The sequence below is a fragment of the Helianthus annuus genome, chromosome 8 (genome assembly GCF_002127325.2).
Source record: "Helianthus annuus cultivar XRQ/B chromosome 8, HanXRQr2.0-SUNRISE, whole genome shotgun sequence".
Taxonomy (NCBI): Eukaryota; Viridiplantae; Streptophyta; class Magnoliopsida; order Asterales; family Asteraceae; genus Helianthus; species Helianthus annuus.
Window position 1 is genome coordinate 63,877,000 of NC_035440.2, and position 72,089 is coordinate 63,949,088.

Consider the following 72,089-nt stretch of genomic DNA (forward strand, 5'->3'; position numbering starts at 1 on the left):
TATAAAGACCTTGGATTCCCGACACTCTAGGACAAGCTAAAAACTTCTCTTCTACCTATTCCATTTGAGGACAAGCAAAAGTTCAAGTGTGGGGGTATTTGAAGTGTGTAAAATGCAACATATAAATCACACCAATTAAGGCATAAAACTAACCCTTTTTAAGTACTAATGTTGGAAAAAGAGTGTTTTTGTCTTCCTTTTGTATTTTCAGGATGAAATGAGCTCAAAATCACAAAAGAAACAAAAAGACAACTAATTCTAGCATAAATACAAGAAAAGGAACAATAGTGGACTGCCCGGACCCTCAACGGCACCTCCCAAGGCGAAGGAGAAGAAACAGAGTCTGAACACGCCCCGTGTCCAGCGAACACGGGGGCGTGCCCAGGAAGCAGCAGAAAAGACAAACCAGTAGAAGCTTCCATTGCCCACCACGGGGCCGTGTCCAGCGGGCACGGGGGCGTGGTGAAAGTACAGCAGGCGCATTAATTGTAATTCGCAATTACAATTAATGAAGAGAGAGAATGTCAGACAGGCACGGGGCCGTGTCCAGCGGACACGGGGCCGTGTCCAGCCTTCTGTTCAGCCTATAAATAGAGGAGCTTGGTTTCATTCTCTCTCATCCCTTGGCACACCACCTCTCTCACACTTCATCCACCACCCACCACCACCATAACACCATCATCCACCACCATCATCCATTATCCATCGTAGAGTGTGTGAGTCGTCTCGGGATCCAAGATTGATCGTAAGAGTTCTTGACAATCAATGCCATGTTTGCCTAAGTCTCTTACATCACTTGGTGAAGACAAGTGTTTAGTATAATACTTTTTATTTTTAATCTTTTGCACTTTTTATTTGGTTTTGTATTAATGACTTTAATAACTAGTTACTTATGTTGAAGGTGATCTTTCCTTATCGTTTGTCCGTGGTGTCTTGGCATTATTTTACTGTCTATATAAAATAAAAGATTTTCACCATTCATATCTCCACGGTCTATATGGAGGTATGTTGGCTACCTGGTCGGGGGTTAAGGGAACGGTTTGGTAAGGGTCTTGCCCTTGTTCAGCGTTTAGAGGTCTTGCTTGGGACCTGGGTCAAATTTAGTAGGATCTCCTTCAATGCCCATAGGTATTGGATGGCGAGGATCCAAACTCTTTGACCCCCTCATAAGTTAACTACTATTAATACTATAACCCGGCTATTTAGGACTGTATCCCTGCTGACTCAGACTACTTAGCCGAGGGTAACGTCACCGCCAAAAGCGGGGCCTACCACAATTTGCATTAATAACTTAATTCATTATCTGTCAATAATCCGACCCTTTCGGATTGTATCCTTGCTGACTCAAACTACTGGGTTGAGGGTAACGTCGCCTTCAAAAGAGGGGCCTACTACAATAACTAAGATAATCTCTTAAACAAGTACAAAAGTGCGAAAATAATCAAAGGTTATACTAATACACGTGTCGGATCCAAGTGATTCATCTTGTCTATCTGTTTTTACTTTTATTTTATTTTTCAGCATTTAGTTAGTTTTTATCTTTCTTAGTTTAAAACATTTTTCTAACTTTTTGATTTGGTTAGACGTTGAGGATAAACCGGTATTAAAAGCTCTTGTGTCCTTGGACGACCTCGGTATCTTACCAACACTATACTACGTCCACGATGGGTGCACTTGCCCATATGTGTGTTTAGTGTTAGTGAATATCGTGTTTTATAAATTTAAAACTTGGCTAAAAGTGTAAAAAGGGGCCTAATTATATATTAAAAACATATTACACTACACACGCATCAGCAGACTCTTATGATTTGTGAAGATTGTACATTTCGTACCATATAGATAATGTCTCCAGATCTTCAATGCAAATATCACTGCGCCTAGTTCCAAATCATGTGTGGTATAATTCTTTTCATGTACTTTCAATTGGCGTGACGCGTAAGCTATAACTTTTTGGCGTTACATCAACACGCAACCCAAACCTTGACGCGAGGCATCACAATATACCACAAAATCATCTGTACCTCTGGTAGTGCTAAGATTGGCGCATTGCAGAGCTTGTCTTTTAATAGCTGAAATGTTTCTTCCTGTTTGATTCCCCAATCAAACTTCTTATCTTTCTGCATGAGGAGTGTCAGTGGTTGAGCGATCTTCGAAAAATCCTCAAAGAACCTTCGACAGTAGCCAGCCAAACCTAAGAATTGCCGAATCTCGGTCGGCTTCTTGGGAGTCTCCCAATTCTTTATCGCCTCAATCTTGGTGGGGTCCACATGAATCCCATCCCCATTTACCACATGTCCAAGGAATTGGACTTCTCGTAGCCAAAACGTGGCATACAACTTTTCCATTTTCAGCAACTCCAAAATTGCTCTTAGATGTTGTTCGTGTTCATTCTTTGTCTTTGAATAAATCAAGATATCGTCTATGAACACAATCACGAATGTGTCGAGATACGGCTTGCAGACTCGGTTCATTAGATCCACGAAAACTGCCGGTGCGTTTGTCAACCCAAACGGCATAACCAAGAACTCGTAGTGTCCATATCGACTTCTAAAGGCTGTTTTCGGAATACTTTCCTCTTGTATCCTTAGCTGATGGTATCCTGATCACAGATCGATCTTAGAGTAAAAGCTTGAACCTTGGAGCTGGTCTAATAAGTCATCGATCCTTGGTAGAGGATATCTATTCTTGATAGTTAACTTGTTCAACTCCCGGTAGTCAATGCACATACAAAAACTACCGTATTTCTTCTTGATAAATAGAACGGGAGCTTCCCAAGGTGAGAAGCTTGGTCTGATGAATCCTTTGTCTAACAACTCTTGAAGTTGTGTCGACAATTCCTGCATCTCAGATGGGGCAAGCCGATAAGGTGCCTTAGCCATAGGCGCAGCGCCTAGAACTAAGTCAATACGGAACTCCACTTGCCTCTGGGGTGGCAATCCTGGCAAGTCCTCTGGGAAGACTTCAGGATACTCCCTTACGACAGGGATGTCTTCGATCTTTGGCTCAGCAGCTTTCTTATCCACGATGTGTGCCAAGAAGGCAGCACATCCCTTCTGTAAACACTTACGCGCTTTAAGGCAACTGATAATTCTCAAAGGCGTATCACGCTTTTCTCCATGAACTACAATCGTTTCTCCATCTTCTGTTGGGATGCGAATGATCTTTTCGCGACAAATAATCTCAGCCTTGTTGCTCGATAACTTCTAGTCCAAGGATTACGAAAATATTTCTTTGTTAAATCTTTTGTTACATAAGTGTTTACACACTTGCTTTTTCACTAAAAAGCTTGTAGTCTTTGTAAGATCTGGGTTTGAACATGATTTGCATCTTACACTTGGTCCTTTGAAAATACCACTTGTAGATCTTTAGATCTACTAGTTTAAAACTACATTTTACATGAAAAACTATTTTTACAAAAGTTCATGTTTATGTATGAAAGGGTTCGTCATCTTGTAACTTTCCTACTTAACATAATGCTAGTTCGTGTTCCATGAACATGATCTAGTGTGGTTAGATGACGATCCGTTCCACTACTAGCAATCAACAACTTGAAATAGCCATAACTAAACAAGATTCATGTCACCCCCCGACCACGATAAAACAACAAATCGTGGCGAAAACATCGGGGAGTGTTGTAACAGAATCATTGTTTCAAAACACACGGAAATTTGAAGTTTCGTTTTATTAAACATTAAACATTTACATCGTCTTGAAATCTAACAAACAAGTTAAACATAGTCTATCATTGTTATTAAGTCACTAAGGCCTCGTTTAGTCCTATATGAGTGTGCATCCTAGCAATCGACATTGTTCAACAATACCTGAAACATATGTGAAAACAAAGTCAGCAAAGAAATGCTGGCGAGTATATAGGTTTTATGAGAGTGTCGGATTCATGGCTAGTTTATATGTTGAAGTACCTCGTTAGACTACAAGAGCAAAATACAAACCTTATTTTGAAAAGTGTATTGCAACATAAATAACCAACTCAAATCAAATTGGTTATAGATTGTTATAAAATTTCGTAGCCATGATTCTTAACCGAAAACATTTGTTTTATCAAATCAAATTGTAAAACATCTCGTAAAAACTCGTTAATAAAACTCATATGGTTTATATCATTTCAAAAACCTCGTTGTATGACATCGTTTTAAAATCGTTTCCCCAGTGAACTAAATAATGACACAAAATGTAATATGATAAGAGCATTTATATATAAGATGTACCAGCGGCGTATCTACCATGCTTTTATCATGCTACACCTGTCCCATGATTTAATCACATCCCAAAACCAATCGTTTAACCAAATCCTTTATCACGTTTAATTCGTTTCAAATCATGTAACTCATCCCAAAATCGTTTAACTCGTTTTAATAGTGAAACTACTTTTGGTCATCTCGTTAATAACATTCAAACCTTCGTGACTCGCCTATCGCCAATCCGCATTAACTAACCACCAAAGGGTAAGTTAACAATCTCGCATTAACTAACCACAAAAGGGTAAGTTAACAATTACAGATTCGGTCGCTACCCACCTAACCAACACATAACCATGGGTGCAGTCTGATAACGGGATTTGTCAGATCCTATGGTACCATAACCTAATACTGGTCGGTTTGGCGAAAATTAATGAATGTTATTCGTTATGTAATTACAACCAACAAGTTTGTTCACTTTATCAAAATCGTTATTAATTTAATATAAACCATTTCAATCGTTTTCAAAAATCATCGTTAAAACATTGAAATCATTTAACACATATGGATCACCCCAAAACAATTGAAAACAGTAAAATAGAGGAACTATGTACTCGCCTGAGAATGCTTAGCGGTCTTTGAACAACAACCAAGCAAAGCTAGAGGGAGCACAGAATCAATCGACAACCTAATAACTATATAAATAAACTGGACCTAAGTCGGAGGATCAGATAGGATGAGGTCTTGTAAACCAAATGAGTTATTGGAACTCATATGACATGGTTTAACAATGCCTACATACTAAATTGAAACCTAAACTAAGTGCTTTCCACCCGTTACGACCCATTAAGGTAGCTTACGCTACTTTAACGCGTCGTGCGCGTAAACGCGCGTTCGAGACGTCTAACTAGTCCTATGACAAGTATTATATACCTAAACATGTTTAAATAAGTTGCATAATCAGTTTAGGTGACAAAAGTTAGGTTACATATGCTTAGAGTCCAATTATGCATGAAAAGCGCATTTTGGTAATTTACCTAAGGCATATAATCTACCTATCATAAAACTACTTAAACTCGGTGACCATAAGGTATAACCTCGGAGAGTTATTCCCTATGCAACTATGGTCACTAAACATGCTTGGTCGGATCCTAAAGATCGACCAAATGGGTCGAGTTCAAAAGTCTAAGCGGTGGTTTAGACCGCTTGACTTACGACTCTAAACAAGCACTATACTAAAAGTGACGAGCTAAGCATGTTAAAACATGCTTAACTACGTTAGAAAACAGGTTTTGATATCAAAACAAAGTGTTTTGATACCTAAAGTAGTTTGGTTGCAAAATACGCCTAAATGCGCATTTTGACCGAAACTACGCCTAGTCAACGTGGTAATCGGTAGGTATAGTCACTAAGGACTATAACCATCGTGATTATGCTCATGTTGCGAAGTTCAAACGAACTTCTCGTTGACCAACTCGTGGTCAAAGTTGAAAGTCAAACAAAGTTTGACTTTCGAGCTAGGAAAGCAATAAAAGAATGAAAGAGGACTTACAAAGGGTCCAAATAGATTTGGTTCCAAGTTTTCTCAGGTAGGAAGTTAAATATCACAACCACTTAGAGAAATCTCCGACCAAATGCAAGGAGAATGGAAAGAAAGCATGGCCTATATATAGTTTTCGTAAAACTGTTAAGATCATTTCTTGGAGAAGAGGGAATCATCTAGGCCATACACTTGTTATAGACTGATTGGGGAACTTGGAGAACCCACAAACCAGCCCATAACATGAAAAACTAGAGATCAAAACCATCAAAATCGAGCTGAATGACCAAATTCAATGTTTCTGTCTGATAGGCTCACGCGCCCCGCGTATGAATAAGGCTTGGGTTTACGCGGGCCGTGTCACACCCCGACCACGTGGAACAACAAAACGTGGCGGAAACGTCGGGGAGTGTTATAACAGAATCATTGTTTCATAACACATGGAAATTGAAATATTGTTTTATTGATCAAATGAACTCATTGTTCTAATATAATCAAATAAGTACAACTATGATCTTCCAAGTTTTAAAGGTGCTAAGGCACGAGTCCATCCTAAATGGAGCATGTATCAACAATCATCTCAAGACAGCACCTGAAACATGTGTAAAAATAGGTACGTCAGCATAAAAATGCCTGTGCGATACATAGGTTTTGTGAATATAGGATTCATGACTTGAGTTTAAAGAAAACGTTTAATAACAGTCAGTCATGAACCTTGTAATTTGCTTTGTCTTGTAAATCATTTGAAAAACGATAAGATCAGATGATATGTATAATTAAATGTAAGGTTAAATGGATAACCTAGTAAAAATGAGTTTCTATAAGATAAGTTGTTGTAAAACAATGTCTTATGAAAAGTATGTTATTTGTATAAAGTGTTATATGACTTAAATTGAAATGATTCAAATAACGCTACGATATGTAATACCATACAAACACTTATATATAGGAAGTACCAGCGGCGTATCCACCATGCTTGTATCATATTACACACGCCTCGTTACTTAAGTCACTTATGCAAACCAAACCACCAATATAGAATGTTCATGTTTAAACCAAGTGAAATGAGATTTCTTAAACCACAAGTAAAAATGTACAAAACAAAGTGTTTGAATAAATCAAAAGTTATGCTTTGTAAAATAATGTAAGGTTAAACGAATAACCTTATAGTAACATATTAACAGTATACTTTGGATTTGTAAATAACATATTAAAAATATGTTTTTGGTTTGTTGATAAAATATATACGTTGGTTCTGTACAATTACCACACATGAGAGTATATCAAACTATACTTTTTGGGAGTATATCAAAATATACTTTAAAGGTGCGATTTAAGAATTCATTCAGACCTAGTGCATCAAACTACACCTTTGAGACTATAAGGATACCACAAAGGAAATCCCTATTTGGATGGGGAAACAAATTCGTTTCAGACATCCCATGACAACAGGAATGGGGTGTCTAGTCCTATAGCGCTATATCATACTACCAATCGGTCTGGTGAACAAAATAAGTACTATTCCAACAATTACTTTTGTAATCTTTGTGAAATCAGTGTTTAAACCATAGATAGTCATTTAGTTTGTCAAGAGATAAATACTAACATGTATAATCAATTATACTTTGAAATCATGAAAATAACAGATAGGTACACATGCGTCACCCCAAAACAGTTGAAAACAGTAAAAGACGGGACTATGTACTCACCTGAGATTGCTTAGTAGTCCTTGAGTAACAACCAAACAATGCTAGAGATCACGGATATCAAATGGAACCTAGTAGGTAGCTATATTAATATACCGGACCAAAATCGGAAGCATCGGATAGTATGCGGGTTCGTAAACCAAACGAGTATGGAGACTCGTGAAATATGGTTTAACAAAGCCTACATACTAATATGAAACCTAACCTATGTTGTGACAACTCGAGTTTCTGACTTTCACTTTCGCATTAGATGCGCGTTGACTTTGACTGTTTAGTTGTTTGGATTGTGGACTTGAAATTGTACGCGTTGTGTTTTAATGAAACGTAATGTAGTTTTGCATATATGTGATTACTTGCTGTGGTAGAAAATAACATTAGAATTATTATTAAAACACTTAGTCTAGATCACGAAACATGACATACAGATCGAAGGATCACGAAAGATAACCTTAGGTTGGAAGGATCACGAAACATACCCTTCGAGCAAAGATAGGATCCTTCGACATCTTTCGGCCCATAGGATCCTTCGATATCTTTCGGCCCAGTCTTTCAAATGGGCCTTGGCCCACTGCCGATTTAGTATAAGCTTGATTTGAGACTTTACGTAATAACACTTGATCGGCAAACCCTAGAGCCTTTTTGTTCTAACTTTGTGTGCGACGGCAGACCCCCCACATCCGAAGCCAAATCCCTTTTGTTGACCATTCTTAATCTCGGTTAGTGATTTACGTGTTTTGTTCTTGATTTCGACATACTTGGTTAATCTATTATGTAACTGCATGCGAAATACATGTTGATCTGGATTGATAGGATCGAATGCATAGTATTGAATGGGTTGAATGATATTAATTTGATCAGGATTCGAAAACAGATTAACATGTCAATAGTGTTCGATTATGTGATACGTTATGCTAATCGACTGGATGATATACGTATATATGGTAGATAGTTGAACCGAATGATGATTATGTTTACATGACACATAGATGATGATTCGGATTGGTTGATGATTGATTCTGTAACCGTTAAATGATTTCTGGGAATGATAGTAACTGTCGTAGATGATCTTGTGCCTCCTGTGTAACGTAACTGATGAAATGTGCTTGTTAATCGATAACATGATAAGATGGATTAGGGTTTTGTGGTAACTGTCTATGAATGAAAACTGTTGTGACCGAAAGATACTTGCTACTCGAAACATAGCTGTTGTGACCGAAAGATACTTGTTAGTCGAAACATAGTTGTTGTGACCGAAAGATACTTGTCCTTCGAGCCATAGTAGTGTTGACCGAAGGATAGCATTGACCGAAACATAATTAGGTTGACCGAAAGATGACAGTTGGTCGAAAGATGACATTAGGTTCGAAACATAACATTTGGTCCGAAAGATAACTGTGATAACTGTGGACCGAAAGATAAGGGTGGATCGAAAGATATATGGTTATGAACATACTTGAATGATGGAATATATGCTTGATTTATTTGGCATGCTATGCTTGGTGATGAATGTTAACATTTGTATTCGTGTACACTAGCGGATGATTTAATGTGAAATGATACGTGTTGTGTCGATATGCAAACTGACTGTTAGGTGATATATGATTGATGCATGATATTGGCTATCAAGCACTATGTGACATTAGATTGCATGCGTATTATTGCGAACATGCACTGATTCGTTATACGTGCATACAATAGGACGTGATTAATTACTTGTGAGTGCATAACCTAGCATACCGAGCAAACCAAGGTGAGTTCACACTCTTACCAAGGCATGGGATTCCCGGGGTGTTGGGAATGGGATTGAAAGGATAAGGTTGAATAGATACACTACTGACACTATGACTAGACTACCATATTACTATCCTCGGTTGTGAAGGATACTTATACTGATCACTATCCTCGGATGTGAAGGATACTTATACTGATCACTATCCTCGGTTGTGAAGGATACTTATACTGATCACTATCCTCGGATGTGCAGGATACCTATACTGATCACTATCCTCGGTTGTGAAGGATACTTATAGATACGATTAGTCTAGTGGTTATACAACATGGGAAGCCCCCACCAATAGAACGTACTAACGGCCCAGTAGAGCCACCTGTTACAAACGAACTTACTATTACGCATTTACTTTCTGTGAACTCGCTCAACTAGTTTGTTGATCATTCTGTTACATGCCTTGCAGATCGTTAGGTACTTGGAGCTTGCACTGGAGAAGCGGGTCGTTGTGGGCAAGGATCGTGGTTTCTACGTTGAACTATTATGACATTTAAAACTATTAACTATTGTTGGTTTATTTACTATGCTTCCGCTACACTTTAAAACTATGGTTATGTTTTGAACACCTATCGTATTGAATGGATGGTTTACATTTATTTTACTTAATATTAATTACATGTTCAATATGATTGGTGGCTTGATCCTGGTCAGTCACGCTCCCAAGCGGTGATACTCCGCGTGTGGATTTTGGGGGTGTGACAGATTGGTATCAGAGCCATTGGTTATAGAGAACTTGGTTTTAATATGGGAAAAACGTTTTTATTAAAACCAGACTATAACCAGAACAGTGCTCTCAACGATCCACAACGACGCTTCGCTCCACGTGCAAGACTCAACTTCCTAGGTAATAATGTTTATGTTTATTGCCTACATGCTAGAATTTGCATAGAACTTTGCTCGTAGTATGCTTACATTACCTTGCTCACAACTTGTCATTGCATGAGAATACTTATGTGCTTACACTCTTCTGTCATCGCACTATTCGCGAACCTTTCTCACTTATGTTGCCTTTGATGTGAAGATCAATGGCCGCACGAATTAACATGACTCAAGCCCAGCTAGAGGCTCTCGTTGCTGCGGCAGTTGCAGCCGCCCAAGCAGGTAGTATACCCTGCAGTATAGACACTAGGATCTTTAGACCCTACATTAATTCTCGTACTTAACTTTGCCCTATTCGTCCACAATAGGTCAACCCGCTCAGCAACAACCTGGGTGCACCTTCAAGAATTTCATGGATTGTCGTCCTAGCTCGTTTAGTGGCACGGAGGGAGCAGTTGGACTCCTCCACTGGTTTGAAAAGCTCGAGTCGGTTTTCGAAATGTGTGAATGCCCTGAGGCTCGCAGGGTGAAGTTCGCCACTGGCACACTTGAAGGGATTGCGCTCACTTGGTGGAACGCACAAGTGCAGATCTTAGGGTTGGCAGCTGCTAACGCCACACCCTGGAATGATTTCAAAGAACTGATCAAGAGGGAATACTGCACTAGAGAAGACATTCACAAGTTGGAGGACGAGTTGTATAACTTGAAAATGGTTGGTTCGGAAATCGAAGCTTACACCAAGAGATCGAATGAGTTGGCTGTGTTATGTCCAACTATGGTGGACCCTCCATACAAGCGTATTGAGTTGTATCTCAAAGGTTTGGCACCAGAAATACAGAGCCACGTTACCTCGGCTAACCTCAACAACATCCAGGAAATCCAGCGTCTCGCTCATCGCATCACCGATCAGGCAGTGGATCAGAATAAACTGCCTAAGCGTATCAGTGCTACTGCTACCGCTACTGCTTCTACTACACTTGCTACTCCCAGTGAAAGTAAGAGAAAATGGGATGGGGATTCTAGCAAGGGATCAGCTTCAGTGCAGTCGCAAGCTCAACAGCGAAAGACAGACAGTTACCAGAGTCCAAGTCAGCACTCCTCAGGCAGCCACAGACAGGGAGGGTATCGAGGAAATCTCCCAAAGTGTAACACCTGCAACAAGCATCACAGTGGCCAGTGTAATAAGGGCCGTTGTCAAAGATGCCTCAAGATGGGTCACGAGGCCAAAGACTGTAGAAGCCCTCGTCCTGCAAACCAGAACCAGCAGCAACCCCAGGCACAGCAGAATCAGCAGCAGGGTAACAAAGGGTGCTTTCATTGCGGTGCAGAGGGTCACTTCAAAAGGCATTGCCCTCAGTTGAACAGGAACCAGAACAACAACAATCACAACAACAATCAGGGCAACGGGAACAATAACAACAATAACGGGGGAAACAACAACAACAATGGCAACGAAGCTCGGGGTCGTGCTTTTGTGCTAGGTCGGGGTGACGCAGTGAATGATCCCAATGTGGTTATGGGTAAGTTTCTTCTCGACGATATTTATGTTACTGCCTTATTTGATTCGGGTGCTGATACAAGCTATATGTCATTGAAAATGAGTAAATTATTAAAACGTACACCAACACCCCTAGACACCAAACACGTCGTAGAACTAGCCAATGGTAAAAGTGTAGAAGCCGCACAGGTAGTCAAGGGTTGTAGTATTGTTCTAGCGGGTCAGACTTTCTCGATTGATCTCATACCCATAGTTTTGGGTAGTTTCGACGTCGTCATCGGTATGGATTGGTTATCCCAACATCATGCGGAGATCTTATGCAAAGAAAAAGTTATTCGTATTCCTCGCTCCAGTCAAGAACCTCTCGAAGTACAAGGTGACAAGAGTGGTGCTGTGGTTGGCATCATCTCTTTCTTAAAGGCGCAGAAATGTTTACGAAAGGGACATACTGCCATTCTGGCACTTGTCACTGACGCATCAGCAAAGGAAAAGAAGCTGGAGGATATACCAGTTGTGCGTGATTTTCCTCAAGTGTTTCCTGAAGATTTACCTGGTTTACCTCCTCATCGTCAAGTCGAGTTTCAGATTGAGTTAGCTCCTGGAGCAGCACCAATAGCCCGCGCACCGTATCGTTTAGCTCCAACCGAACTGGAAGAACTGTCGAAGCAGCTACAAGAGCTCTTGGAAAAGGGCTTTATTCGTCCAAGCTCTTCACCTTGGGGAGCTCCAGTGTTATTTGTGAAGAAGAAAGACGGTACGTTCAGGATGTGCATCGACTACCGCGAACTCAATAAGGTGACGGTGAAGAACCGTTATCCTCTTCCGCGCATAGATGACCTATTCGACCAGTTGCAAGGGTCGTGTTACTATTCCAAGATTGATTTAAGGTCAGGGTATCATCAGCTGAGAGTCCGCGAGGAGGACGTCTCCAAAACCGCTTTCAGGACTCGCTACGGTCATTACGAGTTTCTTGTCATGCCATTCGGGCTTACGAACGCGCCTGCAGTCTTCATGGATCTTATGAACAGGGTGTGCAAACCCTATCTCGACAAGTTCGTCATTGTTTTCATCGACGACATTCTGATTTACTCCAAGAGTCAGGAGGAACACGAGCAGCACTTACGTCTTATCTTGGAACTTCTTCGAAAGGAGCAACTGTACGCAAAGTTTTCAAAATGCGACTTCTGGCTTCGTGAAGTCCACTTCTTAGGCCATGTGGTGAACAAGGATGGGATTCATGTCGATCCATCCAAGGTTGATTCGATCAGAAACTGGCCAGCACCACGTACACCGACAGAAATACGCCAATTCTTGGGTTTGGCGGGTTACTACAGGCGATTTATTAAAGACTTCTCAAAGATCGCGCAACCACTTACTATGCTAACACAGAAAGGTGTCGTTTACAGATGGGGTAATACGCAAGAGACCGCTTTTCAGTACTTAAAGGATAGGCTTTGCAGTGCACCTATTCTCTCATTGCCAGAGGGCACGGATGACTTCGTGGTTTATTGTGACGCATCGATACAGGGGCTTGGTTGTGTATTGATGCAGCGGGATAAAGTTATTACCTACGCTTCTCGGCAACTCAAGGTTCATGAACGGAACTACACGACGCACGATTTAGAGCTGGGAGCTGTTGTTTTCGCGCTTAAGATATGGCGACACTACCTGTACGGTACCAGGTGCACGATTTACACCGATCACAGGAGTCTCGAGCATATTCTTAAGCAAAAGGATTTGAATATGCGTCAACGGAGATGGGTTGAACTTCTAAACGACTATGAATGCGCCATCAAGTATCATCCAGGCAAGGCCAATGTTGTGGCTGATGCCCTCAGTCGGAAAGACACTCTACCTAAGCGCGTGCGAGCGCTACAGCTTACTATTCAGTCCAGTCTTCCTGCACAGATACGAGCTGCTCAGTTAGAAGCACTGAAACCCGAAAACGTCAAAGCTGAAGCCTTACGCGGCTCAAGGCAACGCATGGAACAAAAGGAAGACGGCGCCTACTATGTAACGGGGCGTATTTGGGTCCCACTTTATGGCGGTTTACGCGAACTTGTAATGGATGAAGCTCACAAGTCTCGCTATTCGGTACATCCAGGGTCGGATAAAATGTACCACGACATCAGCACTACTTATTGGTGGCCTAGTATGAAGGCTCACATCGCTACGTACGTTGGAAAATGTTTAACCTGTGCGAGAGTCAAGGTTGAATATCAGAAACCAGCTGGTCTACTTCAGCAGCCCAGGATACCACAGTGGAAATGGGAAGAAATTTCCATGGATTTCGTTACGGGCTTACCCAGATCTCAGCGTCGGAACGATACAATATGGGTCATAGTTGATCGACTCACCAAGTCTGCACACTTCCTGCCGATCAAGGAAACGGACAAGTTCTCCACTCTCGCAGACGTCTATCTTAAGGATGTTGTTTCGAGGCACGGAGTGCCCACCTCTATTATTTCGGATCGCGATGCACGATTCACGTCAGAGCTTTGGCAAGCGATGCACAAATCCTTCGGCTCATGATTAGACATGAGCACAGCATATCATCCTCAGACGGATGGGCAGTCTGAGCGAACTATCCAAACCCTAGAAGACATGCTTCGAGCGTGTGTCATCGATTTCGGCAACGGCTGGGAAAAGCACCTCCCTTTAGTGGAGTTTTCATACAATAACAGCTATCATACCAACATTCAAGCCGCTCCATTTGAGGCATTGTACGGACGTAAATGCCGGTCACCTCTCTGTTGGGCAGAGGTGGGGGATAGTCAAATTACGGGTCCAGAGATTGTAGTGGATGCCACAGAAAAGATTGCGCAGATACGACAACGCATGGCGGCAGCACGCGACCGTCAGAAAGCCTACGCGGACAAGCGTAGAAAGCCATTGGAATTTGAGGTCGGGGACCGGGTTTTATTGAAAGTTTCACCCTGGAAGGGTGTGGTTCGATTTGGTAAACGAGGCAAACTGAATCCGCGGTACGTCGGACCATTCGAAATCTTAGAAAAGATTGGCAAAGTAGCCTACAGATTAAACCTACCAGCTGAACTCGGTGCAGTTCACAATGTATTTCACGTGTCGAATCTGAAGAAATGCCTATCAGATGAGACCCTTATAGTTCCTTTTAAGGAACTCAATATCGACGAGCGGTTGCAGTTCGTCGAGGAACCAGTTGAAATCACGGACCGGGATGTTAAGGTCCTCAAACACAAGAGAATCCCTCTTGTTCGAGTTCGTTGGAACTCCCAGCGTGGCCCAGAGTATACCTGGGAACGCGAAGACCAGATGAAAGAAAAGTACCCCCAGCTATTCGAAACCAATGCATCCACTTCTGAGGCTGAAGCTACTACTACTGAATTTCGGGACGAAATTCCAAATCAACGGGGGGATGATGTGACACCCCAGGAAAACCAGTGAACGATGTAACTTACCTAGCTTCCTCAGTGAGTGCGTACCAAATTTCGGGACGAAATTTCTTTTAAGTTGGGGATAATGTGACAACTTGAGTTTCTGACTTTCACTTTCGCATTAGATGCGCGTTGACTTTGACTGTTTAGTTGTTTGGATTGTGGACTTGAAATTGTACGCGTTGTGTTTTAATGAAACGTAATGTAGTTTTGCCTATATGTGATTACTTGCTGTGGTAGAAAATAACATTAGAATTATTATTAAAACACTTAGTCTAGATCACGAAACATGACATACAGATCGAAGGATCACGAAAGATAACCTTAGGTTGGAAGGATCACGAAACATACCCTTCGAGCAAAGATAGGATCCTTCGACATCTTTCGGCCCATAGGATCCTTCGATATCTTTCGGCCCAGTCTTTCAAATGGGCCTTGGCCCACTGCCGATTTAGTATAAGCTTGATTTGAGACTTTACGTAATAACACTTGATCGGCAAACCCTAGAGCCTTCTTGTTCTAACTTTGTGTGCGACGGCAGACCCCCCACATCCGAAGCCAAATCCCTTTTGTTGACCATTCTTAATCTCGGTTAGTGATTTACGTGTTTTGTTCTTGATTTCGACATACTTGGTTAATCTATTATGTAACTGCATGCGAAATACATGTTGATCTGGATTGATAGGATCGAATGCATAGTATTGAATGGGTTGAATGATATTAATTTGATCAGGATTCGAAAACAGATTAACATGTCAATAGTGTTCGATTATGTGATACGTTATGCTAATCGACTGGATGATATACGTATATATGGTAGATAGTTGAACCGAATGATGATTATGTTTACATGACACATAGATGATGATTCGGATTGGTTGATGATTGATTCTGTAACCGTTAAATGATTTCTGGGAATGATAGTAACTGTCGTAGATGATCTTGTGCCTCCTGTGTAACGTAACTGATGAAATGTGCTTGTTAATCGATAACATGATAAGATGGATTAGGGTTTTGTGGTAACTGTCTATGAATGAAAACTGTTGTGACCGAAAGATACTTGCTACTCGAAACATAGCTGTTGTGACCGAAAGATACTTGTTAGTCGAAACATAGTTGTTGTGACCGAAAGATACTTGTCCTTCGAGCCATAGTAGTGTTGACCGAAGGATAGCATTGACCGAAACATAATTAGGTTGACCGAAAGATGACAGTTGGTCGAAAGATGACATTAGGTTCGAAACATAACATTTGGTCCGAAAGATAACTGTGATAACTGTGGACCGAAAGATAAGGGTGGATCGAAAGATATATGGTTATGAACATACTTGAATGATGGAATATATGCTTGATTTATTTGGCATGCTATGCTTGGTGATGAATGTTAACATTTGTATTCGTGTACACTAGCGGATGATTTAATGTGAAATGATACGTGTTGTGTCGATATGCAAACTGACTGTTAGGTGATATATGATTGATGCATGATATTGGCTATCAAGCACTATGTGACATTAGATTGCATGCGTATTATTGCGAACATGCACTGATTCGTTATACGTGCATACAATAGGACGTGATTAATTACTTGTGAGTGCATAACCTAGCATACCGAGCAAACCAAGGTGAGTTCACACTCTTACCAAGGCATGGGATTCCCGGGGTGTTGGGAATGGGATTGAAAGGATAAGGTTGAATAGATACACTACTGACACTATGACTAGACTACCATATTACTATCCTCGGTTGTGAAGGATACTTATACTGATCACTATCCTCGGATGTGAAGGATACTTATACTGATCACTATCCTCGGTTGTGAAGGATACTTATACTGATCACTATCCTCGGATGTGCAGGATACCTATACTGATCACTATCCTCGGTTGTGAAGGATACTTATAGATACGATTAGTCTAGTGGTTATACAACATGGGAAGCCCCCACCAATAGAACGTACTAACGGCCCAGTAGAGCCACCTGTTACAAACGAACTTACTATTACGCATTTACTTTCTGTGAACTCGCTCAACTAGTTTGTTGATCATTCTGTTACATGCCTTGCAGATCGTTAGGTACTTGGAGCTTGCACTGGAGAAGCGGGTCGTTGTGGGCAAGGATCGTGGTTTCTACGTTGAACTATTATGACATTTAAAACTATTAACTATTGTTGGTTTATTTACTATGCTTCCGCTACACTTTAAAACTATGGTTATGTTTTGAACACCTATCGTATTGAATGGATGGTTTACATTTATTTTACTTAATATTAATTACATGTTCAATATGATTGGTGGCTTGATCCTGGTCAGTCACGCTCCCAAGCGGTGATACTCCGCGTGTGGATTTTGGGGGTGTGACATATGTGCTTGCGACCCATTACGACCCATTTAGGTAGCTTATGCTACCTTCACGCGTCGTTCGCGTAGAACGCGTTTGGAACGCCTAACATCGTGGCCATAAGGTATAACCTCGGAAGGTTATAGCTATGGTCACCTAATGTGTTTGGTCGGATCCTAATGATCGACCAAATGGGTCGGGTTCGAAAGTATAAGCGATGGTTTAGATCGCTTACCTTACGACCCTATATAAGCAATATACTAAAAGTGACGAGCTAAGCATGTTAGAACATGCTTAACTAAGTTTAGAAAATAGGTTTGGCATCAAAACAAACGGCTTTGATGCTCACGAGTAGTTTGGTTACAAAATACGCAAGAATGCGCATTTTGGCCGAAACTACGACTCGTCACTGAGCCTAGATAACGTGGTAATCAGTAGGTATAGTCAATACGGACTATAACTATCGTGATCACGCTCACGTTATGAAGTTCCAACGAACTTCCTGATGACCATAGGCTGGTCAATGCAGAAAGTCAAACAAAACATTGACTTTCAGACTTGAAAAGCGAATAAAAGAACGAAAGAATACTTACGAAGGGTCCCCGAAAGCTAATCTTGACCCAGGAGCTCAGGTATGAAGCAAAGGCCTCAACTTAGAGCTTTAGATCAGATTTTGTGAGTTTTTAGCCAAAAAGGGGGGGGGGGTATTTATAGGAAAAGCAAGACCGTTAGGATCGTTTCTTGAATATCGTGTCACGATCCATGCCGTACACTTGTCGCAAAGTTGTGGTGCCTTATTTTGCCCCCACCATAGGAATTCAACACGTGTCGTTGCCCTTTGTGTGATCGAAAGGCCAATGCAAGTGGATCTAAACATTGAATCTGGTCTGTTTGTCAGATGCGGCCCGCATCAGGATTCACACAAGGCTCAGGCGGGCCGCCTGGCCTTGTCTGATACGCACAAACTTTCAGCAATTACAGTTTTAGTCCCTGTTGCGTATTTAAGCCATTTCCGACACTTCTATGGCCCGTAAAGCCAACTTTAAAGCCCTAAAATGATGCCTAAACATTGTGGACATGAAACATGCTCAAAAATATGTCGGATGTTGGTTCGTTTGGCCGTACGATCGCGATGTTCGGTTAATTACGACGGAATGCGCATAAGCGCGATAAATGATCCAAATGATGCGACAAATGGATTTTTCTCATGCCAAACACTAAGGCATAATATTATGATGCTTACATAAATTTTTGGATGTCCGGATGTATTCAGAACGTAAGTTATGCGCGAAAGTGCAAACTTGTGCACTTTTTGACGTTTTTAGTCCCTAAATGACCCAAAAGTTTATTTTAGCACACCAAACCCCTCAAAGCCTATTTCTAAGCTATATGAAGGATATTTATGGTATGTTTAACTCATGGTCATGTTCCGAAATGTCTGTTACAATTCAATTCGGCATACTTTCGCAGTTTGTCGAATTTAGTCCCTGTAAGAGATTTAACTTGATTTTGTCATACCAAAGCCTTCAAAACTTGTTTCTAAGTTATGTAAGGGTTATTTAAGGTATGTTAAGCCTATGTCACTATTCCAGAGTGTTCGTTGGATTAAACTGGTTATTTTTACGCATCAGAGCGCGTATAACCCTCCAGAAAGCGATTTAATGCTTAAATCGAACAAGAGTTGATATGTGCAAATGATACACATATTTTTACATATCCCAAGTATGAAATACAATATTTCATTGGTTTGGAATTTGTTTGATGGTTGAAGTGACACAGGTGTCACAGTCTCCCCTACTTTAAGAAATTTCGTCCCGAAATTTAATTCTAGAGGAAACTTGTGAAGACAGCTGTGACGGTTTCGCCATCTAATAGATCCATTGAACCCTTAAGTAAAACTCTGGGCCATGTTAGGACTCTTAGCGAATTTGTTAACCCTCAAAGTGAATTTGTCACACCCCAACCGATGGCGGAAACATCGGGATGAGACTTACAAATTGTCCAAAGACATCATAACACTAAATGTGACAATATTATTAAATTCCATTTATTAAAATTCCAAAGTTTCATACAAAATGTCATAGAAAGGAAATAACAATCATCAAACATAGTTTATTACATAGGTGGGTTTCTTAGCCATCCTATTTATTTCTTCCAATCTTGATTCCTCATCCTGCAGTATGCATTTAAAATAAAGTCAAAAAAACATGTTGGCGAGTACACAAGTTTAAATATAGTATAATATGTTTGAAATAGTTTAACATGATCAAATCCACGTGACTATATGATTTCATATTAACAGTTATATTCGTAACGATGAAATCTATGTGTTCAAACCAAAGTTTAACGCAATTAACATAGCCTAACCCTAGAAGGGTGGTAACATGAGTAACATAGAATAATCCTAACAATACCCATAATATTATGGGAGGGGCGTTTCTCAACCTACAGCGCTGCCATTGTTAGGGGAGGCTTGCAAAGTTAATGAACACATAATCATAAATGTTTAACATTAGCATAACATGATTAACATGAGTCAAATAGATTCACATGAAATGTGGATTGACAGTGCAAAAATGTTTAACATAGTGTTTTTGATATAGGAAATGCATACAGCACCCAAAATGTGATAAAACAGAAAATGGGTCATGTATACTCACCTTAGGTTGCGTTGCGTTTTTCTTGGAATAATTAAGAATCAGGGGGATTTCCCAAGAGAATGTGCACAAGAGAATTACCCTATTAATTTTGAGGATTTGATAAATATGGGGAATTTAGAGATTATTAAATAAGAAAGCATTTATAAAAATAAAATTAACATTTCTAAAAATAACAATCATATGTCTCTTATTTTTATATTTAGTAAAATATGTGACAATTTATTTATAAATAAGTGAATAATAATAAATACTGATTTTTTTATATGCTATTAAAATAATATTTCTAAAATTCTAGATTATATGGATTATTAATTTCTAATATATTTAAAATAAAAATTCTGATATATATATATAAAATAATTCTGATTATTATTATTATTATTATTATTATTATTGTTATTATTATATGATTCTGATTACAAAAATAAATTCTGATTTAAATAATAAATCTGATCATATAGATAATATTTCTGTTTTAAATAAAGTAAAAATAATAATTCTGGTTTTTTTAAAATATTGATTCTGATTTTAGATAAAATAATACTTCTGATTTTATAATATAAATTCTGATTTAAACAATAATTCTGATTTTAAAATAATAAATCTGAACAGTAGGAATATTAATTCAGATTTTTAAATAACAAATAATAATTCTGAAGATTTATAAATAAATTCTGATTTTATAAGAATTCTGATTTAAATGAATAATAATTCTGATTACAAATTCTGATTAAAATAAAATGATAAATCTGTTAATAATAATATTTCAAATTTAAAATATATTAATAAATCTGTTTAATAAATAATATATTTGTTGAATATTAATTATATCAGCTTTTACATATAGATAAATAAATAAATACAAATACTAATAAGTAATAATAATAATAATATTAATAATAATAATAATAATAATAATAATAATAATAATTATTATTATTATTATATCTGATTTATAATAATAATAATAATAATAAACATAATAATTATAAAACTGAAACTGTAAATAAACGAGAAAAAAAAGAATTCGGAAACGAAAATCCGTACCGGGCGGGGTCACCGGACCGGTTGCAGTGGCAGCAGACGTTGGTGATCGACGGTGGTGAACTACGGCGAAGGTGGTGGTCGGAGGTGGTCCGGCGAGTTGACGTGAAGAAGAAGAGATCGGGTTCACGGTTTTGTTTCGGGATTCGAGTGAAGGGAACTATGATGAACATGGGGTCGGTTTATATAAAAGTTTGTAGGAGGTCAGTTACAGAGATGAAGGGTCGGGTTCCGATCGTTGAATCAACCTGTCACACCCCCAAAATACCACCCATGGAAAACCCTGCCAGGCGTGTGACAAACCAATAACGAGCCACTAATCATGTTGAACTCATAACAGGTTTAAAAATAAAATTTCCAATTATTAATGAAATGTACCAACAATGTGTTTGTGTGTAAACCAACATGTTCAGCGGAAGCAAACAAAAGACATCATAGTTTAACTGTTTCAAAACCAATGTATAATATCAGTCATTCCATCACATGTACCCATCCAGTTCGACCCATGACCACTCCAGCTACTCCAGACAGCAAGTCCCAATCCAAAACATCTAACGACCTGCGAGCATGCAACAAGTGTATCAGACAAAGCTGGCGAGTCCACAGTTTAAGAAAACGTTTGTTACCAGTTGAATGCAAAACAGTTCAATAACCAATGCAAGTAATATTGTTAATATCTCAATTCCGAACAAGACGGCTCCTGAAATACATGACTGCCCTTCCCACGTACTCCTATCTAGTACTGGGCCATGACTGGGTCATTAGTTCACATCCGTCCTCTCTAGGAGCGGTGTGAGGGTGCCAAACCTAAGTAGCGCTACTAACTAATACCCGTTACCCTCCAGGTAACATAATAAGGGACTTACAAAAATGATAGGTGAGAATATTAACCAATATACCCGTTTTTACCCAAACCACTGACTGTCCCCAACCACTGGGATGCATGCTCGAATGTAGTGAACTCACCTTAGATATGCTCGGTGGGTTATGTTACATTACCCGTTCCAAGTTGGTCAACCAAACCCTACCATGATTACCAAAGACTGTCAGGATCGTATACACACAATTCACGTATTCTTCATTCACAAGAAACAAGTAGTGTTCACAAAAATCACATATCATTATGCAAGTCGTAACAAGGGATCACGTAACACAACATTCCATATCAGCATGTGACAAGTATTTGAATCCCGTGCAGAGTTCACATCACATATAACAACTTTAACAGTTTCGAACATTAAATACTCATGTGTGTAATTCCCTATTTGATCACCTAAACCGTTTGGCCCATTTATGTAATATGTACATGGGTGTGTGTGTATGGCCCAATAGTACCGGCCCGAAGGAAGTGTGTGACTGCATTCAAGGTGTGCGGCCCACTAAAAAAACATGTTCATACAAAGCCACGTGATTGATTTAAATTGCATGCATGTTACTAGATAATTCAAAAAGTCATAAACTTAAAAAAAAAGTCTACACGTGGTTGTCACTAACTCACACTACACCCCTTTACAAATTGCATGTATGATTCTTAGTTATTACCTCACTGTTTGTTGATACGAAGCCATAATTGCACAATTTACAAAGCCATTGATTCTATATATTGATTCCTAGTTACCACACATCCCTTACTGTATGCATTTGGCTTAATAGTTCATACTTTTCTCACATAAATGCTTGACTGGGCCATACGTGGTCGTGTGCAACCCAAAACTAGTAGATCGATGATAGTATGCGACCCAATGGTGCTCAAGTCCAAACAAGCATATGACCACTATAGGTGTTCGGCCCAATACGCAAGCCGACGATTCAGATTCAGCGGGGTATTCGGTCCAACTCCGAACACACAGCCCAATTGTTTTAACAGTTTACATGTAGCCCCCTTTTTCTAGCCTCGTGCCTGACCCAACCCGTGCAACCCGGCCCTTAAGCCCAATCCAGGTGCGTTCCAATCAGGCCCACTCAGGCTGTGCGACCACTCCCACCCGAGGCCCAGTTTCATGAGTACAAATGAGGCCCTATACATTTTGTTCGGTCCAAACCAAATGCTGCAATCCCAATCATTATCACCATTATCACTTACCCTAATTATGTTTATTAATCGACAACTAACCGCTCCATAACATTTCTATGTCATCAATCTAACCACACATGGCTATAAGTCACGTCTAGTGTTAATAACATCTACTCTTACATCACAATTGTTAGCACATACCAATCCGTTACATTACACATAATCAAGCCAGATTACGCAGAAGTTAACTAAACTTAACTAGACTTATCAACACTTTCATACACGTAAAGGATTACTATCGAATAGTATATTGATCCGTAAGTTTGCAACACATACATTACATAATTGATCTATTGATTCTCGACTAGTGTTTATGAATGCGTAAGAGTCCACTAACCTGATTTGAGCTACGAGAATACCGAAGTCGAGAGGGGAAGAGTTTCGATAAGGAGAGGCTGCCCTAATCATTATCAACTAGTGTCGGCCATCAATTCATATTCTATAAATAAAAGGTTGTGTTTTGCATTAGATTATCACATCACTTATCATACATCAATCTACATTTATTGTTTGCATGTGATTCTCAATCAAACTGAAACAACAATTGTGGTCAGTAGCTTTCTTGTTGGAGGTCCAATAGAATTTGAATATATTAAATTAATATCATCCATTTACTAACTTGATTGATCAAACAAATTAGTTTACAAGCATCACATGAAATATCAAAGATTCGGTCCAATCACAATTAAGGGATTTATTATATATCTTAATCATATAATACCAAGAGATCACATATGATATCTTAAGTACTAATTGTTCATAAGATCATACATAACAGGGAACCAAAACAATTAAAAGGGAGGAATCTACTAACTGAATCTCAGATGAAATCGAGGGATAAGCTTCACGAACTTGAGATACAGCCGTCAGGTTCAAGAGGGGCTCTAGGGTTAGAGATATCGCACTACGTATATGTTAATAATAAGAACATGGCCTGGTGAAAAAAAAAACATCTCTCGTTGGTACAACATCTTGGGCCGAAGCCCAACCAGTAAACAATTTGTGGGTGTCAAAACTCCAAATTTCGTTGGCTGACTTGTGAGTGCCGAAACTACATGTTTCGTCGGGTTATTGGGTCGTGATTCTACGAGTCTAAACACCGTATGTTTCACCGACACCCAAGAGCCATACAATGCTTCCAATACTCATAAGCATTCAGCAATGCAGTCAATTAATTACACGAAAAATCTCATAGACCAATTGTAATTCAGACATGATTATAGAACAAGTGATTTGCAGAAAAGGACCTTGAAATCTCGAGTTGTCACATCATCCCCAACTTGAAAGAAATTTTGTCCTAAAATTTAGCACGTAGTTACTGAGGAAGCTAGTTAAATTGCATGTTTTCCTGGTTTTCCTGGGGTGTCATATCATCCCCCCGTTGGTTTGGAATTTCGTCCCGAAATTCCGCAGTAGCTTTAGTCTAAGTAGTGGTTTTATTGTTCTCGACAACTAGGGATATTGGGGTTTCATCTGGTCTTCTCGTTCCTAGGTAAACTCTGGGCCACGACGGGAGTTCCAACGAACTCGAACAATAGTTATCCTAATGCGTTTGAGAATCTTGACCTCCCGGTCCAAGATTTCCACTGGTTCTTCGACAAATCGCAATTGATCGTCGATGGTGAGATCCTTGAAAGGAACTATGAGAGTTTCATCTGACGGACACTTCTTCAGATTCGACACATAGAACACGTTGTGAACTCCACTGAGTTCTTCGGGTAGATTCAATCTGTAGGCCACCTTGCCAATTCTCTCTGTGATTTCGAAAGGTTCAACATATCGTGGGTTGAGTTTGCCTCGTTTACCAAAACGAACTACACCTTTTCAAGGTGAGACTTTAATTAGTACTCGATCCTCTACTTGGAACTCGAGTGATTTCCTGTGCTTATCAACGTAGCTTTTTATGACGGTTACGAGCTGTCGCCATTCATTGTCATTTCTGAGCAATCTTCTCTATTGTTTCTACGATGAGCTCTGGACTGTTTCCAATCTCTGTTCAACAAGGAGGTGATCGGCACTTCCGTCCGTACGATGCCTCGAACGGAGCAGCTTGGATGCTGGTGTGGTAACTGTTGTTATACGAAAACTCCCCTAAAGGTAGATGCCGCTCCCAGCCGTTACCAAAGTCGATTACACATGCTCGAAGAATGTCTTCAAGGGTTTGGATGGTGCGCTCAGGCTGCCCATCCTTCTGTGGATGATACGCCATGCTTATGTCTAATCGAGAGCCAAAGGATATGCGAATTGCCTGCCTTAAGTCAGTTATAGCTCAAAATCATAGGTAACAGGAGTTGGCACCTCGTGTCTATAAGCCGTATCTCCTAGAGGAATATCCTCAAGCTGAGTAGACTAGTCAGTTCTCTTGACTTCAAGAAAGTGTGCTGGTAACTTGAGTCCATCAATGATCACCCAGGGGATAATGTTTCCGTTCCGAGTTGTAAGTAGACTAGTGACAAACTCCATGGCCGTCTGTTCCAATCTCCAAATAGGTGTTTCTGATTACTGACACGAACCAGAAGGTTTCTGATGTTCCACCTTGACTTTAGCACAAGTCAAACATCGTTCACGTGCTTCGCTGTGTAGGCCTTCAAGCCCAGTTGCCAGTACAAGATCCTCCGATCCTAACCTATTCCATCAAATCCAGATGACCAACATATCGAGGCTGGTGTGCTTTGCTCAACACAAGTTCCCTACAATTGCCGTATAATGAGACCCACATTCGTTCCATGAGGTAGCGAATTTCGTCCGACCTGTCAAAGGTTGCTTCTCCATGCCCCGCATGGGTTCAACTTGAAAATCCTCTTCCTTCAGTTCTCCAGTTTGAACAGAGCGAGTCTGATCAGGTAAGTTAGAGTCGATAGTGAGCCGCAAAGCTCGTGCACGCTCAAGTTTCATAGGTTTAATCATCCCAAAGTTCCTTCCAGCAATGCCATTAACGGATTTAGCTCTGTCGAAGCCGAGATACACGGGAGGCCCTTGTGATCGGTCTAGTTAACGCATTCGGTACCGTCCAAGTAATGCCTCCAAGTAAACCCGAAGACCACGATTTCCACCGCCGGTTGTGTCGTGCAGTCCCTCTTGTAACTCCATTACGTAGGTCATCACTCTCTTGTGTTGCGTCGACGTGTAACTGGGGCTTAGATTCGAACCGTAAGGATATACCATTGAATCAACCGCACCCTCTGTGACAACTCGGACTTTAGACCCACTTTGTGCAACGTATGTGAACATGTTATGATTACGAGCTTTGATTTAAATAAATGATATGTTATTATGTGCTACGCGTATTGCGTATTTAATGTGTTTGTTGTTATTAAAATCGGATCGCACAACACACTCGGCCCAAGGGCAGCCCAAGCGGATGGGCCGGCCCACTCCCATACGCGCACCAAATTAAACACCTTAGGGACTTGATTGTTTCTCATTGTTACAAAATATCATAACACACACTAAACCCTAGCTAATATCCCTCCCTCTCGTTCGCAAACACAAGACGGCCGGACATCAATCTCGATTCGGATCACCTCTACCCGATCGGTTAGTGTTTAATTGTGACCTATTGATTGAATGATTATAAGATCGCATGCTTTGAATAATTCTGTGTTAAATTAAGCTTTGTTCGATCGGCCGAACGTATTATTAACCGGCCGGATATGTTGTTAATCGGATATGTTGTTAATCGGATATGCATGTTAACTGGATATGTATGTTAATCGGAGGATGTATGTTTAACAAATAAAATCGGATTGATTTGTCATGATTGTTAAGATGTTGTTGTTGATCGGCTAGTTAATCGGCCAAACTTGTTTGATTGATCGGTCGGATAGGTTAGTTAATCGGCCACCATGTTACGAAATCGGATTTATTGTTGATGATATTTAATGTTAATGTCTTGTGGATCGGCTGTGATGTTTTGCAAATCAGATTATTAACGTTCATGGAACCGGAACTTAATATGATTAAGTGGTATTATTGTTCATATGGTTAAATTAGGGTTCTTGATAAAAATATGTGAGTTTATGCTTGTTTGATCGTTAAAGGATTGAGGATAGAACCCTTGTTTGTGTTAATTGGTAGGTGGTAAACTTGGAAACATAACCTAATCGTAACCAAATGGCCTAATTCATGGAAAGTTGTTAAACCGATCGGTCGCACGAGTGAACTGTTGGACCAAACAACCCGGACTGTCCGCACGGACAGTCCATACCAGCTGTACCGCACGAATTTCTGACCGCACGGATTGTCAATCCGGATGGACTGACTATCCGCACGAACCAACGGTCTACACAGATGGCCCAACCTGGACGAACTATCATCCGCACGAGCTGACAGTCCGCACGGATTGTCACTCGCACGAACTGTCCATCCGGACGGAACGTTGAACCGGGCGGATTGACACCCGCACGGATTGTCCAATCCGGACGGACTGCACAATGTCATCCGTACGAATTGACAGCCCACACGAACTGTCAAATCCGGACGGACTGACTGTCCGCACGAAATGCCATCCGGACCAGTTGCCAACCGCACGAATGGACACTTGCACAACATGATTGATTTGTTTGGGCCATGAACTTGTATGCTGCAATTTATTAACTTTGTGTAACCATACGTGCTATACGTGAACCGAACCTAACTTGTATAAATACCATGATAGGACGTGATTGATCATTACTTACTACTATATTCTTTGTGTATCTGCCGAGCAAACCAAGGTGAGTTCACACAGCCAAGGCATGGGATTCCCGGGTTGGGAAATGGGGTTGGAAATGTTGAATATGGAAATGAATACTCGTACCTACGCATTCTCTAGACTATAGACCATCGTCCTCAGGTTAGACAGGACACGTTACGTAAAGCCTACGTAACCCAGTATTTGCCATATGTCTCCCGGGTCGGGAGGACACGTTACGTAAAGCCTACGTAACCCAATACCATTCATTGGCTTCCAGATCGGAAGGCCACGCTGCGTAAAGCCTACGTAGCCCCACGCGTACCACTGTCCTCGGGGAAGGGCACGTCACGTAAAGCCTACGTGACCCTGTACGTTTTCCTGTTCTCGGTAAAGAAGAACACATGGTCGGAAGTTAGTCTAGTAAGTACCGTTAATGAGAAGCCCTCATTAGCCAGGATAAACATGGGAAGCCCCCACTAGTTATACTTATGCACTATGTTATGAACTTACTTTCTGTGAACTCGCTCAACTAGTTTGTTGATTATTTGCTGCATGCCTTGCAGGACCTTAGGTATACTTGGAGCTTGCACCAGAGGAGAAGCGGGTCGTTGTGGACAAGGACATATGAATGCTTATTAAACACTTTTACATTCACACTTTGATACTTAAGTTTTGGGTTTTACATTTAATGCTTCCGCTACATATATAACGTTTGGTTTTGAACATCAATTATACTTAAGATTATTATTGAATGCTATGTTTGATATAATTGGTGGTTTGATCCTGGTCAGTCACGCCTGCAAGCGGTGGTACTCCGCGTGTGGGATTTTGGGGGTGTGACAGATTGGTATCAGAGCCATTGGTTATAGAGAACTTGGTTTTAATATGGGAAAACGTTTTTATTAAAACCGGACTATAACCAGAACAGTGCTCTCAACGATCCACAACGACGCTTCGCTCCACGTGCAAGACTCGACATCCTAGGTAATAAGGTTTATATTTATTGCCTGTTTGCTAGAACTGCTTAGAACTTTGCTCGCATTGTGATTAGATACACACGATACTATAGCATGAGAATCCCTACGTGCTTACTCTTTTCTGTCATCGCCCTATTCGCAAACCATTCTTACTTACGCTACCTTTTTACAATGAAGGTCATGTCTGGACGAGTTAACATGACACAAGCCCAGCTAGAGGCTTTCGTTCAAGCACAAGTTGCAGCGGCGGTTGCAGCAGCTCAAGCAGGTAGTATATCCTGCAGTATTGGCACACACTAGGATCTTTAAATCCTATATTGACACTCGTATTTAACTTCGTCCTATTCGTACACAATAGGTCAACACGCGCAGCAGCCTGTCTGCACGTTCAAGAACTTCATGGACTGTCGTCCAAACTCTTTCAGCGGCACAGAGGGGGCAGTGGGACTCCTCCACTGGTTTGAAAAGCTGGAATCGGTATTCGAAATGTGCGAGTGCCCTGAGGCTCGCAAGGTCAAGTTTGCTACTGGCACCCTGGAGGGAATAGCACTGACTTGGTGGAACGCCCAAGTCCAGATCTTAGGGTTGGCAGCTGCTAACGCCACCCCATGGAACGACTTCAAGGAACTCATCAAGCGTGAGTATTGCACGCGCGAGGATATTCATAAGTTGGAGGATGAGCTCTATAATCTGAAGATGGTTGGATCGGAAATCGAAGCGTATACTAAGCGGTCGAATGAGCTGGCCGTGTTATGTCCAACAATGGTGGACCCTCCCTACAAGCGCATTGAGATGTATCTCAAGGGGTTGGCACCAGAAATCCAGAGCCATGTTACTTCGGCTAATCTCGACAACATCCAGGAAATCCAGCGTCTCGCTCACCGTATCACCGATCAGGCAGTGGATCAGAATAAACTGCCCAAGCGTGTTAGTGCTACTGCTAACATCACAACCTCAGTTACTCCTGCTACCTCTGGTGATAGTAAACGAAAATGGGATGGAGATTCTAGTAAAGGTTCAGCATCCGTTCAGTCTCAAGCTCAGCAGCAGAAGATCGACCACTACCAGAGCCCCAGTCAGCAATCCTCTGGTGGTCACAGGCAGAAAAGATATCAGGGAAGTCAACCTAAGTGTCACAATTGCCACAGACATCACCACGGCCCGTGTAACAAGGGTCGTTGTCAAAGGTGTCTTAAGATGGGACACGAGGCCAAAGACTATAGGAGCCCTCGTCCTGCAAACCAGAACCAGCAACCCCAGTTACCAGCACCTCAGAACCAGAATCAGAATCAGCAGCAGCAGCCACAGCGTGGAAACCGGGGATGTTTTCAGTGTGGGGCTGAAGGTCACTTCAAGCGCGATTGCCCTCAGTTGAACCAGAATCAGAATCGCAACAACAATCAGGGCAACGGGAACAACAACGGGGGAAACAACAACAACAACGGCAATGAAGCTCGTGGTCGTATGTTCGTGCTAGGTCAAGGAGACGCAAGGAACGATCCCAACGTTGTTATGGGTAAGTTTCTCCTCGACAATATTTACGTTACTGTTTTATTTGATTCGGGTGCGGATACAAGCTATATGTCTGTGAAAATGTGTCAACTGTTAAAACGCGCACCAACACTTTTACCCACCAAGCATGTAGTAGAGTTAGCAAACGGTAAAAGTCTAGAAGCCACGCACGTAGTTCAGGGTTGTAATCTTATCCTAGCTGGTCAAGCTTTCTCTATCAACCTCATTCCCATAGTTTTGGGTAGCTTCGACGTCGTGATTGGGATGGATTGGTTATCCCAGCACCAGGCAGAAATCTTATGCAGTGAGAAAGTAATTCGCATTCCTCGTTTGGATCAAGAACCTCTCGAAGTTCAAGGCGACAAGAGTGGTGCAGTGGTTGGCATCATCTCTTTCTTGAAGGCTCAGAAATGTTTACGTAAGGGTCACACAGCCATTCTGGCTCTTGTTTCGGACGCAGCAGCAAAGGAAAAGAAACTGGAGGATATTCCAGTAGTGCGCGATTACCCTCAGGTGTTTCCTGAAGACTTACCTGGCTTACCGCCTCATCGTCAGGTCGAATTTCAGATCGAGCTCGCTCCAGGAGCAGCACCCATAGCCCGCGCACCATATCGTCTAGCTCCATCGGAATTGGAAGAATTGTCAAAGCAACTGCAGGAACTCTTGGAAAAGGGTTTCATTCGTCCAAGCTCTTCGCCTTGGGGAGCTCCAGTGTTATTCGTAAGAAAGAAAGACGGAACGTTTAGAATGTGCATCGACTACCGTGAACTCAACAAGGTGACGGTGAAGAACCGTTATCCTCTTCCACGCATAGACGACTTATTCGACCAGTTGCAAGGGTCGAGTTACTATTCGAAGATAGATTTGAGGTCGGGGTACAATCAGCTGAGAGTCCGGGATGAGGACGTCTCTAAGACAGCCTTCAGAACTCGTTACGGTCACTACGAGTTTCTCGTCATGCCGTTTGGGTTAACAAACGCACCTGCGGTATTTATGGATCTCATGAACATGGTGTGCAAACCCTATCTCGACAAGTTCGTCATAGTATTCATCGATGACATCCTGATTTACTCCAAGAGTCAGGAGGAACACGAGCAGCATCTTCGCCTTATTTTGGAACTCCTTCGGAAGGAACAGCTGTACGCTAAGCTTTCTAAATGCGACTTCTGGCTTCGTGAAGTCCACTTCTTAGGCCATGTGGTGAACAGGGATGGGATCCATGTCGATCCATCCAAGGTAGATTCGATCAAGAACTGGCCTGCACCGCGTACACCGACAGAAATACGCCAATTCTTGGGTTTGGCAGGTTATTATCGGCGGTTCATCAAAGACTTTTCAAAGATCGCTCAGCCGCTCACGTTACTGACACAGAAGGGTGTTGTTTATCGCTGGGGAGAGTCTCAGGAGACTGCTTTTCAGTACTTAAAGGATAGACTTTGCAGCGCACCTATTCTCTCATTGCCAGAGGGCACAGATGATTTTGTAGTATATTGTGACGCATCAATACAGGGTCTGGGTTGCGTATTGATGCAGCGGGATAAAGTGATTGCCTACGCCTCTCGTCAACTAAAGGTTCATGAACGGAACTACACGACGCACGATTTAGAGCTGGGAGCTGTTGTTTTTGCGCTTAAGATATGGCGACACTACCTGTACGGTACCAAGTGCACGATATACACCGATCACAGGAGTCTCGAGCATATCTTCAAGCAAAAGGAATTGAATATGCGTCAACGACGATGGGTCGAGTTGCTCAACGATTATGAATGCGCTATCAAGTATCATCCAGGCAAAGCCAATGTTGTGGCTGATGCTCTTAGTCGAAAGGACGCCTTACCAAAGCGCGTGCGAGCGCTACAGCTTACGATACAGTCTAGTCTTCCTGCTCAGATACGAACTGCTCAGCTAGAAGCTCTGAAACCTGAAAACGTCAAGGCTGAAGCCTTACGTGGCTCACGACAACGAATGGAACTAAAGGAAGACGGCGCCTACTATGTAAAGGGGCGGATTTGGGTCCCACTTTATGGCGGTCTGCGCGAACTTGTAATGGACGAAGCACACAAGTCTCGCTACTCAGTACATCCCGGGGCGGATAAAATGTATCACGACATCAAGACCACATACTGGTGGCCTAGTATGAAGGCCCACATCGCCACCTATGTCGGCAAATGTTTGACCTGTGCGAGGGTCAAGGTCGAATATCAGAAACCAGCCGGTCTACTACAGCAGCCCAGGATACCACAGTGGAAATGGGAAGAAATTTCCATGGATTTTGTTACGGGCTTACCAAGATCGCAGCGTGGAAACGACACTATATGGGTGATCGTAGATCGACTCACCAAGTCTGCACACTTCCTACCGATAAAGGAAACGGATAAGTTCTCCACTCCCGCAGACATCTATCTTAAAGAAGTTGTTTCAAGGCACGGGGTGCCCATCTCCATCATTTCGGATCGCGATGCACGATTCACATCGGAGTTATGGAAAGCGATGCACAAATCGTTCGGCTCACAGTTAGACATGAGCACAGCATATCACCCTCAGACGGATGGACAGTCTGAGCGAACGATCCAAACGCTCGAAGACATGCTTAGAGCATGCGTCATTGATTTCGGCAACGGCTGGGAAAAGCATCTCCCTTTGGTGGAGTTCTCTTACAATAATAGTTATCACACCAGCATTCAAGCCGCTCCATTCGAGGCATTGTACGGACGTAAATGCCGATCACCTCTCTGTTGGGCAGAGGTCGGAGATAGTCAGATTACGGGTCCAGAGATTGTAGTGGACGCCACGGAAAAGATTGCGCAGATTCGACAACGTATGGCGGCAGCACGCGACCGTCAGAAAGCTTACGCGGATAAGCGTAAAAGGCCGTTGGAATTTCAGGTCGGGGACCGGGTATTGTTGAAAGTCTCACCCTGGAAGGGTGTGGTACGTTTTGGCAAACGGGGCAAACTGAATCCGCGATACGTCGGACCATTCGAAATCATAGAAAAGATCGGCAAAGTTGCATACAAGTTGAACCTACCAGCTGAACTCGGGGCAGTTCACAATGTCTTTCATGTATCGAACTTAAAGAAGTGCCTATCAGATGAAAACCTCATCATTCCTTTTAAGGAACTCACTATCGACGAGCAGTTGCAGTTCGTCGAGGAACCAGTAGAAATCACGGACCGGGATGTGAAGGTCCTCAAACACAAGAGAATCCCTCTTGTTCGAGTTCGTTGGAACTCCAAACGTGGCCCAGAGTACACCTGGGAACGCGAAGACAGGATGACAGAAAAGTACCCCCAGTTATTCGAAACCAGTGCTACCACTGCTGAGGCTGAAGCTACTACTTCGGAATTTCGGGACGAAATTCCAGATCAACGGGGGAAGGATGTGACACCCCAGGAAAATCAGTGAACAATACAGTTTATCTAGCTTCCTCAGTGAGTGCATACCAAATTTCGGGACGAAATTTCCAATTAGTTGGGGATAATGTGACAACTCGGACTTTAGACCCACTTTGTGCAACGTATGTGAACATGTTATGATTACGAGCTTTGATTTAAATAAATGATATGTTATTATGTGCTACGCGTATTGCGTATTTAATGTGTTTGTTGTTATTAAAATCGGATCGCACAACACACTCGGCCCAAGGGCAGCCCAAGCGGATGGGCCGGCCCACTCCCATACGCGCACCAAATTAAACACCTTAGGGACTTGATTGTTTCTCATTGTTACAAAATATCATAACACACACTAAACCCTAGCTAATATCCCTCCCTCTCGTTCGCAAACACAAGACGGCCGGACATCAATCTCGATTCGGATCACCTCTACCCGATCGGTTAGTGTTTAATAGTGACCTATTGATTGAATGATTATAAGATCGCATGCTTTGAATAATTATGTGTTAAATTAAGCTTTGTTCGATCGGCCGAACGTATTATTAACCGGCCGGATATGTTGTTAATCGGATATGTTGTTAATCGGATATGCATGTTAACTGGATATGTATGTTAATCGGAGGATGTATGTTTAACAAATAAAATCGGATTGATTTGTCATGATTGTTAAGATGTTGTTGTTGATCGGCTAGTTAATCGGCCAAACTTGTTTGATTGATCGGTCGGATAGGTTAGTTAATCGGCCACCATGTTACGAAATCGGATTTATTGTTGATGATATTTAATGTTAATGTCTTGTGGATCGGCTGTGATGTTTTGCAAATCAGATTATTAACGTTCATGGAACCGGAACTTAATATGATTAAGTGGTATTATTGTTCATATGGTTAAATTAGGGTTCTTGATAAAAATATGTGAGTTTATGCTTGTTTGATCGTTAAAGGATTGAGGATAGAACCCTTGTTTGTGTTAATTGGTAGGTGGTAAACTTGGAAACATAACCTAATCGTAACCAAATGGCCTAATTCATGGAAAGTTGTTAAACCGATCGGTCGCACGAGTGAACTGTTGGACCAAACAACCCGGACTGTCCGCACGGACAGTCCATACCAGCTGTACCGCACGAATTTCTGACCGCACGGATTGTCAATCCGGATGGACTGACTATCCGCACGAACCAACGGTCTACACAGATGGCCCAACCTGGACGAACTATCATCCGCACGAGCTGACAGTCCGCACGGATTGTCACTCGCACGAACTGTCCATCCGGACGGAACGTTGAACCGGGCGGATTGACACCCGCACGGATTGTCCAATCCGGACGGACTGCACAATGTCATCCGTACGAATTGACAGCCCGCACGAACTGTCAAATCCGGACGGACTGACTGTCCGCACGAAATGCCATCCGGACCAGTTGCCAACCGCACGAACGGACACTTGCACAACATGATTGATTTGTTTGGGCCATGAACTTGTATGCTGCAATTTATTAACTTTGTGTAACCATACGTGCTATACGTGAACCGAACCTAACTTGTATAAATACCATGATAGGACGTGATTGATCATTACTTACTACTATATTCTTTGTGTATCTGCCGAGCAAACCAAGGTGAGTTCACACAGCCAAGGCATGGGATTCCCGGGTTGGGAAATGGGGTTGGAAATGTTGAATATGGAAATGAATACTCGTACCTACGCATTCTCTAGACTATAGACCATCGTCCTCAGGTTAGACAGGACACGTTACGTAAAGCCTACGTAACCCAGTATTTGCCATATGTCTCCCGGGTCGGGAGGACACGTTACGTAAAGCCTACGTAACCCAATACCATTCATTGGCTTCCAGATCGGAAGGCCACGCTGCGTAAAGCCTACGTAGCCCCACGCGTACCACTGTCCTCGGGGAAGGGCACGTCACGTAAAGCCTACGTGACCCTGTACGTTTTCCTGTTCTCGGTAAAGAAGAACACATGGTCGGAAGTTAGTCTAGTAAGTACCGTTAATGAGAAGCCCTCATTAGCCAGGATAAACATGGGAAGCCTCCACTAGTTATACTTATGCACTATGTTATGAACTTACTTTCTGTGAACTCGCTCAACTAGTTTGTTGATTATTTGCTGCATGCCTTGCAGGACCTTAGGTATACTTGGAGCTTGCACCAGAGGAGAAGCGGGTCGTTGTGGACAAGGACATATGAATGCTTATTAAACACTTTTACATTCACACTTTGATACTTAAGTTTTGGGTTTTACATTTAATGCTTCCGCTACATATATAACGTTTGGTTTTGAACATCAATTATACTTAAGATTATTATTGAATGCTATGTTTGATATAATTGGTGGTTTGATCCTGGTCAGTCACGCCTCCAAGCGGTGGTACTCCGCGTGTGGGATTTTGGGGGTGTGACACCCTCTGGTAAAGACGATGATCAGTGTGTTGCAGAGTTGGGTTTCAAAGGCTGAGAAGACGTCCTCCTGTTTTGTCTCCCATGCATTCACAACACTCTGCTGTGCTAAAGATATCTAAGCTGCGCGATCTTCGAAAATCCTGTGACGAATCTGCGATAGTAACAAGCGAGACCAAGAAGTTGTTGTATTCTCAAAGGACTCTTTGGTATCAATCAGTTTCCAACCAAAACGGGTCTTAGCGAGGTCCGCATGCATTCCCACTTCGTTGATTACGAGACCCAGTCAGGGTACCTCTCGAACCCAGATGCTACATTTTACAAGACTTCACGCGGAATGGCTCCTCCCTCAGGAGCTCTAACTTAAAATACAGATGCCGTCCAACATGTCGTCGATAAGCACAGCCGATTCATGCAATCCATACAACTGCTGGTGTGATGATTAGCCCAAATTTCATGGAATACAAAGTCGCTATAGTCATACTGCGTTCGATACGCTATTGTAGGAATCATTTTTCCCTTGGACTTCCATCTGATGAGTTCGTTCGTTAGTCAACCTCAAATAGGAGCTTAACCGTCGCAGCTGGTCAATAAGTCGTCAATACATGGTCGAGGAAAACGGTTCTTGACTGTCGCCTTGCTGAGTTCTTGATAGTCAGTACACATGTCCAACAATAAGGCTTATCTTTATGGATATAATCGGGGCTCCCCAGAGCGAAAATTAGATCCGACAAAACCCTTGTCCCACAATTCCTGTAGTTGATTTGACAGTTCTTTCAACCATCAGTTGCTGCCACAACAAGTTCGGTTTCAACAAGCATCAGGGTTAACCAAAACAGGGCTACTTATATAAGCTACCATGCTGACATAATGCCTGGCGTTACCTACGTCAATCCTAAATTCCCTTCCATAAACATCATTTCCAGCATTGTTGTTTCCGCTGCGAGGTCACCTTGGTCTCCATACTGTAAGCTACGGTTGCGAGTTCCTTGAGGTTTCCGTGACTGTTGTCTCTACTATCGTTGCTTAAAACAGAGCCCTACGATCCTTCACCGACAAAGTCCATCTTATCACCTTCTGTGCCACGTCCTAAAGCGATACTCACTGGGCTGGCAGCTACATGTTCCACACTATAGTCATTTGTCATTGCTTACGCCCCGATTGATTTGTAAGAGTTGACTCCCATAAGTCGCTGACTGGTGTTAAGGGTTTGATTGAAGTCAATTCGCTGGTGTTCGTTGTCGGTAGTCAGGGTCGTTCTAATACTGAGGTTGGTAAGGCACCATGATTATCGTCTTGTCCATCGTTCTTGCAAGTTGACTGAGTAATACACGGTATGTTTCCAGAGTGCTGCAAAAGTGATCGCACTTCAGGGTCTAAGATGTTAACGTGCTAGGTTCAAACAAACAAAGATAGGTGAGAAAGGTATAGACCAATCATTCGACGCGGAGACATCCATCTCAGAGACGTTCGTGCAAGTACCTAACATTCTACACAGTTTGTTAGGCGTTCAGATGGGTGTTCAGGTAATACTCGATAGCATCGAGATTCGTAAGGATTCAGAGTGGAGTGAAAAGATCATGTTCAAGTAGGAGACAATCACTGCTATGACTCCTATAGACTGTTGAGTTCTAACATAACATCAATTAACAGGGCGGAACCCCTCTCACACTCGTTAAGCCTCACTGGGACTCACATGCACCCCACATTATTATTATGTGTGCACCCATAATAATAAGGCAATTTGCATGTTTATCTCAGTGCCCCTTAACAAGCGCTAAAAGTTTCCCCGTATTCGAGCAATAAGACATATGACACCACAACATAGATCATGAAAGTTCAAGAAGAGTCGCGCTCTTAAAACACGTAACATGGGTTGGTAACATAGAAGTTCATACTGCGGTGCTAAGTGTGCGTTCACGTGTGATGTTATTCATAAGCAAACACTAGATATACTATGCAATAGTAAACGAGAAGCAAACCTTGCAGTCTGGAGCTGAGTGTCATGGTCGATTTCAGAACGGTTCGGTTATAGTCTGGTTTTAGGAAAACACTTTTAAAACCAAGTTCACTATAACCAGTGGCTCTGATACCAAACTGTCACACCCCCAAAATACCACCCATGGAAAACCCTGCCAGGCATGTGACAAACCAATAACGAGCCACTAATCATGTTGAACTCATAACAGGTTTAAAAATAAAATTTCCAATTATTAATGAAATGTACCAACAATGTGTTTGTGTGTAAACCAACATGTTCAGCGGAAGCAAACAAAAGACATCATAGTTTAACTGTTTCAAAACCAATGTATAATATCAGTCATTCCATCACATGTACCCATCCAGTTCGACCCATGACCACTCCAGCTACTCCAGACAGCAAGTCCCAATCTAAAACATCTAACGACCTGCGAGCATGCAACAAGTGTATCAGACAAAGCTGGCAAGTCCACAGTTTAAGAAAACGTTTGTTACCAGTTGAATGCAAAACAGTTCAATAACCAATGCAAGTAATATTGTTAATATCTCAATTCCGAACAAGACGGCTCCTGAAATACATGACTGCCCTTCCCACGTACTCCTGCCCTTCCCACGTACTCCTATCTAGTACTGGGCCACGACTGGGTCATTAGTTCACATCCGTCCTCTCTAGGAGCGGTGTGAGGGTGCCAAACCTAAGTAGCGCTACCAACTAACACCCGTTACCCTCCAGGTAACATAATAAGGGACTTACAAAAATGATAGGTGAGAATATTAACCAATATACCCGTTTTTACCCAAACCACTGACTGTCCCCAACCACTGGGACGCATGCTCGAATGTAGTGAACTCACCTTAGATTTGCTCGGTGGGTTATGTTACATTACCCGTTCCAAGTTGGTCAACCAAACCCTACCATGATTACCAAAGACTGTCAGGATCGTATACACAGAATTCACGTATTCTACATTCACAAGAAACAAGTAGTGTTCACATAAATCACATATCATTATGCAAGTCGTAACAAGGGATCACGTAACACAACATTCCATATCAGCATGTGACAAGTATTTGAATCCCGTGCAGAGTTCACATCACATATAACAACTTTAACAGTTTCGAACATTAAATACTCATGTGTGCAATTCCCTATTTGATCACCTAAACCGTTTGGCCCATTTATGTAATATGTACATGGGTGTGTGTGTATGGCCCAATAGTACCGGCCCGAAGGAAGTGTGTGACTGCATTCAAGGTGTGCGGCCCACTAAAGAAACATGTTCATACAAAGCCACGTGATTGATTTAAATTGCATGCATGTTACTAGATAATTCAAAAAGTCATAAACTTAAAAAAAAGTCTACACGTGGTTGTCACTAACTCACACTACACCCCTTTACAAATTGCATGTATGATTCTTAGTTATTACCTCACTGTTTGTTGATACGAAGCCATAATTGCACAATTTACAAAGCCACTGATTCTATATATTGATTCCTAGTTACCACACATCCCTTACTGTATGCATTTGGCTTAATAGTTCATACTTTTCTCACATAAATGCTTGACTGGGCCATACGTGGTCGTGTGCAACCCAAAACTAGTAGATCGATGATAGCATGCGACCCAATGGTGCTCAAGTCCAAACAAGCATATGACCACTATAGGTGTTCGGCCCAATACGCAAGCCGACGATTCAGATTCAGCGGGGTATTCGGTCCAACTCCGAACATACAGCCCAATTGTTTTAACAGTTTACATGTAGCCCCCTTTTTCTAGCCTCGTGCCTGACCCAACCCGTGCAACCCGGCCCTTAAGCCCAATCCAGGTGCGTTCCAATCAGGCCCACTCAGGCTGTGCGACCACTCCCACCCGAGGCCCAGTTTCATGAGTATAAATGAGGCCCTATACATTTTGTTCGGTCCAAACCAAATGCTGCAATCCCAATCATTATCACCATTATCACTTACCCTAATTATGTTTATTAATCGACAACTAACCGCTCCATAACATTTCTATGTCATCAATCTAACCACACATGGCTATAAGTCACGTCTAGTGTTAATAACATCTACTCTTACATCACAATTGTTAGCACATACCAATCCGTTACATTACACATAATCAAGCCAGATTACGCAGAAGTTAACTAAACTTAACTAGACTTATCAACACTTTCATACACGTAAAGGATTACTATCGAATAGTATATTGATCCGTAAGTTTGCAACACATACATTACATAATTGATCTATTGATTCTCGACTAGTGTTTATGAATGCGTAAGAGTCCACTAACCTGATTTGAGCTACGAGAATACCGAAGTCGAGAGGGGAAGAGTTTCGATAAGGAGAGGCTGCCCTAATCATTATCAACTAGTGTCGGCCATCAATTCATATTCTATAAATAAAAGGTTGTGTTTTGCATTAGATTATCACATCACTTATCATACATCAATCTACATTTATTGTTTGCATGTGATTCTCAATCAAACTGAAACAACAATTGTGGTCAGTAGCTTTCTTGTTGGAGGTCCAATAGAATTTGAATATATTAAATTAATATCAGCCATTTACTAACTTGATTGATCAAACAAATTAGTTTACAAGCATCACATGAATATCAAAGATTCGGTCCAATCACAATTAAGGGAATTATTATATATCTTAATCATATAATACCAAGAGATCACATATGATATCTTAAGTACTAATTGTTCACAAGATCATACATAACAGGGAACCAAAACAATTAAAAGGGAGGAATCTACTAACTGAATCTCAGATGAAATCGAGGGATAAGCTTCACGAACTTGAGATACAGTCGTCGGGTTCAAGAGGGGCTCTAGGGTTATAGATATCGCACTACGTATATGTTAATAATAAGAACATGGCCTGGTGAAAAAAAAACATCTCTCGTTGGTACAACATCTTGGGCCGAAGCCCAACCAGTAAACAATTTGTGGGTGTCAAAACTCCAAATTTCGTTGGTTGACTTGTGAGTGCCGAAACTACATGTTTCGTCGGGTTATTGGGTCGTGATTCGACGAGTCTAAACACCGTATGTTTCACCGACACCCAAGAGCCATACAATGCTTCTAATACTCATAAGCATTCAGCAATCCAGTCAATTAATTACACGAAAAATCTCATAGACCAATTGTAATTCAGACATGATTATAGAACAAGTGATTTGCAGAAAAGGACCTTGACATCTTGAGTTGTCACATCATCCCCAACTTGAAAGAAATTTTGTCCCAAAATTTAGCACGTAGTTACTGAGGAAGCTAGTTAAATTGCATGTTTTCCTGGTTTTACTGGGGTGTCATACAACCGGAGAAGACGAACCGTTTTGGCGGTTTCATTATTTAAATTCGAGGCCATTAATTAGCGGTTAAAAGGAATTACGTTCCTAGATCGTTTGGATGTGGCATTCCCGGCCGAGTGGTTAGTGCGTGTGTTTGTGACCGAGACGACCCGAGTTCGAACCTAAGGGAGGCCGGTTCTCACCCAGGAGACCCCTCCCTTTTTGCTGCATTTTTAACTAACTGGGTTAGTCACTAACTGAGTTTTCTAACTCAGTTAGTGTCCCCCTTTGATAAAAACTGACCTGGTTAGCTGATTTAACCAGATTTAGCTAACTGGGTTAGTTTAACTAACCAAAACTAACCAAAAATCATTTTCTTTTACAATTCTTTTGTTTTATAACTTTATTTATTTAATTTAAATTATTAGTTAACTTATTTAAAATATTAATAAAATAATATAAAAATTATTTTAACCCAAATTTTGATATTTTTACTGAATTAACGTATAAATTCCCAATTTTTGTACGGTTTAGGGTAATGTCTTGGCAATGATGAATTTGAGAGCTGAGATTAAGATGTATTTTCACTGTTTTTACGTGTTAAACATAGTTTCAACATGTTATCAATTGTTTTGACAATACATAGCATTCACACACAAATATGAATAAAATCATGCACTTTCATTATGATTTCAAGTCTCGAGTACAATTTGGGAATAGAATCAAATACCACAAAGGTACAACTTACAAAAATAGAAAGTACAAGTAGACTTGCCAAAAATGGAAAGGTTGAAAATACGAGATGTCACAGTCTCCCCTACTTTAGGAGATTTCGTCCTCAAAATCTTAAGAAGAAGACTGATCGAAGAGATGTGGATACTTTGCCATCATGTCACTTTTGAGTTCCCAAGTAAACTCAGCACCACGCTTGCCTTCCCATCGTACTTTTACAATGCGAATTTTGCTGCGTCTGAGCTGCTTGGTACCTTGATCCACAATTTCAACTGGTCTTTCCACGAAATGAAGCGTATCATTGATTTGCAAGTCGTCGACTGGGACATGAAGTCCTTCATCAGCTAGACATTTCTTGAGATTTGAAACGTGAAATGTCGGATGAACGTTACTCAGTTCCTGTGGTAGATCCAGCAAATACGCTACCTTGCCAACTCGTTCGAGGATTTTGAAAGGTCCAACGTAACGAGGGGCAAGTTTACCCTTTTTACCGAATCGAACAACCCCTTTCCATGGAGATACTTTAAGTAATACTTGATCCCCAACATTGAATTCCATGGGTTTGCGCCCTTTATCTGCGTAACTCTTTTGTCACACCCCCAAAAATCCACCTGCGGAGTATCACCGCTTGGGAGCGTGACTGACCAGGATCAAGCCACCAATCATATTGAACATGCATTTAATATTAAATAAAGTAAATGAAAAACCACCCATTCAATACAAAAGGTGCTCAAACATTAAATCGTTTCAAAAGTGTTGCGGAAGCATAGTAAATAAACCAGTATCAATAGTTTTAAGTATCACAATAGTAAAGCGGAAGAGCCACGATCCTTGTCCACAACGACCCGCTTCTCCAGTGCAAGCTCCAAGTACCTAGCGATCTGCAAGGCATGTAACAGAATGGTCAACAAACTAGTTGAGCGAGTTCACATAAAGGAAATGCGTAATAGTAAGTTCCTTTGTAATAGGTGGCTCTACTGGGCCGTTTGTATATTTTACTGTGGTGGTGTTCCACGTTTTCCTGTGGTGGTGTTCCACGTTTTCCTGTGGTGGTGTTCCACGTTTTCCTGTGGTGGTGTTCCACGTTTCCTGTGGTGGTGTTCCACGTTTCCTGTGGTGGTGTTCCACGTTTCCTGTGGTGGTGTTCCACGTTTCCTGTGGTGGTGTTCCACGTTTCCTGTGGTGGTGTTCCACGTTTCCTAACCACTAGACTACTCGTAGCTATAGGTATCCTTCACAACCGAGGATAGTGATGTGGTAGTCTAGTCATAGTGTCAATAGGGTATCTAATCAACCTTCCAATCCCATTCCCAACACCCCGGGAACCCCATGCCTTGGTAAGAGTGTGAACTCACCTTGGTTTGCTCGGTATGCTAAGTTATGCACTCACAAGTAATTAATCACGTCCTAGTGTATGCACGTATAACAAATCAGTTCATGTTCAAAATGATACGCATGCAATTAATTGTTCACATAGCAGTCAGTTTGCATATCAGCACGGCACGTAGTATTGCACGTTCATCACTAAGCATGGCATGTCAATTAAATCAACATATGTTCCACTGTTCAAACATTATTCAAAACCCTAGTATCCTTCGACTCATACTATCATCTTTCGAAAACAAGTGTCACAATGATCCTTCGGACCGAATGTCATGTTTCGGACCATGACATCTTTCGGTCCAAACTATCCTTCGGTCCAACTATCTGTCGGTCAACCAGTATCCTTCGGTCAACTATGGTTCGATCAGATTATGGTTCGGTCAAACTACCATGGTTCGAGCCATTGATGTCTTTCGGTCATGGCAGTTACGTTTTATCCATTAACACAATTTCACTAATCAGTTATTGTCAACAAGATCAAACAAGCAAACTCACAAGGTTTCACTCAAGAACCCTAATTTGATTAACAAGCATAACACTTTATCCTATACGATTCCGTTTTCAAGAACAGTGAACCATAACAATCCGTAGTGTATACATCACAACCAATCCACAAGCCTTATCATTAACCCTAATCACAACAGATCCAATTTGCATACAAATCCGATGAACATCCAAATCCTACCAATCATGCACAACCGATTAACATACAACCCTAGTATCTTTCAAAACATCCATACTAACCGATCTTAAAAACACATATTGCAAAACGATTAGGCAATTATAACATTCATATCCCATTAACATACATAATCGATTAGCATACAAGTCCGATCAACAACATATTGTAAGGCGATCGATAAATCATGAAAGCATATACATTAAACACTAACCGATATTGAAAACAGGGAATTGATCAGCAAGAAGTCTCCGTAAGTTTGTGGTTGCCGTCACAAGTAAAGATGCTCTAGGGTTTTTAGAAAAAAAAATAACTACTGATTTCATGCATTCCCATATATACGTATCACAGTAATGGGCCAAGCCCATTGGAAAGACTGGGCCGAAACATATCGAAGGATATGTTTCGTGATTCTTCGGGCCGAATGATGTCGAAGGATATGTTTCGTGCTCGAAGGATATGTTTCGTGGTCCTTCGAGTCCTTCGAATCCTTCGAACTATGTTTCGATCTAGACTAAGTGTTTAATAATAATTCTAATAATAATTCCAATATTATTTTCTATTATAGCAAGTAATCACATATAGGCACAATGACGATATGTCTCATTAAAACACAACGAGTACAATTACAAATCCATAATTCAAACAGCTAGACAGTCAAAGTCAATGCGCATTAAATGCGAAAGTGAAAGTCAGAAACTCGAGTTGTCACATTATCCCCAACTTGAAAGAAATTTCGTCCCGAAATTTGGTACGCACTCACTGAGGAAGCTAGGTAAGCTGTATTATTCACTGGTTTTTCCCTGGGGTGTCACATCATCCCCCCGTTGATTTGGAATTTCGTCCCGAAATTCAGTAGTCGTAGCTTCAGCCTCAGTAGTGGTTGCATGGTTTTCGAATAACTGGGGATACTTTTCTGTCATTTGATCTTCGCGTTCCCAGGTGTACTCTGGGCCACGTCGGGAGTTCCAACGAACTCGAACAAGAGGGATTCTCTCGTGTTTGAGGACCTTAGCATCCCGGTTCGTGATTTCAACTGGTTCCTCGACGAACTGCAACCGCTCGTCGATAGTCAGTTCCTTAAAGGAACTATGAGGGTCTTATCTGACAGACACTTCTTCAGATTCGACACGTGAAATACATAGTGAACTGCACCGAGTTCAGTTGGTAGGTTCAGTCTGTAGGCTACTGGGCCTATTCCTTCAGTGATTTCAAATGGTCCAACATACCGTGGATTGAGTTTGCCTCGTTTACTAAATCGAACCACACCCTTCCAGGGTGAGACTTTCAATAAAACCCGGTCCCCGACCTGAAATTCCAAGGCTTGCTACGCTTGCCCGCGTAGGCTTTCTGACGGTCGCGTGCTGCCGTCATGCGTTGTCGTATCTGTGCAATCTTTTCTATAGCGTCCACTACAATCTCTGGACCCGTAATTCGACTATCCCCCACCTCTGCCCAACAGAGAGGTGACCGGCATTTACGTCCGTAGAATGCCTCGAATGGAGCGGCTTGAATGCTGGTGTGATAACTGTTATTGTACGAAAACTCCACTAAAGGGAGGTGCTTTTCCCAGCCGTTGCCGAAATCAATAACACACGCTCGAAGCATGTCTTGAATAGTTCGCTCAGACTGCCCATCCGTCTGAGGGTGATATGCTGTGCTCATGTCTAAACGTGAGCCAAACGCTTTGTGCATCGCATGTCGTAGTTCTGACGTGAATCGTGCATCCCGATCCGAAATAATAGAAATGGGCACCCCGTGCCTCGAAACAACTTCCTTGAGGTAGATATCTGCGAGAGTGGAGAACGTATCCGTTTCCTTAATAGCCAGGAAGTGTGCAGACTTGGTGAGTCGATCCACGATCACCCATATTGTGTCGTTCCCACGCTGAGATCTCGGTAGGCCTGTAACAAAGTCCATGGAAATTTCTTCCCATTTCCACTGTGATATCATAGGCTGTTGAAGTAGGCCAGCTGGTTTCTGATATTCGACCTTGACTCTCGCACAGGTCAAGCATTTTCCAACGTACGTAGCAATGTGGGCCTTCATACTAGGCCACCAATATGTAGTGCTGATGTCGTGGTACATTTTATCCGACCCTGGATGTACCGAGTAGCGAGACTTGTGTGCTTCGTCCATTACGAGTTCGCGTAAACCGCCATAGAGAGGGACCCAAATCCGGCCCGTGACATAGTAGGCGCCGTCCGCCTTTTGTTCCATTTGTTGTCGTGAGCCGCGTAAGGCTTCAGCCTTGACGTTTTCGGGCTTCAGGGCTTCTGTCTGAGCAGCTCGTATCTGAGCAGGAAGGCTAGACTGAATCGTAAGCTGTAGCGCTCGCACGCGCCGTGGTAAAGTGTCCTTTCGACTAAGGGCATCCGCCACAACATTGGCTTTGCCTGGATGATACTTGATAGCGCATTCGTAATCGTTAAGTAACTCGACCCATCGTCGTTGACGCATATTCAAACCCTTCTGCTTAAGGATATGCTCGAGACTCCTGTGATCGGTGTAAATCGTGCACCTGGTACCGTACAGGTAGTGTCGCCATATCTTAAGCGCGAAAACAACAGCTCCCAGCTCTAAATCGTGCGTCGTGTAGTTGCGCTCGTGAACCTTGAGTTGACGAGAGGCGTAAGCGATAACCTTGTCGCGCTGCATTAACACACATCCCAGTCCCCGAATGGATGCATCACAATAAACCACGAAGTCGTCTGTGCCCTCTGGCAATGAGAGGATAGGTGCACTGCAAAGTCATTCCTTTAGGTGCTGAAAAGCAGTCTCCTGGGGCTCTCCCCAGCGATAGGTAACACCATTCTGTGTCAGTAGCGTAAGTGGTTGCGTGATCTTTGAAAAGTCTCTAATAAACCGTCTGTAGTAACCTGCCAGACCCAAGAATTGACGTATTTCTGTCGGTGTACGCGGTGCAGGCCAGTTTCTGATCGAATCTACCTTGGATGGATCGACATGTATCCCATCCTTGCTCACTACGTGGCCTAAGAAGTGGACTTTACGAAGCCAGAAGTCGCATTTAGAAAGCTTGGCGTACAACTGTTCCTTCCGAAGGAGTTCCAAAATAAAACGAAGATGCTGCTCGTGCTCCTCCTGACTCTTGGAGTAGATCAGAATGTCGTTGATGGAGTCAAGAACATTTTGTCTAGGTAGGGTTTGCACACTCTGTTCGTAATGTCCATAAATACGGCGGGTGTGTTCAATAATATCAAACCATTTATCACATCAATCATAAAATATAGTAGTTGAAATAATTCATAAAACCCAAAACATTTGATGTTCAAACCAAACTTTGTTCGAATAGCGGAAACATAATAATGAAAAACCCAAAAAGAAGTCATAAGTTCAATTAGCGTTCATTGCGTCTCCTCCTCCTAACATGAAAACTCGACCTCTTGCCTCGTTGCCATTGTTATTGTTGTTTCCCCCGTTGTTGTCGTTGTTCCCGTTGCCCTGGTTATTGTTGTGGTTCTGGTTCTGGTTCAACTGAGGACAATCGCGTTTGTAGTGTCCTTCTGCCCCACACTGGAAACATCCCCGGTTTCCACGCTGTGGTTGCTGCTGCTGGTTCTGTGGAGCTGGCGGTGGGAGTTGCTGGTTCTGATTTGCAGGCCGTGGACTCCTACAGTCGTTGGCCTCATGACCCATCTTGAGGCATCTTTGACAACGAACCTTATTACACTGGCCACTGTGATGTTTGTTGCAGGTGTTACACTTTGGAAGGTTTCCTCGATACCCTCCTTGTTTATGGCTGCTAAAGGAGTGCTGACTTGGACTCTGGTAGCTGTCCGTCTTTCGCTGCTGAGACTGCGCCTGCACTGAAGCTGACCCCTTGCTAGAATCCCCCTCCCATTTTCTTTTACTTTCACTGGGAGTAGCAAGTGTAGTAGAAGCAGTAGCGGTAGCAGTAGCACTGATACGCTTTGGCAGTTTGTTCTGATCCACTGCCTGATCGGTGATGCGATGAGCGAGACGCTGGATCTCCTGAATGTTGTTGAGGTTAGCCGAGGTAACGTGGCTCTGAATCTCTGGTACAAGCCCCTTGAGATACAACTCAATGCGCTTGTATGGTGGGTCTACCATAGTTGGACATAACACAGCCAACTCATTCGATCTCTTGGTGTAAGCTTCGATTTCCGAACCGACCATTTTCAAGTTATACAACTCGTCCTCCAACTTGTGAATGTCTTCTCTAGTGCAGTATTCCCTCTTGATCAGTTCTTTGAAATCATTCCAGGGTGTGGCGTTAGCAGCTGCCAACCCTAAGATCTGCACTTGTGCGTTCCACCAAGTGAGCGCAATCCCTTCAAGTGTGCCAGTGGCGAACTTCACCCTGCGAGCCTCAGGGCATTCACACATTTCGAAAACCGACTCGAGCTTTTCAAACCAGTGGAGGAGTCCAACTGCTCCCTCCGTGCCACTGAACGAGCTAGGACGACAATCCATGAAATTCTTGAAAGTGCACCCAGGTTGTTGCTGAGCGGGTTGACCTATTGTGTACGAATAGGGCAAAGTTAAGTACGAGAATTAATGTAGGATCTAAAGATCCTAGTGTCTATACTGCAGGGTATACTACCTGCTTGGGCGGCTGCAACTGCCGCAGCAACGAGAGCCTCTAGCTGGGCTTGAGTCATGGTAATTCGTGCGGCCATTGATCTTCACATCAAAGGCAACATAAGTGAGAAAGGTTCGCGAATAGTGCGATGACAGAAGAGTGTAAGCACATAAGTATTCTCATGCTATGACAAGTTGTGAGCAAGGTAATGTAAGCATACTACGAGCAAAGTTCTAAGCAAATTCTAGCATGTAGGCAATAAACATAAACCTTATTACCTAAGAAGTTGAGTCTTGCACGTGGAGCGAAGCGTCGTTGTGGATCGTTGAGAGCACTGTTCTGGTTATAGTCTGGTTTTAATAAAAACGTTTTCCCCTTATTAAAACCAAGTTCTCTATAACCAATGGCTCTGATACCAATCTGTCACACCCCCAAAAATCCACCTGCGGAGTATCACCGCTTGGGAGCGTGACTGACCAGGATCAAGCCACCAATCATATTGAACATGCATTTAATATTAAATAAAGTAAATGAAAAACCACCCATTCAATACAAAAGGTGCTCAAACATTAAATCGTTTCAAAAGTGTTGCGGAAGCATAGTAAATAAACCAGTATCAATAGTTTTAAGTATCACAATAGTAAAGCGGAAGAGCCACGATCCTTGTCCACAACGACCCGCTTCTCCAGTGCAAGCTCCAAGTACCTAGCGATCTGCAAGGCATGTAACAGAATGGTCAACAAACTAGTTGAGCGAGTTCACATAAAGGAAATGCGTAATAGTAAGTTCCTTTGTAATAGGTGGCTCTACTGGGCCGTTTGTATATTTTACTGTGGTGGTGTTCCACGTTTTCCTGTGGTGGTGTTCCACGTTTTCCTGTGGTGGTGTTCCACGTTTTCCTGTGGTGGTGTTCCACGTTTCCTGTGGTGGTGTTCCACGTTTCCTGTGGTGGTGTTCCACGTTTCCTGTGGTGGTGTTCCACGTTTCCTGTGGTGGTGTTCCACGTTTCCTGTGGTGGTGTTCCACGTTTCCTAACCACTAGACTACTCGTAGCTATAGGTATCCTTCACAACCGAGGATAGTGATGTGGTAGTCTAGTCATAGTGTCAATAGGGTATCTAATCAACCTTCCAATCCCATTCCCAACACCCCGGGAACCCCATGCCTTGGTAAGAGTGTGAACTCACCTTGGTTTGCTCGGTATGCTAAGTTATGCACTCACAAGTAATTAATCACGTCCTAGTGTATGCACGTATAACAAATCAGTTCATGTTCAAAATGATACGCATGCAATTAATTGTTCACATAGCAGTCAGTTTGCATATCAGCACGGCACGTAGTATTGCACGTTCATCACTAAGCATGGCATGTCAATTAAATCAACATATGTTCCACTGTTCAAACATTATTCAAAACCCTAGTATCCTTCGACTCATACTATCATCTTTCGAAAACAAGTGTCACAATGATCCTTCGGACCGAATGTCATGTTTCGGACCATGACATCTTTCGGTCCAAACTATCCTTCGGTCCAACTATCTGTCGGTCAACCAGTATCCTTCGGTCAACTATGGTTCGATCAGATTATGGTTCGGTCAAACTACCATGGTTCGAGCCATTGATGTCTTTCGGTCATGGCAGTTACGTTTTATCCATTAACACAATTTCACTAATCAGTTATTGTCAACAAGATCAAACAAGCAAACTCACAAGGTTTCACTCAAGAACCCTAATTTGATTAACAAGCATAACACTTTATCCTATACGATTCCGTTTTCAAGAACAGTGAACCATAACAATCCGTAGTGTATACATCACAACCAATCCACAAGCCTTATCATTAACCCTAATCACAACAGATCCAATTTGCATACAAATCCGATGAACATCCAAATCCTACCAATCATGCACAACCGATTAACATACAACCCTAGTATCTTTCAAAACATCCATACTAACCGATCTTAAAAACACATATTGCAAAACGATTAGGCAATTATAACATTCATATCCCATTAACATACATAATCGATTAGCATACAAGTCCGATCAACAACATATTGTAAGGCGATCGATAAATCATGAAAGCATATACATTAAACACTAACCGATATTGAAAACAGGGAATTGATCAGCAAGAAGTCTCCGTAAGTTTGTGGTTGCCGTCACAAGTAAAGATGCTCTAGGGTTTTTAGAAAAAAAAATAACTACTGATTTCATGCATTCCCATATATACGTATCACAGTAATGGGCCAAGCCCATTGGAAAGACTGGGCCGAAACATATCGAAGGATATGTTTCGTGATTCTTCGGGCCGAATGATGTCGAAGGATATGTTTCGTGCTCGAAGGATATGTTTCGTGGTCCTTCGAGTCCTTCGAATCCTTCGAACTATGTTTCGATCTAGACTAAGTGTTTAATAATAATTCTAATAATAATTCCAATATTATTTTCTATTATAGCAAGTAATCACATATAGGCACAATGACGATATGTCTCATTAAAACACAACGAGTACAATTACAAATCCATAATTCAAACAGCTAGACAGTCAAAGTCAATGCGCATTAAATGCGAAAGTGAAAGTCAGAAACTCGAGTTGTCACATCTTTTGTCGATTCCTGGCCTTGAGTAAATTGTCACGGATTTGAAGAATCTTGTCCGTGGTTTCTTGAATAAGCTCAGGACCAGTAAATTGCTTATCACCAATTTCGTGCCAACTGATTGGTGATCGACATTTTTGTGACATCTGTGTCACTTCAGCCATCAAACAAATACCAAACCAATGAAATATTGTATTTCATACTTGGGATTTGTATAAATATGTGTATCGTTTGCATATATTGATTCTTGTTCGATTTCGGGCTTTAAATCACTTTCTGGAAGGTTATACGCGATCTGATTCGTGAATATAACCAGTTTAATGGAACAAACACTCCGGAATAGTGACATAGGCTTAACATACCTTAAATAACCCTTACATAACTTAGAAATAAGTTTTGGATGGTTTGGTATGCCGAAATCATGTTTATTCGTTTACAGGGACTAAATTCGACAAACTGCGAAAGTATGCCAATCTGAACTGTAACGAACATTCCGGAACATGATCATAAGTTAAACACACCTTAAATATCATTTACATAGCTTAGAAATAGGCTTTGAGGGGTTTGGTGTGCTAAAATAAACTTTATGCTCATTCAGGGACTAAAAGCGTCAAAAAGTGCATAAGTTTGCATTTTCGCGCATAACTTACGTTCTGAATACTTCCGGACATCCAAAAATTTATGTAAGCATTAAAATATTATGTTTTAATGTTTGGCATGAGAAAAATCCATTCGTCGCGCAATTTGGATCGTTTTTCGCACTTATGCGCATTCCGTCGTAATTAAGCAAACGTCGCGATCGTACGACCAAACGAACCGACATCCGAGATATTTGTAAGCATGTTTCCAGTCCCCTACACTTTAACTTCATCTTAGAGCCTTGAAATGAGGTTAACGGGGCTTAACGTGCCAAAAATGGGCCAAAATGCATGTTTCTGAAGTGCAGGGACTAAAACTGCAATTTCTGAACTTTGACCCTCAGGGGGGGCGCGTAAGGATCCATGTAATCCTTACGCGGGGCGCGTCAGCCTCCCAGATCAGTAAAATGTTGCAAACAGCTGTTTGCAGCTGTTTAGCACCTCCAAACCACTTCCAAAATGGTTTTTAAGCAATCTATGGGCTGTTTTGGGACTCCCATGGTTTTATAAAACAAGGGGCCCATGTGTACGGCCAAGATCGAAGCACGTTTATCGAGTAACGATCCTAACGGTCTTGGTTTTCCTATAAATACCCAACCCCAACTTCATTCAAACCCACTTGATTCTGAGATTTTCTCTAAGTTGGAGTTATAAACACTTCATACCTGAGAAATACTCGGAAATCAATCTTGCGGGGACCTTCTGTAAGTATTCTTTCGCGTTTTTCGTTCGTTTTAGCGTTAAATTCAAACTGTGTTTGACTTTCTGCATTGACCAGTATGGTCAATGCGAAGTTCGTTTGAACTTCATAACGTGAGCGTAATCACGATGGTTATAGTCCCTAGTGACTATACCTACTGATTACCACGTTATCTAGGCTCAGTGACGAGTCGTAGTTTCAGCCATGTTAGTGCAGTTGTCTGTCGACTACATCTTTGTTCGAGTCTTAGAGAGAGAGAAAGACAAGTCGTTACGAGTTTCACTACGAGATTGACTAGTTTCACTACGAGATTGACTACGCCAATATCCAAGGGGGAGATTGTTGATGCATATTTTGTCTATCGCCTTCGTCAATCCGAGTCGTAGTGAAAAGCCGGAAGGAATCAAACGCATAATGTCATATTTAGTTAGAAATGGCAAGGTGGCAAACTTGTAATTAATGAGAACTTTCATTAAGTTGCCTTGACCATATAAATAGGAGGTTATGTCATGATTTTAGTTAGATTAAGAGACTTTTGGAGATTTGGATAGGAGATTTGGAGAAGACTTGGAGAAGACTTTCTAGAGAGAGAAAGTAGAGAGAGAAAGTTGTATATTTGTGATTCTTGTACCGTTCTTGTTAAATTTAGCAATGGAATCACATTAGTAGTACGTTAGCGTGTGTTCGGTCACGTTCGTTCACGGATTCCGCACGTGAAACGTTCGTTACGCAATCGAACGGTTCCAAAACCGGTCCTACAAGTGGTATCAGAGCTAGGAGCTCGATTGCTTGATCAAATACATCGTTTTCGTACCAGATTTGAGCCGATTCAGATCCGATTTCTCCTATTTCTTCATCTTCTACTCATTTCTTACGGTTTTTACAGAAATTCGACAAATTGAACGTGTTTTCACGGTCCGATTCGTCTGAAATTCAAGTATATTGTGCGAATATCATTGAATCAAAACCCTACCAAGTTTCACATCAAAACTCAAAGCCGTTTTGGAGAAATTGCGGTTTTTTGGTCCGAATTCGCGTAAACTTTCAGGTGTGGATCGCCTTTTTGTACACCTCAGGATCGCTTTTGTGACACTTTTGTGGGTCGCTCATTGGAAACTTCTTGGATCGCTCGTAATCAATGCGTGTGAACCGCTCCAAAAGGATACTTCTGAACCGCTTTTAAGAAAAACTCAGAATCGCTCATAGGGAACTAATATGGATCGCTTTTAAGTCAACTAATATGAACCGCTCATAGGTTCTACGTTTGAACCGCTTATTGGTCAACTGTTGGCTCGCTTTTAAGAAAATATCAGAACCGCTCATATGAAACAAATATGGATCGCTTATTAGTCATCATTTTCATGTGATTGTCTGAATTTTACAGGTTGTTGGCCATTGATATCACAGTCCTTGAAGTTCACCGCCTCACATGTGACTGGATTTATTGTGCCGCCCAAAATGACACAATTATGATAGATGTTTGCTGTTTAAGGTTGTCGGCAATTGGGCTTTAATGTCAAACTACATGAATATCGGCCCAATCGTTGATCAATATCGGCAAGTGATATTCATGTTGCCGCCCTACAACCTATTATAAAAATATTTGTCAGCTACATTACACAAAGTTGTCGGCCCAATTGTTGATCAAAGTTGTGGCAAAGGATTTGTAATTTGTCCCATGTGAAACAAATACTGCTGCCCATTAATGAAATCAGCCATGTGAAGATCAAACCCACCGCCCCACTTAGACCCAATCAGAACAAACTTTGACAATGTCATCACAAGTTGTTTGTCAAAACCGGCTTTGAATTACGTGAAACATACCGCCCCAATATTAGCCAATCCTAAGCAAGAAGGCCCAACCCACACGGCCCTTTTAATCTTTTGTTGTGCACCGCCCAAGTAACCAAATCAGATTTTTTTTCCACGTGTCGGGTTTGTTTTTGCGAAAAATGGCAATGGTTTTTGATGAACAAGAAAACAATATGCTAGAGGATTTTAACAATTGGTATATGAGAAATATGGATACCGATTATAGAAATGTGAGTACGGACACTTGGGTTAAAAGTTTTGAATTATTCATATGCCAAAAGGAGGAAACGTTGAAAGAGATAGAAAATCGGTTTAAAATCTTAACGGATAATATGTGGAATAGGGGTATTAGGCTGTCAAATGATGAATATCTATCAAAATTGACAACTGCATTACCTGCTAAATGGGATGAGTTTATGGTTGAGCTAAAACAGAAAGATTTCTTTCCAAAGCTTTCTCCGCATCAGTTCTTTAATGAAATTAGAGCAGAGTGGTATAAGGAAGAAAAGAAAAGGAGGGAATTTTTGTCTGAGATGGAAAATAATTTACATAGATTGGAGCTGGATGAACTCATTGAAGTTGATCGAAGAATTTGTGGTTTTCTTGCAACAAAGAGTATTCTGAAATATGATATCAAAAGGAAATGTTATATTGATGATAATATGAATCCTTTTGACTTTGTTAAACTCTTTCGTGCAGGAATCGACAAGATGGAAACAAAGGATACACCAAAGATTGAAGAATCTGTAGAGTTTGGATCTTCAAGCTCAGCATCAGAATGTTCAAAATGTGACAACTTGAAAACCGATAATGACAAACTTATCAAAGATGCGGAAAGTTTGGCATTGGAGTTCAAGAAGTTGAGAGATATGAAGCAAGCTGATGATAAACAGAGTCTTAGGGTTCAGAAAAATTGCAAAAACCTGAAAGCTGAAAATGACAAACTGTTTAGTAATTTGAACAGTTTGACATTTGAAAACAAGAAATTGAAAGAAAAGGAAAAGGTTTTTGAAGAGAAAATTAAGAATTTTGAAATTGAAAAAGCAAAAGGTGAAAAAGAATTTCAAAATCAAATAAAAATTCTTGAAGATGGGAGAAATGTTTTTAGCCAAAACAACATTAAAAAGCAAAAACTGATCAATTCACATCTTCAGAAAATTATAAATTTGGAAAAAGAATGTGAAAGTGCTCGAAAGAAAATCAAAGTTTTAGAAAAAGAGTTTGAAAGCAAAAAGAAATCGTCAGAAGATGAGGATTTCTGGATTAAGCTTGCAAACAAAAATCTGAAAGCAAATGAATCAAAATTTCAGGAACAGATAAAAGTTCTGATGAATGAAAAATCTGTTCTTGAAAATTTGAAAAATGAAAATGAAAGTTCAATCAAGTCTCATCTTGAAAAAATATCTCAGTTTGAAAAAGAAGCTGAGAATTCCAGAAGCAAGATTGATGAACTTGAGAAGAAATTGATAGGTTTTGTGACTTCATCAGACAGTTTGAAGTTTCCTTGTCCAAAACCAATCAATTCTGTTCCAATGAGTGACAAAGTCACAAACTTTGACCGTGTCAAAGTTGAAGGTTGTGATGGAAAATCTGATGATAAAAAGATTAAAATTGAAAAACAAAAATTGGTTTTAAATTTAAAAGAAATATCTCAGAAATCTGTTCTACAATCGACTGAAAAAGGTGAATGTTCTAAACAGAAACCTTTGAAGAAGAAAGTGGAACAGAAACAAAAAGATAGTAAAAGGTCATCAGATCGATCATCCAACCATAGTGCTCAAAAGCTAAATCCAGCAGATTTGAGAAAAGAGTATCACCAAGCCAAACAATGTTTTGATCTGAGTGTTTGGACTAAAAATGGTGATAGGTACGATAACAGAGTGTGCTACAGCTGCGGCTATCATGGACACATTGTTGTTAACTGCCGGTATTGGAGTTATGAGACCAGGAGGTGCTTTAATTGCAACATCAAAGGTCACATTGCCAGAGATTGCCCAAGGAAATCAAATGAAAGATTGAGGGTTAATTCTCCGAAAATGGCAAAGATTCCAGTCAAAGTCAAGCCCCAGGAACAGAAGGTTTTGAAACCTAAAGTTCAAGTACAGTCAATTCAAGAAAAGAAAGTAAAACTTTCACATGGGCAGAAAGACAGATTGAGGAAGAAGAGGAAGAATGCGAGAGAGTATCTCGAGAAGATTTTGTCCTCGGATTCACCAAATAGAAAGAGTAAAAGTTCTGATGAATCAATTTCCTCGATTGCAAAGTCTAGCAAGACAGATTCATCAGATACAAATCTGAGGACTAAAGAGGAAAAGAAGAAAAAGGGGAAGGTCGGCGATGAATCTGACAGATCAAAGTCGGACAAGCCACCTTCAGGCAATGATTCTGGTTCGTTAAAACCAGAGGAGCCTTTGGTTGAGGTAAAAAAGGAGAATTCAGGTTTAGCAATGGATGATGCAAATTTTCCACCATTGTTGAACAAGAATTCGAAATCACCCAAGGACCGTCAGGCTTGGGTGAATCTGTTTAAATGAAAAACCTGACTTGCCGGAGATCCCAAGATGGTATCGTGGATCATGAATCGGCACATTTCTTGAGAAATTTCACTTTGGTGATTTTTCGCCTCAAATGTGGTAAATCAAGGACATTAAGTTGTACTTGATTTTATACAGATGGTTTTTTTTTGTTAAAACTGGAAATGATAAATCTTTAAAAGGTTTGAAGAAAACAAGATGATGAGATAACCTCAAATCTACAAATGGTTGGAACACAAACTAATTTTTCCGGAAAAACCATTTTGATTGAAACAAACTTAAGTGTTTTGAAATCATTATGGGAAAATAGTTTGTTGTGAGGGGGAGTTCTGATTGTTTTTGCATGAGAATGGTAAATTGAGGTAATTCACATAATGTTGTCATATTTCTTGTATAGTTTGTTTTCAATTTTTCCTCGGAAAATCAAAATTGAAACATATTTTGATTTTAGGGGGAGTATTAAAATTTTGAAAAATTCAAAAAATTGAAAAATGAAAATGAGTTTTGTTGCAAAAAGAGGAGATGATAGTACATTGGTGGACTATCACAACATGCTAGAGATTTGTAAATTCAAAAATGCTTTAAACAAGTCTTACTAATGATGTGTCAGTAGACTTCACACAGTTAGTAAATTGTATTCGAGATATAAATCTAAAATTAAACTTGCTTATTTTGTGGGGAACACTACTTGGATATATAGGTAACCCCTGAAATCTCGTTTGAAAGGTTTCTTATTTTGAAATATTAGGTTCTTATACTCAAATGATGTCTGGGGTATTATTCCGGGACTTCTGCTGAACGGTAGTTCTGACCTAGTCCCTGGCTAATACTTGCTTCAATATGCTTGAAACATAGCATAAAGCCCTCAGCTGATTAGACAATAAAATTGATGATCAGTTGTTGTAGCTGAAAAGATCCTCTAAAGGGGACACACTGCTAAGTCGAAACTGATATCTCTCTGCTGAACGGAAGTTCTGACCTGAGATCCCTCAGTCTTCGCATTTTATCCCCTAATTTATATACAGATATCATTCGTAGTATGCTTACCTGTAAATCAGAATATTGAGATCTGGATACGGGAGTATATTCAAGAGGTGGGACATACAAATAAGTTTAAGTGCTAAAACATTAAATACGTATCTTGAATCAATTGAAAATTTGTGTAGAGGTTTAAGTGGACAACAATACTGACAATCAGAAGTAAATTTGTTTTTAACATTTGCTGATTAATCAAGATCAACGGTGTTGGTGATATGTCTCAAAAAACCGATATGATCCTCTTGCACAATCTCTCAAAAATAGTGTTTCATTTCTGTATTTCATTAAATTCAAAAATTCAAAAATATTGTATTTTGTTGAATATTTGAAAAATTAAAAAAGATTTTCGACAACAGAGTGTGAAGAACTGATTTTCGACATTTCAAGTGTAAAACATGTTGAACTTGTGGTTTGGGAGAGAGTGTTAAATTGTGAAGATTTGAAATGCAAAATTGGTTCATAAACTTGATGACTAAGTTGAATGGTAACCTACAATTTGATCTTCATAGTTTTTCTTATACGATTAGTTAATTCATTAAGTTGAATTACAAATTGTGTTGTTTTGTGATAGTGTGTTTGAGTTGTGCAGGTTTCTGATGCTGTCGCTACGGATAGCCAGGAGACATATCAGAACCAGAGAAGAGCTTAAACAGAGAAAGCCAGGAGTTGATTTCAATGGTAATAACAATTTCCAGACAGAGATCCCAGCATGATGATAGGGGGAGTCTGACGAAAGTTAGAGCCAGAGAAAGATCCAGGCATATGATTCAAGGATGAGTTCCTGAAGAAGATCGAACAAGATTGAGGTGCTGTGAATGATTGAAGACTCTCACTGAAGATTCCGTCAACATTCAAGGGGGAGTTTGTTAGTGCAGTTGTCTGTCGACTACATCTTTGTTCGAGTCTTAGAGAGAGAGAAAGACAAGTCGTTACGAGTTTCACTACGAGATTGACTAGTTTCACTACGAGATTGACTACGGCAATATCCAAGGGGGAGATTGTTGATGCATATTTTGTCTATCGCCTTCGTCAATCCGAGTCGTAGTGAAAAGCCGGAAGGAATCAAACGCATAATGTCATATTTAGTTAGAAATGGCAAGGTGGCAAACTTGTAATTAATGAGAACTTTCATTAAGTTGCCTTGACCATATAAATAGGAGGTTATGTCATGATTTTAGTTAGATTAAGAGACTTTTAGAGATTTGGATAGGAGGTTTGGAGAAGACTTGGAGAAGACTTTCTAGAGAGAGAAAGTAGAGAGAGAAAGTTGTATATTTGTGATTCTTGTACCGTTCTTGTCAAATTTAGCAATGGAATCACATTAGTAGTACGTTAGCATGTATTCGGTCACGTTCGTTCACGGATTCCGCACGTGAAACGTTCGTTACGCAATCGAACGGTTCCAAAACCGGTCCTACAGGCCAAAATGCGTTTCCTCGCGTATTTTGTAACCAAACTACTCTAGGGTATTAAAACCGTTTGTTTTAATACCAAACCTGTTTTCTAACTTACTAAACATGTTCTAGCATGTTTAGCTCGTCGCTTTTAGAATTGTGCTTGTTTAGGGTCGTAAAGGTAAGCGATCTAATCAATCGCTTATACTTTCGAACCCGACCCATTTGGTCGATCTTTAGGATCCGACCAAACACTTTAGGTGACCATAGTTGTTTAGGGAATAACCTTCCGAGGTTATGCCTTATGGTCACGTCGTTTAAGTAGTTGTATGATAAGTAATTCTTATGCCTTAGGAAATTACCAAAATGCCCTTTTCACGTATAAATTCATTTTAAGCATATGTAACCTAAATTTTGACATCTAAACTGATTAGACAATAATATTAGACATGTTAAGGCATATATTACTTGTCATAGGACTAGTTAGGCGTTCCGAATGCGTTTTACGCAAAGGACGCGTTAAAGTAGCGTAAGCTACCTAAACGGGTCGTAATGGGTCGTAAGCACTTAGGTTAAGTTTCATTTTAGTATATAGGCTTTGTTAAACCATATCATATGAGTTCCAATACTCATTTGGTTTACGAAACCTCATACTATCCAATCCCCCGATTTAGGTCCGGTTATTTATGTAGTTATCTATATAGGGTGCCGTTTGATTCCGTGATCCCTCTAGCTTTGCTTGGTTGTTGTTCAAGACTTCTAAGCACCCTCAAGTGAGTACATAGTCCCCTCTTTTACTGTTTTTCAAACATTTTGGGGTGAAACACATGTGCCTACTTGTTACGTTCGTGCTTTCTTGTTTTCATATCATATGCTTGCTATGTTCTTTAGTACACTTATAGTACATCATTTCATTACATTTTTTTGCTATGTATGTTAACTTAGCATGCTAGCACATTGATTTACATTACATTGTTTTGCTATATATGTTTACATGGCATATTAGCACATTGTTTTACATGACTTTTCTGCTTTGTATGTTTACTTAGCATACTCAGTACATTGTTTTCACATAATTTGTTTACATTTGGTATGACATTTGGTTTGTATAAACGGTTCTTTACTACATTCATTAACATTAGCTACGCCGCTCGGTAGTAAGTAATGATACCATAGGACTTGACAAATCCCGTTCCTGACATCCTAGGTTTGTTTGGGTGTAAGGAATGACTGAATACGTGAACATTTTACTTTGATAACCTTTACTCTAAGGTTATCTTGCTGTCTCAAGGCTTGAATGTAATGCGTTATCTTACCACATAAATGTTTGTATCAATAAAACAAGTTTTCTACTTGGCAAAACATAACTTTTTGATTTATTCAAAATACTTTGTTTTGTTCCTTTTTACTTATGGTTAAGTATTCTCATTTTGTTACTTACCATACATAACTTTTGTTTACACATAACTATATGACTACATTTTTGGGTTTTAAACATTGACAATGATTTAGACAAGAACATTTGATGATTGGTTTGAACATGAACTATATGCTTTGGTGGTTTGTTTAAGTGACTTAAGTAATGATATGTGTGTAGTATGCTACAAGCATGGTGGATATGCCGCTGGTACTTCCTATATATAAGTGCTTGTATTGTTTTACATGTCATAGCATTATTTAAATCATTTAGTTTGAACTTATACATTTTATACAAATGACATATTTTTTCTCAAGACATTGTTTTACAAAACTGTTTGTTATATACAAACTCATTTTACTTGGTTATTCATTTAAGCAAACATTATTCTTTTACATATACATATCTATCATCGTTTTTCAAATGATTTATAAAACAAAATATTTTTTTTACAAGGATCATGACTGGCTTTTGTTAAACAACTTTTTCCAAACTTATAAGTCATGTGTCCTAAACCAATAAAACCTATGTACTCGCCGACATTTTTATGCTGACATACCTATTTTCACATATGTTTCAGGAGATGATGCATAGGATTGATCAAGATACACATAGGCGGACTTGGGCCTTAGTGACAATAAAAGATGCAAGACTAGTTAATTATGTTATACTTATTTGTTTGTTAAGACATTGTAACTCTTTTAATCAATAAAACAATATTTCAATTTTCCATGTGTTATGAAACAATGATTCTGTTACAACACTCCCCGACGATTCTGCCACGTTTTGTTGTTTTACGTGGTCGGGGTGTGACAGAAAAGTTGGTATCAGAGCCCATGGTTATAGGGAATTAGGTTATTAGTAATGCTTTGACCTAGACTATAACCTTCCTAGGACCCTAACGCGAGTTTACTTGCGTTTAGTCATAAAACAATACCGTCACTTATCCTTAGGTGACAACCACAACAAGAACATAAATTTGATCGGCTTTGAAAACTAATCATCTGTTCTAGGATGATTGATTACTAGGTTTTGAACCCTTTGTTATAAGGTTTTGAACCCTTCCAGTTTAACTCATATTTGGCTTAGTGCCTTTCGAGTTTTCAAAATCCCGTCAAAGTTTGGGTCTAAATGATGTGAACACGTGCAAACTGGAAGAATGAATGCCTGTACTATAAATTTTCTGTCTAAGGCTAGAGTGTTCGTACAAATCCGCAGTATCGGACCAGTCACTCTTACCTGGGAACTCTTGGGGTGAGTGTTCACTTATAGGCGAGCATGTCTTCAGCGATGCATTAATATGACCCGCTTACTTTGATTCTTCACCATCTCATTTGTTTGCCTTAGGTAACAAACAAATGATCAAAATTTCTATGCGTTGTCATTTTGTTTTGATCACCCGATAACCTTTCACTTGTTTCTTCCTATATCTTTCATTTTCTTCTAGAATGTCTCTTTATCTCAGCAACGGTCAGATGTCCGAGCAAACAGCCAAATTTTCCCAGCAAATAGGCGAGGTAATCTTGAAGTCTGTGGATTTAGGTATCACCATGTCTCGTCTCAAAAATGGAGCCACTCATGAATCACCGAAGGAAGCAGAAGTCGGGCCTGCACCGAAATCAAGAAAGCGTAAGGCTTCAAGGAAACCCGCAGCAGTTACACCTAATCAAGCGGGACCTAGCCAAGTGGCAGCGCCACCAGCTAGGAAGCCGTACATAGGAACTGCCCCATGGTGCAAACGATGCAACAGTCATCATTCAAACCTCGTACCCTGCTCCAAATGTACCTACTGTGGACGGTTGGGACATTTGATTAACATATGCCGCTTTGCTATCCAGAACAAAGATGTTGCAAATCTTGCTGCTACCCAACTCCAAGTCAACCCTACTCAAGCTCATTTTCCATCTGGTACTTGCTACAATTGTGGTGAGACGAGCCATTTCAGGAACAAATGCCCGAAGATTGTCAATGCAAATCCAACCCTTGGATGCGCATTTGGCCGAGCAAAAGATGTTGTTGTCTTATGCCTTTGTTTCTTTTGTTTTCTTGTATTGTGAAACAATCTGCCTTGTTCATAAATAAAAGTTTCTGTTCGCAATTCTGATGTACAAGTGTAGTTACATGTATGGCATTTCCCTATGATATCTACATCAAGGAACTATGTTCCTTACGAACTACTCTTGTGATTCTCCCCTTCAAATGATCGCTCATGATTTCCTCGAAAAATTTTTAGTACTTGTTTCATTCTAGGAGACGAAGTACAAGAAATAAAGCGAAATTATGGGTAATCGTGCTTTTCGCACATCTGTGCCTTTGAATCCTTGATTAGATAACTAAGGGTATTTTTAAATCTCATACCCATTACGTTCTGATTTTTCAACATGCATAACATAAGTTTTCAAAACAACCTCCATGATTTCAAAAACAATGTCTATGTTTTCAAAAACGACCTTCATGATTTCAAAATATTATTAATACAATATAATTACTTATATCAAGTGCATGATTTCAAAAGCATCACTCATGTTTTCACAAACCTTATACATAATTTCAAAATTCATCACGCATGATTTTTAAAACATTTTTATAAATATACCTACCTAATACACCTACTTTATGATTTCAAAAGTATTATATATAAGGTTTAAAAAAAAAACATTGAACACATTTGTTTTTAGAACCCCATGCATAGTTTTCAAATTTTTTTTCTTCATTCATTGACTTAACCTTCAAATTCTGCTTCATATGTTGCCTTGACATATCCATCATCTCAACTTCATAAGCATTTTTACTTCATGTTTTGACTTAAAGCACATCCAGTGCAAGGTTTCAAAACATATTCAACTTCTAAAATCCATATGGGATCTTTTTATCTTTACAATTAGACCCTTGTGGTTAATTATCATTCAAATCAGAGTCCTTAATTGGATTCCTTGTGTATCTTAATTCGAACATTTCAGTTCCTTACAATCGAAATCAAATTTTTCTCTTTAAGATCTCTCTATCTTCATAGTTAGACTCTTGATAATGTTCAAAGTACCAAATGAAATCCACGGGATGGATTCCTAGTGTGCTTTAAATACTTGTGCGCAATTAACAAAATGATAACAAATATTAAAATCATTATGTGATTATGTGTTAATGCAATTTATGTTTTCTTTTATGAATTTTTGTGTTTTTGAATACTCTGGATATTCGTTATCCAAATCCTCATAGAACCTTCCATATCTTCATATGAGGGATTCGTAGTAGGATATTCAAAAAGGTACTACCTTAAATCCTTATTAGGCTTCTACGTGATAGTCAAGACCCTTGGATTATATAGTACCATTCCATAATTCAAAAAGAGACCCTTTGTGTGACAACCCTCAATTTTGCATGCATCCGTACAATTAATTAACTTTAATTATGAGCTTAATGACTGTGCTTGATTACAACTGACATTTTAAACTGCTTACTAATTTATGTTACATACATACATGTGCACTCTTTACATACAATCACTCCATTTATTTCATACAGACTCTTAGTGACGAACCTGATGCACAAAGCACAGTTAGTACAGTGAGCGAATACCTCAGATACATGCTGACAATGCCAGCACTTAGACGAATACTATTTTTAGGCCAGTATGGGCCAGGGATAAAACACTACACCAGTATGGAGTGTAGGGAAGTGAGGACCATAAGACTATGTCACTAGGTGATAGTTTGAGTGTCGGAAAGTGCCTAAAACGCAATTTAATTACAGAATTCCGCACTTTTAGTAACAATTCAGCTTTTAAAACACTCAAATTATACAGAGTATTGACTAAATGGTCCTGGACACTTTCTTAAGTGTTGGAATTAATTTCGTTCAAAAAGATGTACAAAAGACGCTTTACGGGACAATTAAACGCTTTAACGGAACGATACGAAACCGAACAACCAGACATTACCCGAGACATGAAAATATTTTCAGAAATATTATTTTATCATTTTAAATTATTTTTGGTCACAAAAATCCCCACACACTATAGAAACATGACATACACCCACTATTCTAGAAATACCCTTAACCTCCTAGTTATTTACCCATTAATTATCAAATGTTACAAATTACCCCCCCCCCCCTCACCAATTTTCGGCCCACATGGGGGACTTACCATAATCATCACCATATCCCTAGTAAATATTCCTTTTGAAGGTGATTGGGAAGTGCTCTTGCCAAGATATATCAATGATGTTAAATAGGTTGGGCTAGAGATCATCTCTCATCATTTCATCCTCTCTACAAGTCACTCCACCATTTTCCCTTCACTCTCTCTCTCCCTCTAGGCTGATTATAGCAGCCACCATCACCATCACTTTCACATCTTCATCTTCTCCACTAACAAGTCCCATACAAAGCTTCAAAGAATCCATGGAGGTTGCAACTTGAAGGAACTTCAAGGAAGCTTTGTTCTAATCTTGTCATCATTTTTTTTTCACCATCATCTTGTCCTAAGATTTCAACCCTAGCATTGTGCTAGTAGTAAGTCCATTCATACTCTTGTCTCACTTCGATTCTTGTTACGATTGTTGAATGTTGATCACACAAAAGCTTAAACAGCTTGCTGAGTTGGATTTCCAGCCAACTTCAACAGGCTGTAGCGGGGTCATTTTAAGTCGAAAAACGGAATTTCTAAAGCCTAAAATGAGTATTTTGGAATAACTAAACAAATGGCACTGGAATCATAATTTTTCTAGACCGTTTACTATTTTTAAAAGGTTATTTTTGGACAGTAGCTCAAGCTGCATTTTTATTCCAGAAAAAGTATGACATTTTCGGAGTCACAACTTAAAACCTGAATAAAATTAACTCATGAAATTTTTACAGTAGATGGACACCGTTGTCAGGACGACCCTCCAACTGGAATTTCGTCAAACGGACTTATGGTTGATTTTTAGTGAATATTTCCGTAAACTGCCATCAGAAGGTAACAAATCTGATTGCAGTTGGGAAAATGATTTTTAGTAAAATATGGGTAACGAATTGGACTTTGATATTTTTACACAATAAATTTTGGAACATATATCATATTCTGTAAAAATTTGGTAATTTTTAGAAAAGGTTAACTATTTTATAAAAATCCTCTAAAACAGTCCGGTTTCGAGTTATAAAGCTGAAATGAAGTATGCAACGTTTTGTTTGTCGATATGTCGGTTTGGTGATTGAAAATGAACTATTGGTTTTATATAAAAGAAGATGATATGCTATTAAAGCATGGACACCTCTATTTACAGAGGATACTCTGCTGAAATTTTCCGAAAATCCTAACACTTAGTAAATATTTTCGGGACAAGTGTTACTAGTATATTATAGACTATGTTTTTCAAGCATAAAACTCGCCATAATTTTTAAAACGAAATACGGAATATCGGGGGTTGGTTTTATACAAGAATATGGTTAAATATGTATTCTCTAAAATGGGACTTAAAAATATAATCCAATGTGAACAGACACATGTGAAATATCCCATCCTTGGGAAGGAAATACGATTACACAAGCATGAGAAGTATTATTACTAAAATATTAAAGACACTTTAAAACGTAACTCAAAGGCACTAATCAATACTAAGTCAAGGCACGACCCGTTCGTCTAATAGACATTAGACCATTGTAGGTAGTCGTGTTTGCTGAGGAGATTTGGGTTACGAGTACCGAAGACGCAATACGGTGAGTTCATGTCCCCCTTTTCTCTTAACCGTTTTCAGTTTTATACTTCGGGGGTGAAATACATGTTACAATTATTACAGACATTTACAGACTTTTACAGACATTTACAGACATTTACAGACATTTACAGACTTTTACAGACATTTACAGACATTTACAGACATTTTTATACATGGTATGATTAGCTAAGGAACTTACTGTTAGATCACGTGAATGGATAGGCTATTATCGTAAGACCATTAATCCTTGTATAAGGACCGAGAGGCATGAGTGATAGATCTATTGGGTGTTGCGAGCCCCACACATGGGCCAGCGTGTGGCTGCATGTGGTGACTATGTCGTTCCGCCGGAAGGACTGGTATGAAATACGCGTTACAGGTTTGAGTGCTTCCTAGACCATGTCACTTATTAATGTATTAGCTACACATTAATTGATCTGTTTTTTTCCTTATTGCTACATACCAAGGACATACATTTTTACAGACATATTTCACAATCTATACAGACACACATTAATGATTTATACAGACTCACATAAGCATGAACTCGCTCAACTTTTGTTGATGTTTTCCAAACTACATGTATTTCAGGAAATTAAGTATGGATCTGGCGGGCGTTGGAATTTCAAGTCATGATTACAACTATTATCTTTGACGAGTCCTTAGCAAACTTTTACACAATTCATCTGGTTTGTAAAACTTAAATTTTGAAGTCTACGTTTTAGACAATGTTGTTATGTTTTAAACTCATTTTATGGACGACAAATCTTTGGTATTATCATATAGATTGTTTGATATGGTTGAATGCAATGATAACAAGTAAGTCACCCCATAATCACGCTTCCGCAAAAGTCAGGGTGTGACATCTTGGTATCAGAGCTTCGATCGTAGCGAACTAGGACTCATTCTCGAGTCTAGACTACGATCAATAGGGCTCTCACGAAAACGCTTTTACAAACATGTTTTCATTGCAGACACAAAACGCCCAGATCCAGGGAACAAACATTTTTACAAACAAAAGGCACAAATACACATTCTAAAATATATGTTTATAATTCAGTCTTAGAGACTGAGGGATTCAATCTTAGAGATTGAGGGAGGTTTAGCCTTAGAGGATGGGGAGATTCAGTCTTAGAGACTGAGGGGTTCAATCTTAGAGATTGAGGAGGTTTAGTCTGAGAGGCTGGGGAAAAATTTAGTCTTAGAGACTGGGAGGTTTGGTCTTAAAGACCAGGGATTTAGTCCTAGAGACTAGGGAAGTTGGTCTTAGAGACCAGGGAGTTGGTCTTAGAGACCAGGGAGTTGGTCTTAGAGACAAGGGAGTTAGTTTGAGAGACTAGGGAGTTCGGTCTAAGAGACTGGGTGAGATAGTCTAGGGAAGACTAGGATGATTACTTGCTTACATTGCTATCGCATACATGCTTAATTGTTGATTATTGATAAACGTGCATATGTGGAAACTGTTTTAATACATACTATGACTACCATGCACCAATACACATGTCGCCTTGATCAAAAAGCGAGTTGACAAGCATTGACGACCCTACCGCCACCGCCACAGATGATGAGACTGTACCTGCGCCAGAGATATTTACGTCAGACCCTGAGAGTGACCCTGACATGTTGACCAAGAACGAGGACGACTGCCAACCATCCGCGCTGCCTGGTGATGAATTACCCTTGCTGATGGCTTCCTTGACAAGAAACTTCCTGTCACCCTTGTTTCGGTCCACGACCACCTCATCATTTGGACACTTAGATGACGCGCACATCGTGGCTCCGATTCTCGACACCGTACCCCTCATGATTATTTTCCCCAAGAATCTACCTCTTTGACAAAATTTTTTTTTTTTGATGACAACGTTAATTTGCTTATTGATGATCCTTCCGCTGATACCCAGGATGATGGAAAGTTAGATGAGGACATTTTTACTAACTCTACGTTTTGAGATCCCTATTATCAAACTATCCTCTGATTCTAGTATACACTCGATTTCAGACTCCTTTGAGTCTGCAACATTTACGACTTTACCAACAGGCAGGTTACCACTTTTGCTCCCGACACGGACGACGATGCCGCTTTGACTACTGCACTAATACTTGCTCAAGATCACATACCCTCACACTCCACAGGACCTGCCCCTGAGGCAACTCCAGTTCCTTGCGGGCCAGCTTGATGTTGCACTTGCTAAACCTGTTTAAACGTGACATTATTTCCTTTGGACTACTATACCTTGCACTCCTCTTACAAGACCCAGTACCTACGCCTATTGAATCTCCTTTTGTTGAGACATTTCTATCGCACCTGCACCCGCTGATGTTGCATCTATGAAGACCGACGTCCATTGCACCGACATGACTACTGTTCTCTTTCAAGACATACCCGCACCCCGGGAAGACGCTCCAGGTCAGCACCCGCATAACGATTCTTCTGCTATGGCAACATTTTTCCTAAACTTAACAAGACGCACCGTTTGCTACATTCACCTCTACAACGGTGGACAAGTCATTTCGATGGATCCCTATGCTACACTATGTTGATTTTAGACCCTTGTCATCCCTCGCATTATGAAGGCTACACACGGGATGAGTACACCTGTCACATGAGCTACAGTTTGAGGATATGATTCGCAGAGTGTTGGAGCTTGAGCTGACACCACATTTGGTGACTTCAAATGCAAAAACATTGCATAATTGAAAACATGATTTAAGTAATTACATCACAAGATAGCATATTGCCTGAAAAGTTTATGTAAGACACCACGCCCTCCACCCTGTCTATTGCCAGTATACATTGAACCTCCACATATATCAAGGTTCCTTTTTGCACTCTCGACCGTTGCTATCACACCGTTCCCAGGATTCTGATACTCATTTCTTTACTATCGAGCAGCAGAGCAGACAATTACTTCGATGTGTACACAAGCCCGAGGAGGAAGTCCACGCGTGTTGAGGGTTTACTTTCTTTTCCTCCTCTTCCTCAGTCACCAGTATAGTTGGTTTCTGGATTCATGCAGATTGCATTACACTTTGGTAATAAACATTAATGATAAGCCGGGTTGTGGAGACTTAAAAGACCACTTCTGACTACGTAATTTTGATGCACTAATATACTTGTTGGACAAGGGTAGGGTGACCCTGCGTTCCTTCTGATATGATAAGTTTTGTAAAACACAGTGATTGTGGTTGAAGGATGACGAAAGCCCAATCATCTTTAAACATGCGACAATACTTAAGACTAATAACTAATGAAAAACCCGGTCGCTATATTCCCACTAAGCACGCTGTTGATCAGCATATTTGTGCTACAACTATAATGCTACATGTTTACTTGTTACGTTCCTATTTACAAGTTGTGCAATAATTGTGATGATACGTGATTGAATGTTACAACGACTGCGTGTATATATATATATATATAGGGTATATATATACGCTATATATATATATATATATATATATAGTGATTGAATGTCACAACGACTGCGTGTATATATTTATATATATATATATATATATATATATATATATATATATATATATATATATATATATATAGCGTATATATATACCCTATATATATATATATGTAATATACCTCTAAGGTCCTATTCGTTAAATAGAGACTTGTGTACTCGTGTCCTTAACAAGACCTGACCTAACCAACATTCTTCTAGGAAGATGTCGACTCAAGGGAACACCAATATCAGCAACCCTCTGCCAACGACAGAGGCGGAATTTCAAGAACGCCTCTTACAGGTTATCGCACAGTACGAGGCCCTTCGCTCTGAGCGCAGCGGAGGTACCTCGGGAAATAACCCAGCCAACGGCTGTACCTATAAGCAGTTCTTAGGCTGCCAGCCCCTACGTTTCGACGGCACTGGGGTGCCGTAGCTTTCGTGCGTTGGATTGAGAAAACGAACACTGTTTTGCGTGCGAGCAGATGCGCCCCAGAGCACCAAGTCACGTACATTTTCGGACTGTTCCAAGATGGGGCTCTGTCATGGTGGAAACTCCAGGTTCAGACGATGGGCGAGACTACCGCGTATGCTTTATCATGGGACGAGCTGAAACAGCTAATGCATAAAAAGTACTGTTCGAGAACAGAAAGCCAGAAGGTGGAAACTGAGTTCTGGAACTTGAAGATGGAAGGTCCAAAAATAGCTGAGTATGTGGAGAAGTTCCAAGTTCTGTCGCGTATCGTTCCTTACATGGTAGACCCAGAGTTTAAGAAGATTGAGCGTTTCATTTGGGGACTGGCACCCCAAATCATGAGCATGGTGACGACATCGAAGCCTACAACGATCGCTGAAGCCATTAATCTAAGTGTGGCCTTGACTGAAGAGGCAATCAAGATGAACAGATTTTCAACCTCTGAGGAGAAGAAGGAGACTCATGTAGAGTCATCTGGAGATAACAAGAGGAAGTTTGCAAACTTCAAGCAGAGTACTCAGACGAATAACAACAACAAGGTCAAAAAGAGAAAAGAGTACATGGGTAAACTACCTAAATGCGACAGGTGCCGACGTCATCATACCGGGCGATGTAAAAATGGGAAGTGTGACAGTTGTGGCAAAGTGGGACACAACAGGGAAACGTGTTGGAGTGAGACGAAGCGTGGAAAGAAAGGAAAGGGGAAAGATAAAGGATGTTATACCTACGGGGATATGAGGCACTTTAGGAAAGATTGCCCAAGGGAGATTAAGCAAAATCATGGGAAAGATGTCTAACACCGGAGCCAGAGAAGCACACCAGGAATCTAACATGGATATCGGTACGTCCCATACTACTCAATGTTATGCATCTTTATTGCCAAATACTGTTGCAAATTCTACGATTCGCACCTCTAGAGTTCGAGAGTATAATTGGTTTAAGCAACGAGTAAGTAGATATTCCAATACCCATTAGAACTAGCTTAGGGGAAGCTAGTGGAAGCCAACACAGTAACTGGAATCGGCAAGACAGAACCCGGGAAGCGTAAGATTACACTTGATCTACTGCCAATGAATTGGGAGACTTCAACAAGGTAGTTGGAGGGATTGGTTGACAAATGATCAATAGGAGATTGATATCCGCACCATGATGGCAAACGAAGAAGTGATCTTGACTTATGAAGCAGGATACACCTCTGCAAATTACAAATCGCTTGAAGGCACAAAGAATGTTACGAAAAGGATGGGTTGTTTTATGGCTCATGTCGGGGACGAGGGAGCCGAAGAACTAAAACTCGAAGATGTCCCTGTGATAAAAGAATATCCTGAAGCCATCCCCGAAAACTTGCCAGAATTATCTACTCAGTGACAAGTCGAATTTTGCATCGATTTGATTTCCAGGCGCCGCGCTTGCAGCCAATACACCTTGGCAATTTACACCTTCAGACATGCAAGGATCGACAGTGTAGCTTCAGTAGCTGGTAGAGAAGGAAGATAACAGACCAAGTTTCCCATTTTGGGTAACCCCAGCTCTGCTGATCAAGAAGAAGGATGTGACTTTCAAGTGAGCATCAATTACTAGGAGCCGAACGAGCTAACCCACAAGAGTCGGTGACTCTCGCTAAGGATT